This window comes from Haemorhous mexicanus, chromosome 3 (assembly GCF_027477595.1).
Source record: "Haemorhous mexicanus isolate bHaeMex1 chromosome 3, bHaeMex1.pri, whole genome shotgun sequence".
Classification (NCBI taxonomy): Eukaryota; Metazoa; Chordata; class Aves; order Passeriformes; family Fringillidae; genus Haemorhous; species Haemorhous mexicanus.
The window spans coordinates 113,509,858-113,581,946 of NC_082343.1; the positions used below are offsets into that span (position 1 = coordinate 113,509,858).

The window sequence follows — 72,089 nt, forward strand, 5'->3', positions numbered from 1 at the left end:
TGGCTATCAGATGTGATATTATAATTTACAGGCTCTAGTGCTTTGTGGGCTCTTTCTCAGCATTCACTAATTAATCTTCCTAGCCCTGGCTGTGTGGGTTTATCTCTGCCCTGCAGTCGGTGAGGCTGAAGCTCGCAGGTCAAATGTCTTGCTTGGGAGTTAAAAGTCTTGCTCACAGCCTAGAGTGGAGACAGGAGCTGTCAAGAAAGTTCTTAATCAGAGAGTTCATCTCCTGTTTTTCACAGTTTAGCCCAGGCCTTTACATTTAGAGGAATCCCATTTTTGGCAGCTTGGCCTGGAGTGATGGGAGCAGCCCAGGAGTGGGGAGCATCCTCTCCTGTCCCTGCTCTGATGGACCTTTTCTGTTTGGGCTTGCTCAAACATCTTGCCATGAATTTATTTTATGGGAATAAATTGGATATTCTGACAATACAAATTGCTGATGTCACGTGAAGGTTTCCAACTCTTGCTTTCTATTTAGTATGAGGTTTTGAGGGAGTAGCCTCAAGTTGTGCCAGGGAAGATTTAGATAGGGTATTAGGGAAAATTTCTTCATGGGAGGGGCTGTCAAACATTGGAATGGGCTGTCCTGGGAAGTGACGAAGTCACCAACCCAGGAGGTCTTTAAAGGACATGTGGAAGTGGCACTTGAGGTCATGGTTTAATTGTGAAGGTCTTTTCCGACCTTAATGATTCTGTTAACCTTAATTTCATATTAACCTGTTGGTGGGATTTGTTAAGAACAAGAGTGAGGCTCTTTTTGTGGAAGATTTGTTCTAACATAGCAATAGATGGAGAAAAACAGGGGAGATACTGGCCCATGACACTCAGCAAGGCATTGGGATTCTGAGAGTGATGACCTTCCCTTTGGTTTAGCCCAGAGGCCAAATTTGGCCATGGAACTGCTGCTGTTGGTGCATTTTAAATATCAAAAATAGTCTTTCTTCAATAACTGTCAGACTGTTAAGCTACTTCATAACCTTTGTTCAAAACTGTGTTTAAGGCCCTTGTCATGTGAGCTAACAACTCAAGAGCTCTTACACCCCTCTCCACAGATAAAGCCTAGACTTGTTCTGCAGTAGCTGCTCTTATCATCTCTCAGCACCTGTGCTTCTTGTGAGCCAGAATAGAAACTGTAAGAAATTCCTGCTGTTATTTGCTTCTGGTCTGGACTAGCACCTAAAAGGTAGCACAATGCAGCACAAATCAAAAAGCACATCCTAGTGTCAAAAATGAAGGCACTGTCAAGACATCAGTATGAAAAATGATATTGTGACAACACAGGCAAGTAACAGAGAGAAAAGTCATTTGACATGCTGGATCTCAGCAAATGCCATATTGCTTTTACCCCCTCTGAGTGTGATGAACCCATATTCAGCAGCATCTCAGCTTTCAGAGGGACATGAAGTGAAATATCCCAAGCACTCCTTGATGTCAGCTCTGAGAAACAGGAACAGCCAGGCAGCATTTCCAGCGTTTCATCTCACCCCCTATTTGTTCTGTTCCACATCAGTAGGGAAGCAGAACCTTTTGAAATCTCCTACAAAACACAAAGATTGTGCCTGGATACCCTGCAGTAACCCAGAAGGTGCCTGGTGCTCCAGGGTGGCACCTCAAATTGTAGGAGATCTCTTCCAGCTCCTGCTGCTGCCCTGCTCAAACATCATAGCTGGATATCCAGAGCATGCAACTTGGCTCTCTGGGGAGGGAGTTCTACCAGAAATCTCTGATAATAAACTAATTCTTTGTTAAATATTCATTGGCCCAGATAAAGGGGGTGGAAAGAGGAAAAAATTGGAAAATAACCCAGAAAATACCTGAGAGTTTTGCTAAAATTATGTATCCCCCTGTAAGACAATTGGAGTTTTACAGGTTAGTGTTTTCTGAGGAAAACACAGGTTTTTTAGGATTTTTTCACCAGCTATAGTTTGAATTACACTCTCTAAAAATCATAGAAGGGTTGGAAGGGAGCTTAAAGATCATCTTGTTCCACCCCCTGCCGTGGGCAGGGACAGCCTCCACTATCCCAGGGTGCTCCAAGCCACATCCAACCTGGCCTTGGACACTGCCAGGGATGGAGCAGCCACAGCTTCTCTGGGCAGCCTGTGCCAGGGTCTCCCCACCCTCACAGGGAAGAATTTCTTCCTAATATCCAATCTAACCCTGTCCACTCTCAGTCTGAAGTCATTCTCCCTTGTTCTACTGCTCCATGCCATTGTAAAAAGTCTCTCTCCAGCTTCTTTGGAGCCTTGGACAGTGGCAGTGATCATGAGGGTGAAACTGAACTTCAGGAAGGCACAAAATCAAGGCTACCAGAATTAATTTATGTCCTGGAAACCATAAATTTCCCTAATTCGACACTTTCAATTGTTTTAATATTATGATAATTTGACCAGCAGAACAGGATGGAACAATAGAGGGGAGGAAACCACTGCCAAACTGTTTCTATATGTTTTAATTATTTATTGAGCCAGTATTAGCTAAGAAACTTTGTGCAAGCAAGTGTTAAAATCGGGCCAGACATGGCCCAGAACTTTAATATCTAATAAAAGAAAATATCCTTTATCCAGGTAGAAATTTGAAAAAGCAATGCAGGTTCATGTCTGGGTATGGCTCACCCTCTTGTGTCTTTATCTAGAATTGCAGTCTTGTGGAGAAAATTATTTTTACTGGCCTGAAATAAGAAGGGAAAGTGGTGAGTTCTGCCCTGCTCAAGGCTGGTTTATGTAATTCAAGGGCTATGGAAAACCAGAATCCTTTCAGGAGCAGCTGGAGGTCTGGTGGGACACCCAGTGTGGTGCAAGGTCAGTGGGAAATAGCCACAGCAATAAAGTTATCATTTATCACCTAAGTTATCATCTATCACCTGCAGACAGATGTAGCAGAATTTCTGTGATTAGGTCAGAGGAAAAGTTGCAGATACAACCTGTGCCTCTTATTTTGCATGTACAAAAAATTGCCTCCCTTTTTGCTTTGTACTTCTTTTCTCATCCACACTCACATGAAGTATAAAAGAACATCAAAATATCCATAAGGAATTTTCCAAATTAAAGAAACCCCACCCCTTTATTTATAAATAAATTTAATTAAAAGCTCTGTTTGTGAACTGGTGATAGATCATATGTTTATTTAGCAGGAGGACATTCCATTAACAATGAAAAAAAAGTCAACAGAAGAAAACTGAGTGGCATCTAATGCAAAAAACCCTGAAGTGTTTTAAAAGTGGGTTTCCTATTAAAGAGAAATAAATCAGTGGCAGATCCACTGCAAGGAAAGACACAAAGTAACACATTAGTAACTTAAAACATGATTTCTACAAAACCTAAAATAACATCAGAGGTTATTTTGAGCTACTAGTCTAATTTAAGGCTGAAGTAAGGGTCAGATTTCAGATAAAATTATTACCTACAGGTCAATCTGAGCAGATGCACTGAGAGTGAATACACTTTGCAGTGGCTTGTACTCTTTCCTTATAATCTCTCAGCAGCTGTAATGACACCCAGCAGGACTTTAGATGATTTGAGTGGTGCATTTGCAGCTTGCAGGACACTGCTTCTTCACCAGTGAGTGGCTACAGCCAAACAACATTTTCAGATTTTTGCAGTTTCCAAGGAGGTCTTGATACTTGCAAGGGTTGGCTGAAATAAAAGAGAGAAGTACACACATGAAATATTATGTGGAAACTGAGCTCTGGTTTGATGATTCTGCATTTTACAGAAATTCCAGTTGTTCATGTCTCTATAAACTTTTTACTTTTGCTCTGCTATTAAAATGGTTTGAATGTTACAGAATGTGGGTTTTTTTTAAGGAGAATGTAGTGACTTACTGCAAAGTCCTTTTTCACAGTGGCCAGGACAGTCAGCACATTTAGGTCCACTTCTGTAAGGCATAGCTATTTGCATTGGGTTATTTCCTCTGAAATTTGAAAGAATTACAAGACAAAACAAGATCAACATGAAGCTCTGAGCCATTAACAGGAGTTGGTTATTTATTGCAGTAAAAGGCATCCAGAAGTTTTTTGGATAAAAATATTTTCATAGGCAGTCATGTTTTAGTTTCAGATATTTGCAGAATACAAAAAAAAATTGATTTTAAATAAGAGGGATGATAAGGTTTGGAGAAACAAAATTAATTGATTGATTGTATATGTATAGCATTACCTGTTAAAAAAAATGTACTTGCTTCCTAACTCTGCTTCTCAAATAGATTTCAACTGATTGAGTAATCGTAAAATCACAGAATCACAGAGTGTTTGGGTTGGAGAGGACCTTGGAGATCACAGCTCCAACACCCTGCCGTGGGCAGGGACACCTCCCATAGACCAGGTTGCTCCAAACCTCAGCAAAACCCTTCTGAAATGCAGTTCTTTGGCTCTGTGAATATTCATTTGCTGTTGGCTTCCACTTTACATCTGATTTTCTCCTTTTTGGTCAAAATTACAGCATGATTTGTGCCTGATGCCTGAATCTGACACAGATAAACCCTTCTTCATCTGCTAAAATTTCCCTTATATCTCCTTCAATGTGAAATAAAACAAATATTGATATTCACCATGCTGCTAAACCCACAACTCATATTGCTATTTTCAAAAGTATAAATGGTTAAAGTAGATTGCAATTGTTTTATCCTATAGCCAAGGATGCTTTGGAAACATATCCATCATCACCACGACTGAGTAAGAAGGCAGTACATACGCAGGGCAGTATTGGCAAACATAAAAGTACTTGTAGGGGCCTGTGGGACAGTAGGAAACTCCACATCCCACCTTGTAACTGTTGTACCAGATTAGCTGCAGATTAAAAAACAAGTACATTATTTCAGAGTGAATTCTTGTAAAAAAACCCCCAAAACCTCACAAAGTAACATAACCAGAAATTTTTTTTTCTTTATTTTTTTCTAGCCAGCTTTTAAATTTAAAGATTAGCTGTCATAAAGAAAACATAGAAAAAATGAGTTTCCTTCAATTTCCAAATGTTTTTCAACACAGCTTCTGGCAGGACAATGAAGTTGAAATTAAAATATTTTCATCATAGGTATTTTGCTTTGATACTTCTTAATCATGCATTTCAATTCCTTGATAGAAAATATTTATTTCTTAATTAAAGGTTTTTCTGCAGACTAATATTTTCTTTCTGGACAGCTCTTCCCAAATACTGGTTCCATTGACTAATAAATAGATGGAAAAGAAATTTAGCTTATCATTCATCTTTGGATCAGAGTATGAATTATAGATAATTGTTTGATGACATTGATAAATTTTTCCTGATTGTAAATAACTCCCAGCTGGCTAAAGTGTACTCCTGTGATTCTGGTGCATCCCTGCAGTTTGTTTCAAGTCTCCATACCTGAGTGTAGCTCTCAACATTGACATTTTTTGAGATTGCTCCATATCCATACTTGAAATTGGAGGACTGACTGAACCACACTTGAATTGCATCACCCCATGTCCTTGGGTAGGATGACAGTAACACATTCTCACCACAGGTGACACCTGGAGTAGAAGTAAATCTATTTTATTAGGAGAGAAGCAAAGTATAGGGCAGGAGGTGGGACAGAGGGGCTGTAGCTATATGTTAAAATAAATGTGATGCCATTCTCTTTGCCCTGTGATTTTAAGGGCTAGCAAAAAGTTGTCTTTCAGAGTGTTCACCTGACAAAAGTGATGTTTTTGTGTTTAATAATCACAGAATCATAGAATGGCTTGGGTGGGAAGGGACCTAAAGATCATTGTGTTCCAACCCCCCTGACATGTACAGGGACACCTTCCATCTAATAATCCTAAAAAACTCTTCTACAACAGATTAAAGTCATCCTCATTTCTATTTCACATTCACAGGGGTCATCTGCAATCTGCCATTAACCCATCAGCTCAGGCTCCATGCTTGTCAGTACCATTAATAACTCTCCTGTCTCTTGGACTGACTTTCATCCCACACTGATTTGCCCATTTCTGAGCATTTTTGGCAGTTTTCTCACTCCACACCTGAAAGACACAAAGGAAGAAGTACCCAGGTCACAGATAGGTTAGTGCAGCCCATGAGAAAAAAAAAAAAAAAAAGTAGGGAATGGCTTGGGTGTTGAGCTCTGAATGCTCCCATGGCCCTCAACAAAAAGGAGTTGTGCTGATTTACTCTCCTAGGGCACATTTCTTCAACCCTTAAAGGTTTCAGAGCAGGTTATCCTCCACAGTTCTATCACACAGTCTCAATCTCCAGATGGTGCTGATTAAAAGGGTTTTTATAACATACCACTGCTTTCCTTCAGCTTTGTGTCTGAATGAACACTGCAGGGTGCACTGCACTAAGTGGTATAAATCTGATTTTCAGCCCAGGTGCAGCTGGGTTGTGGTGATTAATATCAGCTGGGCTTTGAACCTGGGGAATGTTTCAGGCCTTGCTAGACAGAATTAACCACAGAGCACTGACCAGCTCATCTGCTTGTGGGACAGGGATAGCAAGGACTATCGGGGTGACAGGATGGGAGAAGTTTGCAGATCTAGGTTTCCTTTGCCCTCCTGACAGTGTGAGATTCAGAAGTTGCAGCTCCCCCTTTGCTTTGCATGCTCTTTCCTTCATTCAGGGTTTGTTTCTATTCTGAGATTCAGAGAATCAGAGATAGTTTGGGTTGGAATGGGCCTTGAAGGATCATCTAATCTAAGCCCCGTGCAATGAGCAGGGACATCTTCAACCAGACCAGGTTTCTCATCCAGCCTGGACTGGATACATCCAAGGATGGGGCAGCCCCAGCTTCTCTGGGAAATCACCCTCATCATAAAAATCTTCTTCCTATATCTAATTTTAATCTACCTGCTTTTAACTGAAAACATTTAGCCTTTGTGCAATTGCAAGAGGCCCTGATAAAGTGCTTTTTCTCATTCTTATAGATCCCCTTTAGGCACTGGAAGGGGCTCCAAGGTCCCTTTGGATCCTTCTTTTCCCCAGGCTGAACACCCCCAGCTCTCCCAGCCTGGCTCCAGAGCAGAGGTGCTCCAGCCCTTGGAGCATCTTGCTGGCTCATGCTGGGTTTCTCATCCATGAACAGCTCCAAGACCTTCTCGTCAGGCTGCTCTTAATCCTTCCATCCCACAGCTTCCTTTGGTGTTGGGATTGTTTCCTTTAAGGGAAAAGCAGGCTAGCTGCAATTCATAGCTCACCATCTTCAGCATGTTCCTGGCTGTGGGAATTACAGATCTCCGTATTTCATTGTGTAGATCAAGGATCTGTTTTTCATTTTGAGACTTAAAATGTGGAAAGGAGAAAGATTTCACATTTTTATATGGAAAACCCTGGAAAAAAATAACAGTGGAGTCCCAGTTAACAGAAGTATATTAAACAAGATAAATTATGATCTTCTTGTCACTTGTGTTGGGTTCAACTGAACCTACCCCAATAATTGGTCTCATAAATCTTGTTTAGCATAAGACATTTATGGTGGTAGAAATAACATTACAGCCAGTAGTTTTAGGCTGCAGCTATATTCTAGTAAAGGAAAGTATCAACTTACAGCATGGATCACCTCAGATTTATTGAAGAAAATGATAATTTTCATTCCTAAAGTACTTGTTTCTTTTCAGTCATTAAGAAGATCCTGATAAATAGCTCTCATGCAAGTATCTGCATAGCAGATATCTTACAAATCCAATCCTCTCTAGGAGATTTATGAATCATATTTCTGAATCTTAAATTATTCATTTATTTATGAAAAATGTCTTTTTAAAATTAGCCCCATGAAGGGAAGAGTATTTTGATAGGCAGGATTACAGAATGATTTGGGTTGGAAGCTCAAAGAGCCAATAGCTCTGAAGCCCCTGTCTTATACAGGGACAACTTCTACTAGACCAGGTTGCATAATAATAATAATAATAATAATAATAATAATAATAATAATAATAATAATAATAATAATAATAACAATAATAATAATAATAATCTGCAGAAAATGAGAGTTCATCTTCAATATGTTGCTCTAACATATTAACAATACTTGCATCTCATAATTATAAATCTCTAGAGATCACAAGGTCAGACTATATCAGGTCAGATTTCTATACAAAGGAGTCAGATTTGGGTGTTTTGCACAGATGAATGATCCTACCTGTCCATCAGATTGGTGTAGCAAAGCAGCCAGAAGAATAATTGCAGTTAGTAGATCCATTTCTACAGGGGGAAAAAAACCAAAAACAAAGCCCCAAAATCCATTAGTCTCTGTTGCAAACATTTTATGGCACTATGTGATATGTGAGCAAGATACAAAACTGTTGCAAAGTAAAGCCTGCACAAAGTAGCTTATTTTAGTTGATCCTGAATATGGATTTGCTGAAACTGTGCATGGGCACCACTGCTTCCTACAGAGAGAAGACTCCACCTTGCATGGAAGCAGGGACTGTAAATAGCATAAAGTTGTGTGGTATCTGGAATAGATGGATCAGCCTCATTTTGACTCCTTTATTCAAGATATCTTGAATTTGCAGCATTTCCTTCATGTCTGCCTCCCTGTATATAAAAAAGTCCATTAATGTGTTCAGAACTGTCACACCAGAGTCCTTCTCAAGCCTCATCCATAGTGAGATTTGGTGTTTTGGAGTGGAGCACTGAACACATGGACTGTAGTCTCCATTTCTTCTGTTCTTCCCTGTTTCCTCATTAAATCAGCATCATAATGGCTCAAGCAAATGGTGGTGATCACCCTCATGTTTCATCTAACACCTAGACATAAAGAAAACCTTCACAGATGATGTTATTAACAAATAATGTTGGCTACTTCACTCTGACTCCTGAGGCACCTCATGCAGGTAGATGTACACAGACACTCTGAAACCCAATCATGTGCACAGGATGCTTTTTCTGCACATCAAAAGAATCAAAAGTTATATATCTTTCTATTGATGAGGATATATAGGGGGAAAGCTCTTTTAGGTTATTAAAAAGAGGTGGCAAAATCCCAAGGAAGACTAATTTTGAGTCAGCAGGTTGCTTTAAACCAGATGGGCAAGAGGGAAATGCAGATTACAAAACCCAACAAATATAAAATGCCTTAGAGCTAGCCTCCCAGAAAAATCCATAGTGTGAGAAAGACAGGTCCATAGAAATCTAGGAAATTCTGCTCCATAGGGAAACTATCATTGTAAAAAACACCCAAAAACTGTCTCTCCCTTTTAGCTTAGAATCCCTGCCCCTTGTCCTACGATGTCATTCAGATATTCAGTCTTTATCTTGTTTTCCTGTGATTTCATAAGGAAATCATTTTCATGAGGTAGAGGCAGGGATCTCACTGATATCAATGAAGAATAAATCCTTAAACTGCAGGGATATTTTTAGACACAGAGGAGTTGTCTTGCCCTTCTGTACACACAGAAACAAAATCTTTTTGGGACTTCCCAAATTAAATACTGCAAAAGGAAACATAAAATATTTCTAGATCCAGAGTCAAAGTTGATTAAATACTACTGCACATCTTCAACTGCCAGACTCTACCATCAAATCTGTCTCTTGGACTAAATGTGTTGGGCTTCACTCTCAAAGTCAAACAATGATGATTCCCAGGTACACTTATCCTTCCCTGTCAATAGTGCTCAATCCACTAAATCACTTCAATGCTTCTGAAACACAAATGCCAGCAATGCATTTTTAGGCAGCTCTACTTGAAAACCTGAGGTTTCATGAAAATTTGATTGAGTGTAAAAGCAAATAAACATTGATAGCTTCAAAACTGTAAACAAATTTCTATTTGAAAAATGTGGTCTTTATGTTTAATCCTGGTGTTTCATTCCTCTGTAGAAACTTTCTCCTGCCATCTGATACAGCTTTCAAGGCATAGCAGGTTTGAAAGTTTGGCAGAGTGTGAATATTTGTCTTGTCAGTTATTTTGATATATTTTTCCTCTACATTCTCTGAATTTACCTCTTTAAATTTCATTAAAGTAATAAATTCACTGTCCATTAAGAAAAGATAATCAGCCTATTACATGCCATAATATATATTAGGCATTTCAGCAGCATATATACATGAAAGTTTGGACAGATAACTTTAAAGATGACAAAATTCTGAGTTCATTTGTACTGATCCCAATACTCATGTGAAATAAATTTAACACCAAAACAATTCAAAAGACATTAGGAAAGCATTTCCCACAACTGACAACCCCATGCAAAATGAATTCTTTTATGTTTACATTTGTAGGAAGAAGCAAGTGGGTCCATGTGTTACATTTTGATCTAAAGAAATGCAGGAATTAGACTCCAATGAAGCAATTTTTCATCCCTGCTCATGGAAGGTGTTTTTCAGAGAAGATATGTTTTATTTTACAGTCTTTCTCTAAGATATTATAAGCATAAATTTTCTGTCAATTATCACATTATCAATTATTGGTACAATTTAGCTATTAACTCCACTAAAATTCGTAGCACAAGGAACAAGAGATTGTTTGGATAAAATCTCTAAGGCTGAAATTCAGTTTTGCATACATTACCTTCATCCACCAGAATCCTTCTGTACCTGAGGAAGTGGCAGGAGAGTGAAAGGCTCTCCCCAGTCCAGGGCTGTATATATATACATTTCCCCTTTTTTTCCTTGTCAATATTTATTGCTGATAAATGACATCAGCCTTGGGGCTGCCCATTGTGCAAAGAAGAACTTTTCTTAAGGAGCAGGTGACTGAAAATGAACCAATCCAGCTGCATTGGTCTGGATTTTTTTTTCCTTGTCTGCAGGGTAAGGAAAAAGGGAAGACAGAAGACCTGTCCTTTTGCAGAGCTTCAGCTTCTAGTCTGATCAGCAGGCTACAATGCTAATGTGTTCACAAAATAAAAGCTTGAGTTCTGAGCTGGTTGTTTTGCAGTTGTCTTTCCTGTTTCTGGCAAAAGAGTAGGATAAATATTTTGAGGTGGAGACATAAGTTAGCATCTTAGTTGTACACAGAATGACCTGTACTGTGAGAAATACAGTGATGTTTTCTTCCAAATGGTTCCTGAACTTCCATTTGCTGCCTAAAACTTTTATTTCATTAGCTCACTGAGGCTGTGGCACTGGGCATCACTTTTTACCACCATATGTAGTGATAGGACAAAGGGGGATGACTTTGAACTGAAAGGGGGCAGGTTTTGAATAGATATTAGGACAAAATTCTAGACTATGAATGTGATGAGACACAGGAAGAGGTTGCCCAGAGGAGCTGTGGCTGCCCCATTTCTGGAAATGTTCAAGACAAGGTTGGATGGGGCTCTGAGTAATCTGGTCTATTGGAAGGTGTCCCTGCTCAAACACAAGGTGATCTTTAAGGTCCCTTACAGCCCAAACCATTCTGTGATTCTATGGTTGTTGTGCACATAACTCACCCCAGATGTTGCTCAAGATTAAGTTACTGCAGAATGGCTGCAGATGTTTCATATCTTCAGTCTGGAGAGATGTGTGGCATGTGCTCTGCTCTAGGGCAGCATAAAATGGTCAGGGTTGAAAAGACCCTAAAGATCTCCAAGTTCCAACCCCCTGCCATGAGCAGGGACATCTTCCACTAGTCCAGGTAGCTCCAAGCCCTATCCAACCTGGCATCTCTCTGCTCATCCTTCCTTCTTGCAGGTTCTTTGTTTGCACTCTCTTATAAGGTAAAACATCACAAAGGCAACTTTGACAGATCCTCATTGCTCAAACACAACCTTTCTTGCTTCCTTCCACGCTGTCTGATGGCTATCAGAAGGCATAAAGCATCTGCACATCTCCTTATTCCTTTCTTGGTTCCCTTCCTCGTCCTTGCCTTTGCTGTGGTGTGTTGCACACTGAGCACTCTTTTCACCACACTGGGTGCAGGTTGCTGCCCATGCTGCCAGTCAATATTGCCTCACTGTTTCCAGATTTCTGCAGAATTCCTGCAGCTGCCTGCTGTTGCCAGAATTCTAATATTGTATTATAACCCCTCTGCTGGCAAACACAGCTGCCTTTGTTCTTCCTTTGCACAGCAGCCAGAGCTCAGGGGAAGTTGCCTCTGATAAGGTCTCCCATATCCTTCCATGTTCTGAGATAAGGGCACAGTTACTTTTTTATCTGAAGTGCTTGGGACAATTTTGATGAGACCAGGGTTATCACCATCTGAAAGCTTTGTGAGACACCTACCATAGTTATTGACTGCATTTCTGTTGACTGTGAGGGGAGGCAGTCCAGCAGCTCCAGATTCCCAATGTGCTGGGAGATACTTCCATTCTTTTACCCCATCCACCCTACTCAACCATTTTCATTCATTCCCTACAGTCACCTGAGCTTTATTTGTACTGTTAAAATGAAATTATGATACTTAAAGTACTTCTTTAAAGCGTGCCCCACCTGTTTGAATAGTGAAAACAATTTGTTCTCTAAGGATGACTGTCAGATATGCTACAATTCATGGTCTGTGGGTGAAATAATTGGGAAGAAAGAAAAGATTAATAAAACTGACATCCGGAACCACAGTACAAAGAACAATTTAGCATAGCAATTCCCACTTCCTCATCTGGATTACCTGAAGGGGTGGGGTAATTTAATGAAAAAATAAATTAAGAATTTATTCCACGGAGTTCTGCAAATATGTGTATATTTTTAAAGATAAATCTATGGAAAGCTCTTAAAAAAAGATCAGCTTGAGTGATTTGACTGTGGAAGTTCTCCTCCAGGCCTTATGTAAACCTGAACTGCAGGAATCTGATTTATCTCAAACAATGAAGACAAAAATCTACTTTCTTCAATTCTTTATTTCACTGAAGTCAACGAGAGTAGAAGTAGCACTTTAGATTAAAATCCATGCAGTTCTGTGTGGTTCAGAACATTGCAGAGTTCTTTTTCTTGGCTGTCAGAACACCTTGCAGACCTAACTTTGTTTGGCAAAAAGGAACATTACTGATTTCTTCCACACAACCCAACTCACCTTCCACTCCAGATTATTATTATTAGAGAGACAATCAACAGAGTCAATCAATCAAAAAGTTGCTGTCAGAGTAACTGTACATAAGCACAGTATAATGGAATAATTTAAAAAAAAATGTTGTCCAGAAACTATTAGAGGCCTAGTCCTTCTCTTGTGCTCCCAGAAAGTGATCTGTAAAGCACAGGCTGATCCTTAGAGATGTTTTTCTATATGTTTCTAGAAAGTTTGCAACAAGGAGATTTCATGGTTTCCTCAGGTGATGAATATCATTCTTTCATGGTACTATAATTCCAGAGAGCTTTTAAAGTCTAACACATAAAATTGCAGGAGGGATTTTGTGTTTGTGTGTGAAAGTCATTCTCATGAAGCCCAAAATGGATTAGCAAATTATTCAACCAGAGCAATCATACACTTCTCGTATCAAAGTTCGATATGTGCCTGTGTTCTTTTCAATCTTTGCTGAAATGTGGCAAAGCTGAGCACTGTAAAAATGCATAATTGTCCTTTTTTAAACATATAGGGATTGTTAATTCAGCTTCACTTTAGATCTAGTAAGTCACTAGAAACATTTTCTAAGTCTCTGCTATGGGACAAAACACTCTGACTCCAGAAAAGAAATCTGGGGTAAAACTCATTCTATCTCCTGGGACAAACCAATAGTGAGAGCACTTGCATTTCAGCTCAAGTTTTTCTTGCAAATAGATAAAACACACCTCTGAAGTCACCTCTGGGAAGCAACATATCTAATATATTTAAATTGTTAGATTAGAATAAGGGAAACTATCAGATACAGGTCAAAGAGAGAGATGAGCTCCATCCCTCCAGTCATATTTCTCCCATAAACCAAATAAACCAATGCCTGTTGTAAGTGTGGAAAGATACACAGAAAGTGAACAGAGAAGAACAGAGAAGAATTCTGTGTGGAAACCATTAGAACAACACATTTATTTTTTTCAGATATGTCTTTCTCTGTGAGAGTCAGATGTAACCAAATCAAAGCCCAGCTGATTCTCTAGAACAAATCCCTTATTTGAACTAAATCTGGCCAACAGGAAACAGAACAAACAAACCATAATGACTTCTCTTAGAATTCAAACTGACTTTTTATATAGGTGATTTGTTAATTTTTATTATGATTTAAAGGAAGTGAGAATACACCCCTTCCTCTCTCACTAATGGTGAAAGACACAAAGCAATGCAGACTCAAGCTATCACAGATATCTCAAAGGCAATGATCACCTGGAGGCATTTGTTTATTACTCATGGATAAAACAGGTTTTATGTTCAGTTTACATGGTTGATAACTTCAGACATACTTGTCTGAGAAATACAGGCTACACAAATTGCAGTTTATCATGAACATCTCTTTGTTTGCTGCAATATTTGCTGGAAAAAGATTTTCTGTAATTTAGCAGTAGTGACAATGTGGGGGCTTTTACTGTGAAATCTTTTAAAAAGTTTCATGCATCTGGCATAAAAGTAAACCAGAGTTGTTGTAGATGCAGAAATAAGGTTGATCTTCTTGTAATGGTGTCCAATTGGTAAAAAATGCTTAGAATCTGTTGCAAAACAAATAATATTAAAATTTGTTAGAAAACAGGGAAACCTGATTTCCAAGTCAGTGAGTCTCACACAGAACATTCTATTGGACTGCCTGCAGTAAGCAAATGAGAAATATTTGGAGCTGTGAAAAGAGGTATTTATAGAAACTCCACTTAAAATCCTCGCTTGAAGAGTCATTTGGAAATTATATTGCTGATTAAATGCATTTTGACTTGCAATAATTCTTGAACCAGCTGCATTTGGCCACAGCCAAGATCCTTTGTGGAGTGACTTCTCACCTTTTTTATAGTCTAAAGCTGGAAATTACTTGAAAGAAGATGAATAGAAGCTACATAACCAAAGGGCATTTTAAATACCCATTCAAAGCATATCCTGACTGAGGGGGCTTTCCACACACCTCACTGGAGCTGAGCCTTTCCACAGCCTGACTTCCAGGAGCCACAGAGCTGCTGATAGGGAGAAGGGGAAGAGGGGGCATTTATTTGCTGGGGAAGGCTCTGAGAAAAAGTGCTGCAAAGGCAGACACAGATTCCTGGTTTCTGCATCCTGCAATATTTTTCCTTTTAGAGAGATGTGATGTGATAAAAAATGTACACACAGTCCAGAAAGATGAACCTAGAACACACTGCTCTGTAATGACCAGCAGAAAAAAGATTGCTAAGGAAAAAAGTATTTCCTGATTGAAAGTGATACACAACTTTTACAGCTTCCTGCTTTTGGAAAGTATCCAGTTGTGCACACGAGTATCAATGGTATCTCAGTGTGTGTGCTTATGTAGGTGCTTTCCTATGGTCAAGTCAGGGAAAAGCAAATACAGTGCTGCTCTTTATGAATCAATGAACAAACTCTTTTGAGGTAAGTCATAAAACAGAGTTCAATTATATAAAAGAGGGTACCTGAAACTAGTAGCTTTCTACTACATTTTATATCTAAGTTCTCCCACCAGAAGGAGTCAAATCTTCTAGGTTAGTGAAGACCTAAATCTCAATGTAGCAGCCCATAAAGAGACACTTGGCACCACCTCATGTAAACCAAGACACCTTTGCAGTGCTAAGGGTATTGCAAGTGCATATGGAAGGATTGTGCCTTTCCAGATTTTATCTGGAGCCCTGGCAGGATACCCTGGGGAATGTCACAAAGTTGCAGACTAACAACTGAACTAAAAGCTTTGAGGAATATGAAAAGCTGAGAGAATTGGGAATGTTCACTCTGGAGAACAGAAGGCTCCAGGGAGACCTCAGACCTTTCTCCACCTAAAGGGGAGCCAAGAGAGCTGGAGAGGGACTTTTGGCAAGGGCAGGGAGTGACAGGACAAGGGGTGATGAATTCAAACTGGCTGAGGGCAGGGTTAGGTTAGATGTTTGGAAGAAATTCTTTACTCAGAGAGTGGGGAGGCCCTGGCACAGGTTGCCCAGAGGAGCTGTGGTTGCCCCATCCCTGGAAGTGTCCAAGGCCAGGTTGGACAGGGCTGGAGCAACCTGGGATAGTGGAAGGTGTCCCTGCCCATGACAGGGAGTGAAATGAGAAGGTCTTTCAGGTCCTTTCCAAACCATTCTGTGATTCTGGGTATATTAATTCACTGCTATGCAGGCATTTATGTGCAACCATGAAGCTATTAATTATACCTATGAAATGTAATTTGAGCTCTAGATCCACTTTCAAATTAAAATTATATAAATACTGTGACCCAGGTGTGTTCCACTCAGACACTGACCTCATGAAAAAGACATTGGATTTCACAGTGGGTGGCCCTCAGCTGTCCACAAGTTGGGATCATTGATGTCTGTGCATGTCCCCCTTCTTGTTGCCAGCTGATTAATTTCCTAATACTCATTGATTCTATTCTTCATTCTCCCATTTTCTGAGTTACATCCCATCTCCTCCCTTCCCTCTCACCCCATTATCTCCTTTCCTAATGCCATATCCCCCTCTGAACTTAGTTTTGCTTCTAGTCTATCCAAACCATGATATTTCTGACTGTTCTTGTGGCAGTCTTGTCCCTATATGGCATTACTGACACTGTAAGTGTGAGTCACTGCAACCCAAACCTGCTCTGCCATTTTCCATGCCATATTTATTGTATTTACTTTACCATACCCAGCCACTTGATGTATTTACTCTATTTTAGCCTTGATTCTTTCAGCTGAACACAAGAAGTTTGCCAGCAGTTTGCATACTGGAGCAGCAGAGTAACAGTTTCACATTTCTGCTTTGGGTACGTAAAGAGAAATGTAAAAGTTCCCTTGTAAGGACTTTGCTGCCATGAGGCCTTTTCATCTCACAGGTTTGTTTGATGGAAGTTTGAAATATTTGCCATCAGCAGAGCTTCCATGGATTTATGCATAGCCTTTTCAATAATTTGATTCACAGTTTTTCCCTGGATCAGATGAGGTCAGTAATTCAAATGCTCCCTTGGTTCCTTTTTTGGGCAAAATTTCCATATCCATTTTCTCAATTCTCTAAATGACTTTTGTGTAATGATTGTCTTCATGAAGGTGGATGTTAAAATCACAGAATTGCAAGGGACCTTAAAGACCATGCAGTTCCAATAGGCAGGGATGAGACCCATTAGAACAGGCTGCTTAGAGCCTCATCCAACCTTGCCTTGGACCTTGAACATGGTTCAAAGATTTATTAAATTGCTTCTTTAAGTATTGGTGGAGAATTTAATCAGCCTTGACTCCCCCTCTGTCATCCCACTGTTCTATTGTAGTGAAAACCATTTACATGGATGTTTATGGCATTTCTCTGTGTATAAAAAGGGGTCTAAATTTCACTGCCTGGATTATTTCCATGTCTGTGTGGCTTTTGAAGATAACTATAAAAAAATTTTTACATTGTGACATTGTCACAGGACCTACAGATTTCAGTCTCACAGACCTTTTTCTTGCTTGTCCTTTGCTCTGTGGAAAGCAAACACTTTGGGTCAGTGAAGTACCACTCCCATAGAGCCAGAGAGTGTTTACCAGGAAACTTGCCATTTGCCAAAGTAATTTTTCTTTAATATTCCATATTGCGAAAGCAGGACATTTTTTCATCAGCTCCAAGGATACTTTTAGTGCCAAGCAACAAATCAAAAGCTCTGTTCAGGTTATCAAATAATCAAGTTAATGGATATTTACCTTAAAAGAATATCATCATCTGAGAACCTGAGTTTTTTAGCAAATCAAATTCTTTCTCCTCCCTTCTCTTCCTTGCAGCTCTGCTGTGATACCAATTTCCACCATCTCTGTGGACACAGATGGCTCTGATAGAACACCCAAAAACCTGGGGATTCCCAATTAGCTCCTAATCCAATTTCATGGCTTTTAAAATATTTTTCTACTTTTTACAGTTAAATGTTGATGTTTTCCTTTTTAAGTCATTGAGCTGCTAATACACAAATCTCCACAGTACTTAATTTCTCTGTTTTTACTTTTCTGACCCTCTGCAAACATTCCTACTGTATTTGGGTTTTCCCCCAGATGAAGGAAGGATTGAATCTGACTCCATGTTCTCAGAAGGCTAATTTATTATTTTATGATGTTGTATTAAAGAATGCTATACTAAACTATACTAAAGAATACAGAAAGGATACTGACAGAATGCTAAAAAACTAATAATGAAAACTCGTGGCTCTTTCCAGAGTGCTGACACAGCTTGGCACTGACTGGCCAAGGAGTGAAAGCAACTCACCAGAAACCAATGAAACAATCACCTGTGGGTGAACAATCTCCAAACACATTCCACATGTGAGCTCAACACAGGAGAAGCAAATCAGATAATCATTGTTTTCCTTTTTCTTTGAGGCTTCTCAACTTCCCAGGAGAAAAATCCTGGGCGAAGGGATTTTTCCAGAAAATGTGAATGCCACACTTTCCATCTGCTCCTTCCCTAGAAGTAGGAGTCAAGTGTGAACTTGAGCCCTGGGTATCAGGAACACAGGCAGCCAAGCCCTGGCCCACATCTGGATGGAGCTCCAGATTGCAGAGCAATGGAATTAAACTCAAAGGAAAACTCAAAGCTGGCACAGGGTGCCCAGAGAAGCTGTGGCTGCCCCATCCCTGGAAGTGTCCAAGGCCAGGTCGGACAGGGCTCAGAGGAACCTGGGATGGTGGAAGGTGTTCCTGCCCACGGCAGGGGACTGGAACCAGGTGATCTTTCTGGCCCCTTCCAACCCAAATGACTCCTCTGATATTTTCACCAAACCACTGTCCCTGGTTGGAACACCTGGAGCCTCAGGGCTCTGAAGACTTCATTGCAGAATTAGAAGGCACAAAATGATGAATCTGGCCTTGCAATATTCAGTGGTGTAACTAAAACCTTTTGGTGTACCAGCAAGAAATTGTTATTTTCATTTGAGGAAATTGCTTATTTTTACTGACACCTTCAACTGCTCAGTTTTCCACCAGAGGGCACTCCTATATTTTCAATGAAGGCAAGTTTGGGAACAGGACTGAGCAGTTTTGTGAGCGCAGTACAATTCCAGCTGTGACAGGGCAATGGGAAAAATGCAGGAGCAGAGTGACCTTGTTGCACATCTGCCAGCACTGTCCATCATCAGGGACCCTCCACTGCCACCTGATGGGGCACAGCCAGGCTTCAGAAGCCCCTGTGTGTCAGGCTGATGCACACAAAATAAGTAACCAGTTCATATACACGGTGTTTGATATGGCCCAGTTTAATTAAGGGATCTGTGTCTTCCTGAGGAGCAACAAGGCCACCTGTGTCACCAGATCTGGTATCAGATTTCAGTATTTTCCATGGAATATTCCATCCCATACACAGTCCTATGGTTTTATCTTCACTCATAAAAATACTCATTGTTATAAAAATTAAATCCCTTCCACAGTTGCTGCAGCTTGGGTTGATTGTGTAGTTTTGGTATTCAGGAGTTTACATCAAAATGCAATGCAAAAAAACCTAGCTGCAGTCAAAACTGTAAAAACTCAAAAATCTGTTGGTTTAGCTGGACTGTGTCCCTGTCAGAGATACATATTATGTACATCTCTAGGTGTGTGTGTGTATATATATCCCTATCATATATTACAGGGTGTTTTTCTGTTTTTTTACTATTTTTTTTAGCTTTTTTAACTTACAATGATTTTTAGTAATTAAGGTAATATACTCAAATGAAGAAAATTCAGGCACTTTGGTTATCAATGGCAGGAGAGAAAGCATAATTTTGTGGAGATAAAAAAACCCCAAGGCTCTGAATAAAATTTATCAGAAAATTAGTAGCTTGCTTTACAGTAGTATAGTAGTGTAGTAGTAGTAGTATAGCATTTTATTAGTAGTTTGCATACAAGAGTAAACCAAATTTCTGAATAGGCTCTCTCAAGTCTGAATTAATTCCTAAAAATGTATTAAATCAAGTTCATTCTTTAATTGCTGCAATAGGAAAAAGCAGTTTAAGGAGGAAATAAGATTTTCTGTAATTTGACTGAAATATAGATGAACAGGGTAAACAGAGAGTGGGATTATGATGCATTGAGCAGTTTAGAGGTTCTAGCAACATGTGAAAAGTGACAGATTCTCACAGCTACTCATAAACTGATCAGGTAAATACTTCTCCCTTCTTTAGTCAGAAAGGAGGAACAGCCTGAAATCAGATTGTCACACTCAGCTGTGCTCCAAGGAAACATCTCTGTTAAATTGCACCCAGATGATAAAACTCAGGGCAGAGCCAGGCTGAGCAAACTCAGGTGTAAGCATTTTTCCATTCCTTCCTTCCCACTTGTATTTTTCCTATGGATGCCTTTGGCATGGTTCTTGTCTGCCACAGGTTTTTTTCCCTCCAGTAGATTATAGCTCTGCATTCTATGGCTGTATAAAGGTGACTTTGGCTGCCTGGTTTTGTGGTGACTCCTCTCCCCTGTGCTCCAGTAAATTCATCAGCCACTGTCTTCTCTGGCCAAATCCATCATTCTTAATGTAATCAGAGATCAAGACTATGGTTCTCTTATGAATGCATGGTGTAGCAAATGACCCCTGTGCCTTCAGGATTTGAATGTGGGGAAACTGGTTCATCTGATGGGACCAGTCACTTCAATTCTCTGCAGTGTTTCATGACTCCTTATCTTAAATATTTCTTAAACTTCTTCTTTCAAGCCACTGCAGAAAATGTCTCAGTGCTTAACTGACTGTATCACTGCTATTCACTTCCTGGCTTTTGATCCAGAAAATTTTTTTTTGCAGACCTCTCACCTTCCAGCTCCACCCCAGCCAGGCCTGCTCTCATCAAATTCAACCTCCTTATAGCTACAGGTCTCTTGAACCTGCAGATGGTGAGGAAAATCTGTCCCTGCCAGAGCATGATCCAGACTGCTAGAGTGGCACTCATCTCACCAGAGCTCTACTTCAAAGCCATTCTCCTTATGCTGACTTTAGAGGTAATAGAGGTACTTCTACATCTGTAGGTCTGTATTTCACCTTTTCTTCTTAGAGCAGATGCCTGAGACAGGCTGGATGAGCAGATAAGGTAAATGACTGCCTTGACATCACCAAGAATTTTTTAATAAGCGTTATATGAGTCAAGTCAGTCACTATTCTATATCTCTTTCCAGGTATGGTTGAGGAAAACAGTTGTTTGGGGGAGATGTAATAATATGGATGATGAAATTTTTCAATGATAAATTTTTGGGTCTTAAGGCCACTGGTTTGGCTCTAGTGAGTAGAGCTGAACTCTCTTTCTTGAACCATGTTTTCCAAGATGCTAAAGAGCCTTGGCATTATTAACCTGTCAAACATACCAAGGCTTTTCTGGAAGGTAATGCTGTTTGGTCTAAGCCAAAATTGTGTCAAGGACTAAGATCATAAAGGCACAGAAAACCTTTTCAGGGCTCAGACCTGTGTTCTGACTCTGTGTAACCTGTCACTACAGTCAGACATGAAAAACAGAATGGATGGGAAGGTTTCAGAGGAAAACCTATTAGAAAAGGTCTGAAATTAGGAATTTATTCAGGTCATGCCACAAAGAAAGCATTTACTTGTCCTGCTGTAGAATGTCATCAGTGATGTACCCACAGTGTGTAGGTATCCTCTGGAATACACAGGGAAAGTGTTAGACTGCAATGGACACATGAATCACCTTCCCATCAATGTTTTCCCTTTGGAGCCTGTTTGATGGTGTCTCCACAGGGTCTGCAGGAATGATTAAAATGGGCTGTGTTTCCTCTGTGAGAAACAATGCAAAATCACATCCCTCCACTTCTCCAGCTGCTTAGCTACTCCCAACTCCCTCATACACATGTGCACATGTGTGTACACACATCTCCCATTCCTGCCTGGATCTCGGGGCTGTTTTGAGTGTGCACTGCAGTTCTTGACGTGTTTCCTAGTCATGAGGAGGGACAACAGTGAATACACCGTATGTATTCCATATATGTGGAATATTCAGGCATGCTGCACAATTGTTTTATCTTTGAAACATGCCTGCTGCTTCCCTGCAAATTAATAGAGACACTCATTCATTTTGATATTCCTGAGGTTTTCATGGGTGTGGTGTTGTGAGGTCCCCAGGACGAGGTGAGAGATGAGAATTTTACCCCAAATTCTCAGATGGCTGATTTATTATTCTATTCTATTCTATTCTATTCTATTCTATTCTATTCTATTCTATTCTATTCTATTCTATTCTATTCTATTCTATTCTATTCTATTCTATTCCTATGCTAAAGAAAGAGAAAGGCTACATCAGAAGGCTAGAAAAGAATGAATAATAAAAACTAGCGACTGATTAGAGTCCCAACACAGCTGGACTGGGATTGGTCATTAAATTAAAACAATTCACATGTTGGGTAAACAATTCTCCAAATCACATTCCAAAGCAGCAAAACAGGGAGAAGCTGAAGCTCCCCAGCTTCCCAGGAGAAGAAATCCTGACAAAGGGATTTTTCATAAAATATCATGGTGACACACGGGCAAACTCTTTTGCTTTCGTTGAACCCAGCAGCTGGGTTGTCCATCTTGGCTAAGCAGAGCCTTCAGTGCTCAACCTGTACAACCTTGTTTCGTTCTTGTTAACTGGTAATGGGTGGGCTAGCTGGAAATTATGGTTTAGCCTAAATGGCCTTGTTATTTGCTGCTATTTCCTTAAATTGAGCAGAAAGGCATCCTATGCATTGTGTATCACCTCCTGGCAGGATGAGCCTCTTACTCCCACCCACTGCCAGCAAAGCAGGTCTGATGCTGCAGCTCATGAAGTGAACAAAGCCAGCAGGGGCTCAGGGGAGATGCTTTATGCAGAGGATAAGATCAGGCTCAGACACCGAGCTGCTTGGGGCGATGCATTATTAAATGCTGTCTACTGATACGCTCCTTCTGTAGAAGCCGATTAATGACATCCCACTTTATTATTCCTTATCTTTTATCTCCACCTTGTTTCACAGATGTAGCCAGCAGTACACAGCACTAACCAGAGACCCGTGGCACTCATTAGATGGTGGCTGCTCCTCACAAGTGCCATCAGATGTGCAATTCCCATCCCTGATTTTGCTAACGATGCTGGTTAACGCTTTGCTGTGTCGCTGTTCAGGCAACCTAGACAACATGGTCTTGTCAGTCTCAGACTAGCTTATCTTTTACTTATTGTTTCCTTTGACACCCTCCTCTGATAAACTGGGAGATAAACACATGACAGACCCTGCAATGTATTCCCCTGGCACTAAAATCTAGCAGTAGCTCTGTAGAGGGGCTTCATCTAACGAGTGCTTATTTTGACCTGTTTTCTGTTCGATCATTGCAGCTGCAGATCTTAAGGCACATTAAAACCAGAAACACAATCTTGTTTAGCTGCTCCCTGTACCTCAGGAAGTGTTGTGTCTTTGTGTGAATGTGGGTGTTTAATTCCAGCAGCTACATGGTACAGGAAAGTCAAGCACATCCAGTTGCCTAAGGTCCTGCTTTTAGCTTTGACACTGTGATTAGAGGAGAGCAGTTACCCCCTCTAAGGGAAAACTGACCAGAGGAATATTTTTCTGCTGGGTTAATATCCTGGTTTATATCAGTAAGAGTTAATCAGGCACAAGGACACTTTTCTTGAAAACTGATAAAACTGCCTTGGTTACTTATCACAACCAGATATGGATTTGGTGAGGAGGGAGAAAAGGAGTGGATTAGGGAAAGGTAGCATCTTCTTAGTACTGGTGATAATGGTGTGAGTCTTGTGTGAACAAAGACTCAAGGTCTGTCCCTCATCCTGAGGCTGCACCTGATCCTGAGAGCTCTATGTTCACCCCCAAGCCATGGCCCTAAGCACCACATCTTCACATTTTTTGTGATTTCATAATTTCCCTGGGCAGCCTGTTCCAATGCCTGACCACTCTTTCAGTCAATAAATTTTTCCAGTATCTAATCTAAACCTACCCTGGCACAACTTGACAACATGTCCTCTTGTCCTGAATTGTCCTGAATTATTTCTTTCCGTGGCTGTCTGCCTCAGTCCCAGCCAGGCTGTGGATCATTTCTTGCCAGGTTAGGAAGTGACATCAGTTCAGTAAGGAGGAAATGTAGTGGTGGCACTGGGAATAATCCTCTTCCAACCTGTGCAACCCACCTCAGGTAACTTCACTTCTATGGTGAGCATTAACAGCAAAACTGATGGGAAAATTGAGAGCAACTTTTTGATACTTAATGATAATCCCAGCAAACTATGGCCAAATGTATTATAGGCAGAGTAATAAACAGGCAGTGCCTGACACTTTGGGCTGAGAAAGTAAGAGGGGTTTTATTAACATATTACAGCGAGTGCTGGTTTGTGGACAGGCTGACTGAGATTAAAGGATCCCTACAGACAGCTCAGGGAGAAATACAGCTGCTTAAATCCAAATGTGTGGTCCTAACTGCCTCTGATAGCACTCTGCCATGCCTAGGGAAATCTTTAACCCTTGTGTATACCCCAGCATGGAGGGAGGAGGAGGATTGAAACTTTGAGTCTTATTAAATTGAAATAGGTCACTTCTTGCTCAGTCATTTGTTGCAATTAGCATCTAATTTGGAGACACTTTCCTCTCGTGTAAATCACTGTGTGGGCAGCCTGGGTGCCAAACAGGATTTTGGGTGCCACAGCTGGATTTCAGGGTGCAACCCATCAGTTTCTGGAGCATTTCTTGTATCAGCTGGGACACAGATGTTCTCAGGCCCCTCTATGATCTTGACATGCATCTCCTGAGAAACCTGATGTTTTCTTTTCCAGCTACTAAATGATAAAATTACACACTACAAACATATAAAACTATCTATACTTTATTTCTGTTTTCTTTAAATTTTATCTTTCTTACCTGTTCAGCAATCTGATACAGCAGAGCAGATGGACAGTGACATAAAGTCAGGAAATCCATCTGAAAATGGGCCAGTTAGAGTTAGTACGATGTTCATTTCTTAATTGTATAACACTTGTCTAAAAATCTTATCTGTGGCTAAATGTTGCAGAGAAAATCAGTAAGGATTATCTCCATACAAATAGAAAAGGCAGCACCTTTCTGCTCAGATAATTAATATTTCAAGTGCAACAGTCCCATTTTTTTAAAGGTCATTGTAAAGGACATCAAATCTAGAGGAAGAAGAAATTCAGTTCTGCCTGCCACAAGATTTTTCCAGCTGCCATTAAGGGACATTCTCTTTGTAATGGCAAGAGACAGGACACTGCCTTGGCTGAGCTGTCCACATCACCATGTTCCTCTTAAACCACTGCACAAATGAGATGATTCTTGCACTCAGAGAAGAACTTATTCCAAATTAATCTTTGGTCAGAAAGTTGCACTAGGTAGGCCCCCTCTAACTGAATTTATCCTATTCTATCCTATCCTATCCTATCCTATCCTATCCTATCCTATCCTATCCTATCCTATCCTATCCTATCCTATCCATCTTGTGTACTTTTCCACAATGAACCAGGAAGTCCATCATGTGGGACATAATTCAGACCCTGCCCAGAGCAGCCAGCTCTCTGCAAGGAGCCCCCTCAGGAATAGGTGAGAAGGAGGAATGGGGAAAAATCCCTTTCTACAGGCCTTCCCATGGCATCTCCTTGTTTGCTCTGGATCCTTGCTAAAGGTAGGCAGGGTTATCAAGGGTTTCTCCTTGAAAGGTGGAAAGAAGCAGGTATACAATGTGCTAGGAGGAAAGCTGCTCTGCTGTGGGGATCTCAGTGATGACAGGATTTGTCAGGAACAAGGAAAACTGCCTTGAAATATGTTAGCCATATTATAATGGCTTTAAAGTCTTTTACCAGCACTGATTGCAACATGGCCCTTCGGTATCGTAGTCAGTCACTAAATATTTCTCATGCCCTAGAAACATCAATAGCTGGGCCTCACATAAAGCAGTGGTTTTAGAGCACATGGCACAAGATTGTGTTTCCAGACAGTTCTGCAATATCCCCAGTGAGGGAGACTCCACCTCTCTCTGGACAATCTGTTCAGTGCTCAGTCACTGCATAGGAAGCTCTTCCTCATGTCCAGGTGGAATTTGCTGGGATCAGTCCCTGTCTGTTCCTCTGGTGCCATTGCTGGGCCCTGGAGCAGAGCCTGGGCCCTGCTCTGAGCCCTCCCTGCACACAGGGACACCCAGGGCTGAGGGCCCCTCTCAGCTGTGTGTCCTCTCCAGGCTGAACAGCCCCAGCTCCCTCAGCCTTTCCTCCTCAGGGAGATGCTCCAGTCCTTTCATCACTGTCACCCTCCACCAAACCCACGCCAGGAGCTCCATGTCTCTCTTGTCCTGAGGAGCCCAGAACTGGACACAGCAGCCCAGATGTGCCTCACTGGGTCTCCTTGCTCACAGGGCATACTCCAGGGTTGTGGACCTCTTGTCATCCATCAGGACCCTGAGGTGCCAGAGGTCTCTGTCTCCCCCCTCAGCTCAGGAGCAGCCATGGATGTGTGTGTTCAGCTGCATGGATGTGCAGTGCTTTAATGCTTTCATCTGAGCCACACCTCCTGAGTTTGTTACTTAAGCCATCACAACATCCTCTTATCTGAGTGACTCACTGAAGAGAGTTTGTTTTGGCAAGATCAGTTCATGAAGGATCCATGCTGATGCTTAATACCCTACTGGTTACAAAATGACAGGAAAAAATTTGTTCCATTATCTTCCTGGAGATCTAAATCAGGCTTATGGACCTTTATGCCCTGGGTCAGATGTATGATGATTGATTTTTACCTTATTACACTACTTTTTTCCTCTTTTGAGTGACTGAGAAATGAATTCTTGTGGTTTGGCTTGCAGAAATCACTACAAGAAAGACATTGAGGGACTGGAGCCTATCCAGGGAAGGGAATGAAGCTGGGAAGGGTCTGGAGCACAGGTCTGATGAGAAGCAGCTGAGGGAACTGGAGGGGCTCAGCCTGGAGAAAAGGAGGCTCAGGGGGAATCATGTTCCTTACAACTCCCTATAAAGAGGTTGTAGCCATGTGGAGGTTGGTCTCAGCTCCAAGGTCACAAACAATATGACAAGAGGAAATAGCTTCAAGCTGTGCCAAGGGAGGTTTAGACAGGACATTGGCAAAAAATTTCTCCACAGAAGAGGTTGTCAAGCATTGGAACAGGCTACTCAGGGAAGTGTTGGAGTCACCACCCCTGGAAGTGCTCAAGAAATATGCAGTTCTGGTTGTTAGGAGTGTGGTTCAATGAGGGACCTGGCAGTGATAGGTAAATGTTTGGACTCGATGCTCTTAGAGGTCTTTTCCAGTCTTAATGATTCTGTGATTTCTTGACCCATTATTCATGGTAAAGGAGTCTTTTGTGAGTGAGGGTAATGATAATGAGGGTTCCTTATTGATAACAACACTGGATTAACTATTGCAACACAATCATTCTTACTTGGGCCCGTGCTAATTATTTCAGAGTCTAGTAAGCCATGTTCCAGCACTCACACTATATCTTGGCATTGCTTAATTTACTTTTAGAGTTATCCCCAGCTGAGAGGGCAGTGTGCCATGGAGGGGAAAAGTAGTGGAGATGAATGAGGAAAAATCCCAACCCAAATAATCAGCAATTTGAGTTGTGAAATTGAACTTTTAACTTATTACTTGTCTTTCACACTAGAAGAAATGCCACTGGAATGAAGGAGTCAAATGTGTGATGAAATTATTCTGTGCCAAGGGCTCTGGGACTTGCAATCTTAATTATGACAGCAGCTTCCTTACTAAAAGGGGACTGGAATGTGCAACCTTTGTAAGGTGAGAATGAAATAATATTTAACCCCATAATTAACTGCACAGAAAAACACCTGTATCCCAAAGGTCACCGAGTGGGGATTGCAGGTTATTTATGCTAATTGTTATTTCTCTCTGAAAGGGAGTCTGACGGAGGGTTGCTTGCCTGACTTCTGTTTTTGCTTAGGAAATCTTCTCACATAACCTGATTCTGCTCATGCTGCTAAATATTTAGGCTCCCTTCAACACCTAATGCTAATAAAGTCACAACTTTGGTGAAGTTTAGAGGATTTTATTTCATGGTACTACGAAAGAATGAAAATTATGATGAACTGGTCAGTGAGGAATGAGTAATTTAATGACTGGTACAGCTAAAGAACATATTAAAAAAAATTGAAACACATGTCTGCTTGTTATGAAAAGTAAAGTTTCCATATGCAGGGACCTTCCCCCTTTTGTCTGTCTGTTATTGAGAATTAAGCCCTTTTCTCAGACAGTCCTTTTTCTTTACAAGGCAGGTTTGGTTACCTGTATTTGAATCTTACAATATAAACAGGATTCTTAATTTAAATTAACTACATTTGGTGTGGTTTTTTGGGGGTATTTTTTGTGTTTTTTCAGAACTGAGCATTTTACAGTAGAACATATGTCAGCAACAGATTCTAAACCAGAATAGATCTACAGGAAACTGCTCTGCTCTCCTAATTTCTTTTAAGAATTACATATTTCAAGCAATCTTGTTTATCTTCTGGTCCTGTTAACAGTACAATTGTTTAAATTTTCAATCAAGTTAAAAGTAGTTACATGACCAAGCACTATCCATTTATGCCAAGAACATAATAAATAAACATATGGAACCACAGACCTTTAAAAAATGTTTTTTTGATAACATTTTGGGAAAAGAAAGATGAGAAAAGCTAATGATTAAATATATTTGGCAAACAAACAACAAATTTAAATTAAGATTTCTACCATGTTCTGGACCAATATATAAATAGAATATGTACATCACCTACAGATTTTTTTTTGTGTGAGTCACTGTACTGAAGTCAGTTCTTCTGCATATGTTGGAGAGGCAGGATGGAATCAGTGTTTGTGGAAGAATTCATTAAGGAGATGGATATCCAGGAAGGTAAAAGCTGACCCTCCCATTTTATTCCAGTTTTGCATTGACAGGAGCAGAGCAGTGGACTTGATGAAGCAGTGGACTTGAATGTCCACACCCTGGACATTTTGCCAGGAATGTTAGAAAAAAGCATCTTCAAACTTTCAAGGCTTGGCTGAAAACAAATTGAAACAGAAAATTAACCATGAGTAGGAAGTGAAAACCTGCACCTTGTCCTATCGGAATAATTTTTCATCAACATTATTTTGTCCCTAATGTTTTCTTCTCTGTTGCCATTTACTCCCCAGCAGTATCCCAACCACTAATTTGACCACACACAGAAAATAAAAGGCATTCTCAAGGAGATTTCTTGCTTATCCATAAAGGTGTTTTGAAGCTTTCTTTCTTTATGCTACAGCCTGTGACAAGAATTTGGTTAATTCAATAACAGAAGATATTTAATTAATATCTTAATGCATTGTGAGAATCAGACCATATGTTTTTATTTCCTATCAGAATTCTAAAATCTCAGGTTTTCCACTTGCTCTTATCAAGGGTGTTGCTTCTTCCATTTGATCTGCCACCATTGTTTAAAGGATGAAGAAGAAAACAAAAAAGGTAAAGTCCCCTCCTTCCCTAGAATTTCTTAGGTTCAAGGGTGAGATTTATCTCTCCTGGGCATGGAAAAGTGTTAAATCAAAAGTGTTATCTCTTAGGTAAAGCAGACAGCAAGGTGAAATGTGATTTTTTCTGATAGTATTTCAGCAAATATTTTTTTTTAAATTTAGTTTGCATAAATTAATTGTTGTTTAGGGTTTTTTTTTAAGCATCAACTTTACCCAGGTCACAATTAAAATGCTTGGAACTTACTGCATAGTCCATCCTCACAAGCACTGGGGCAATCCCCACAGGGCTCTCCTTCCTTGTAGGGTGTCTTCATTGAACTTATTAGGTTTCCCCTGAAACATCAACGTTACCAACATCAGCTATGAAGTCACTACACCATATCTGAGAGGAAAACTAAATTATAAAGATATTTAGATTTACACTCAGTTACTTATGTAACTTACTGTTAGATTTATGCTTGGTCCTTGGTTATATCTCAATTTTTATACATGTGCTGGGTTTATTTGGAAATGCTTTGGCAGTGGGCAGAGAGGGGGAGGAATTTGCAGGTGTGGCTTTTGTGAGAAGACACCAGAGGCTGTCTCTGTTTCAGACAGGGCCAGTGTTGGCCAGCTCCAAGTTGGACCCATGTGATGGTGATTGTGGCTCTGTGATAACACATTCAAGGGAGGGTAAATTCTGCACACAACAGCAACCAGAAGAAATGAGTGAGAATACGTGAGAGAAATCACCCTGCAGACACCCAGGTCAGTGCAGAAGGAGAGGCAGGAGGTGCCCCAGGCACCTGAGCTGAGGTTCCCTGGTGCAGCCCATGGAGAGGCACCAGGAGCTCTGCCCCTGCAGCCCATGGATGTCCATGGGGATGCAAAGATCCACCTGCAACCTGTGGAGGACCCCCCCTGGAGCAGGAGGATGCCTGAAGGAGGCTGTGATCTCATGGGAAACCCTCACTGGATCAGGCTCCTGGCTGGATTTGTGACCAATGTGAGGGACACACATTGCAGCAGTCCAACCCTGAGGGAATGGAAGCATGGAAGGAATCCATGCTGGAGCAGCTTAGGAGGAGCTGCAGCCTGTGGGAAGGACCCATACCGAAGTTCATGGAGGTCTCTCTCCAGTGAGAAGGACCCACAATGGAGTGAGGGAAGAGCAAGGGGAGGAAGGAGTGGCAGAAATGGCACCTGATGAACTGAGCAGATGTTGCAGAGGCAGGATGGAATCAGTGTTTGTGGAAGAATTCATTAAAGAGTTCACCTGGTGAACTGAGCAGAGCCCCCAGTCCCATCCCATTGTGCTGCTGAGGGGGAGGAGGCAGAGAAAACCAGGAGTCAGGCTGAGCTTGGGAAGAAGGTGGGGGCTAGTAAAAGGCACTTTAGGTTTTACTTCTTATTATCCTAGTCTGATTTGATTAGTAATAAATTAATTTTCCCAAGCTGAGTCTCTTTTTTCCATGACAGTAAGTGGTGAGGGAACTCCCCTGACCTCATCCTGACCCAGGAACTTTTTGCCATAGTTTTTAATTACTCCATCCTGTTGGGGAGAAGAGTCAGAGAGGCTGGGTGAGCTACTGATGGTTAGTCAAGGTCAACCCACAACAAGATATTGTGAATGTGGAAATTAATTTTAGGCACTCTTTGAAATCATCACTTTACCTTAACATTCCTGTTAAAGTTTTTTGGTATTAATTATAGTCTTCACTGTACTGTACGTATTGGTATGCCTTTCTGAGCTGACATTTCAAGTAGAATGTGAAAAATATTTATTTCTAATTAACTATTATGAAAATTAGGATTTTTAGGCAAGAGACATTTAATTTGAAAATCAGCATCCCTTTTATATATTTTATGCTTTTTCTTGTTTGACAACTCTTTTCATGAGTGTGTTTCTGTCCTTTCATATTCCTAATACAGTCTTCCAACCTGTTTCTCAGCTATTGAGGATGTGCCCTGATACAAATTTCACCAACTCCTGACTAATTTTGATGATGTAACAAGTACCAAAATCAGAATCGATACGTACGCGGGGCAGTACTGGCAGACATAAAAGTAACTGTACGTAGTGTTGCTGCAGAAAGCGAAACCACATCCAATTTTATAAGAATTGTGCCAAACCATCTGTCAGTATAAGAATAAAAATCATGGGAGTATGGAAAATATACATTTGAAAATAATTTAAATACAATATGCATCACAGAAATGTTTGCAATGAAGTTAAGTCACTTTATTTACCCTTTATACTAAAAATATGATCCCCATGTTACTGAAAATCTGCTCTAACCCATATCCAACCAAAGAATATTGGGGATATAACAATAATAATTCAAGACACATGTTTATAAAACCTTTGATTTTGTATTTATGTCTTCATTCAATTGCAATTGTTAATGTAAAATTTTGTATCCTGTCTTTTGTGCAGGTACTGTAGGAGTTTAGGATAAGCCATTGTCAAGCTCCTCTGAGTCAAAAAGCCTCTGTTTACTGCAACAAACCTATTTATATTTCCTTGCTGATACTTTAAAAACCCTGTTTTCCCACTGTCTGGGCAATTCTCAAATGTTAAACAAGTTGTTGCTTCCTGAAGTCTTGAAATACCAGTATCTTTACTCTTCACTCCTACATACACTCAGACTATTATTTTCATTTTAATTTTGTTACTTTACCTATTATTTTCATTCTAATTCTGTTCCTTTGAAAGTTTTCATCTTGTTTTGTCAGAATAACTCTCATGCCTCCATTGTATTTAATTCCTTTAAAGATGAGAGGATAAAACTTGCTTAGCTAACATTTATTTGTTCAGCCTGAAATATAAATACATATTTAAAAAATACATCTACCTGGGTGTAATGGCCAAACATTGCACCTTTTGTTTTTGCCCCAGTTCCATATTCAAAATTTTTCTCCTCATTGTACCAGGCCTGAAGAACATGTGACCATGAAAATGGGACAGAGGACATGAAGAGATTTTCACCACATTGTACATCTGAAAAGAGAATGGTGCTGAGAAATGCATAGAGAATACACACATGAGGAAAAAAACCCCAACAAAACAAACCAGCAAAAGCTGGGATGATTTCCGTAGAAGTTCTCATCCTAACTGGGGCAGCAGGATGTTTTTTTCCAGTTGAGCGACATCACTCTTTGTAAATACTGAAGGTGTCCCTTGGCCAGTTTGCAGCACGGCCTGTTTGGCTGGTGAGTGGTTGTTGCAGACATTCTGCATGACTGCAGGAACACCTGCACAGCTGCATCACAGGTTTGTGGCTGTAATTTTGCTATTTGGATGTTGCCAACGCAATCATTACCCAGGTCACAGCCCAGTAATCTTGGGAAAATCCCAATAATCCAAATTTTACTCCTGGCGCACAAGAAAGTGTCTATACTGCCCTTATTGTCTGTTTTTATTCAGGTCTAACCCCACTGCATTGGTCCTCAAATGGGATTCACCCTGGCAAACCCAGAGGATTTGGATTTTAGGAAAAAATATTGACAGGACTGTCCCCATCTTAGATATGGTGTGGGTAGAAGTCAATCAGCAACACTGGTCTGTTAGCATGGTACAGCTGTAAATTCAATATCCAGTGACTGACTGAAGTGTTAATCTGAACCTCAAAGACAGTTTTAGGTTGCAATTTGCCAGGGGATTTAAAAACTGTAAGTCTGGTCTGAGAAACTATGCTTAGCACCACCAGCCAGTTTTACACCTTTGCCTTTTGCCCCTCTCTTCCCAGACATTTCAAACCAGCACATGTAAACTGGTTTCTGCACTTAGCTGGCCCTAGATCTCTAGATTCCCTTTTTTCTGATGGATATTTTAGGAGAATATGCTTTATCACTATGATTTAATTTTCTCATCTGCTGTAGAAATGGGATATACCCATGTAAAACTGGGATGAGAATGGGATTGAATTTTTGTCACTCACTGGGCAGATTTCTACCTAGAAATTTCCATTTGTCACATGACAAAAAAAATCAATATGGAATTAAAATTTTATCTCATTTCCCCCAAACAAGCACAGCCCCAAACTGGCCACATCAATAAGGTGTGATGTTGGTCAGTTCCACTCATGCTGCACTTACTGGTTCTCCTCAGGTTAGGAGGACTGTGGCTTAAAGTACATTGATTGGCCCAATTTTGGGCATTCTCTGCAGCTGCAGGACACCATTCCTTAATGAAAGAAGAAAATATCTGTCACACACCCATGAATAACCCCTTATACATACCCCTCATAAAGGAGTAACATTTGGAAATTACATTTAAATAAGAAAAAAGTCAAATGCAAAATCCTTTTCATCCCATTTTTGAGGGGAGAGGGAGGTAGGAGCAAAGTTACTGTGCACCAAGGGAATAGGAACTCTGAAACTTGATGAAGAATGCATCAGAAATGAATGCTATGGATCTTTCTCCTCCTTTTAATTTTACTTCAAAAGAGACATTACTGTCGATACACCACCAAATTTTTCAGGTTTTTTTCCTTCCACCTGCCCTCCCTTATGTTTCTCTTGGTGCTGGCTGTGCTCAATCCTTAGGAAAGGTCTGGAGAAGGAATTTGTGGCTAAATAAAACAATGTGATCCTGCATACAGTCCTGTATCTCTCATATAGTCCACCACTCATCAAAAATAGATTTACAGCACACAACTTACCATCTTCATCATGTTGCTGGCAGTTGGTTTTACTCCTCTCCTGAGGGCATTATGTCTGTCAACAATCAACTTTTGCTGCTCTGCTCTGCTGCTTGACAGAGCACTGAGAGCTGCAGTTTCCTAAATTGAAAGAAAAAAGAGCTGTATTTCTGTTTCATTTGAATGTTACTAGATCCTACATCCTGTGTAGGAAATATTAAAAAAAACAAAATTTTATTATGAAGCAAGGAGATAATCCCAGTGGGGGAGGAAGGATTGTTGTCCTCTTTGTCTCCTAAGTGTCTCCAGGGGTTCTTCCATGTGGAGCAGCATTTCAGTGGTTCCACAGTGTAGAGCTAAGCAATAATAACACAGATTCTTGTATTCTATCTCCCAGCCCTCTGGGGAGGACTGCGACATCCTGGAATGCCTCTGTGCCTGTAGAATCTTACATTTAGGCAACAGAACCAGACTTATTTGCCAATATTATAATTTCCTAATGATGTTTTGTGGAAAGAGGATCTAAAAATCATCAGAATGTATCAATTGTGTTTATGATGTGTTTCTCTTCTGTTTAGTTTTAAACTTCCTTATCAATACTTTTCTATTGAAGAAATCTGTTGTTTAATCACAGGATCATCTCAGGCCTCTTGTGGTACTTCATCAGGACATCCCACCGAACAGAAAATGTTTATACCTTTCATGCCATAGATTTTCTTCCAATTCTGTCATAACTGATAAAATTTGTCATGCTTTCTAATTACAAAATAGCCATGTGAGAAACTCAGCCTCCTCTCAACTAGTCGGGACTGCAGCATTGAGAGGAGAAATTGAAGAATTAGGGGGAAATGCAGTCAAGCCATCAATCTCAAGATGCAGCGGAAGCAAACTACAGATTTCAGACTAAGTGTGTGTAAGGGTTCAGGGTGTTAATTTAGCTGTTTGAGGGAAATCAGGGATATGGGCTGAGTGGATGGGACTGTGAGCAAAGAGAGAGGCAACACCTCAGGACTTGTAGGATGAGAAAGGAAGAGAGGTAAGTAAGTGATATCTGTAAACCTGTGTGGAATTCATGGGAAAAGTGCTTGATCTTTAGGAGGTCCAGATTATTGGATTTGTGTATGAAAACTTCTGAAGAATAGTTATCTCTGACCCAACATACAAGTAATACTGAGTATTTAGATGTGTTTTTGTGCAAATGTGGAACCAGAAAAGTGGTTTGAAATGAAGCAGACTTCAGGGATAAATGCTTTCCAGATCCTATATCTACTACTTCAAAAATAAATGCTTTCCAGATCCTAAATATCTCATCAGACTCTTTCTGCATAATTTTGGTGTGCATAGGAAAAGCCATTTTCAGCTGCTCTACAAGTCCCTCAGGGCCCACCCAAATTTTACAAAGAAGAGATATGTATTCTACCTGTCCAGTGGATGGAGGCAGCACAGTTGTGAGACACAGGAACACTGCTGTCAGAATCATCTCTGAAAAGGTGAGAATGAGGAATTAATTTTCTTTTTACAGAGCTTTCATTTCTCTGAATACAAAATACATCTTTCTCCTGTGTGCTTGCTGGCTTTTGCTCAACAAACTTCCTTCCTTCCTTCCTTCCTTCCTTCCTTCCTTCCTTCCTTCCTTCCGCCACTTCCTTCCTTCCGCCACTTCCTTCCTTCCGCCACTTCCTTCCTTCCGCCACTTCCTTCCTTCCGCCACTTCCTTCCTTCCTTCCTTCCGCCACTTCCTTCCGCCACTTCCTTCCGCCACTTCCTTCCGCCACTTCCTTCCGCCACTTCCGCCACTTCCGCCACTTCCTTCCTCTAAAATAATAAAATCAGTTCTCCCTTTTTTTTCCAAATTTCTGTGAATCAACTCATACTTCCTTCTGTAGCCCTGATGGAATATCTCCACAGGTATTCACAGGTATTTTTGCTGCCCTTCTTGCAGGAAGCCTATTGCTCATGTTCAAACTGCAGAATGGGATTGGGATGCTGCTCTTGGCCTGTTCCTGTGTCTAGGTGAATCTGAAAACCCCCCTGCTCCCCTCTGCCTGCTCTGACTGGAGAGCTTTGGTTGAGAGGGGAATTAGACACTGAGTCCATCTGATCTCTGTAGTGGGTGTAGGAGTCAATTCAAAACCTGCTCAAAGCTTGATGACCAGCACTATGAAATCTTGCATGTGAGTTGGGGCAGAACTGGGAAAGACCTGTTTCAGGAAGATTTTTGTTTGTTTGTTTGTTTTGTTTTAAGACAAGTTGTGAATATATTACAAGTAATAAGAAATGAAAACAGAAATCAGAGCCTTCTCTAACGTTGTGATTCTTGGTATTTCCTATGCAGGGCCAGGAGTAGGACTTTGATGATCCTTGTGGGTCCCATCCAACTTAGGTTATTCTACAAATATCTGATTCTAATTGAAGAAGCATCCACCAGACCCTGGACTCCAAGACTCCACTTGCTTGGGAGGCTCAAACACCACTCCAGTGACCAAGGAGGTCACTGCAAAGTTCAGGTATCTGCAATCACTCACACGAGTTACACTTGGCTTGTTTCTGCTCACCTACCTCTGGCAGGCAAGCAGGTGAATAGATTGGAATTTACTTGTTCTGGCAGTTTTCCCAGCCTCCCACTCTGAGGGAATTTATGGGCATGTTACCACAGAGGTATATTATTAGCTTACCTTGTTTGGTTTTGAGGGGCTGCTGATTTTAATTTTAAATTATTCTTGGGGAGAGGCCAGTAGGGTTTGCTGATCCTTTCATATTCAGCAAAGCCCCTTTGCCTCGAGGCAACCAGTTTATATAAAACACAGGGTGCTCTGGAGAACATTGGTACTTGTGGAAAACACATGGTTAAGAGAAACTCTTCTTTTCCAGGTGTTACAGCAAGGCCCCAGTTCTTCACCAGCCTCTCACCTTGCTCTGGGGGTGACCCACAGTGCCCAGCCTTAGGCAGGGATGCTGCTCCAGCTCTGCTAAACAACAAAGCCCATGGACTGTGACTATGGGCAGCTCAGAGGCCAAAGAACTGGAAGGACTGGTCACATCTGTCCAATTAAACTCTCACAGCCTTCAAAATAGGGTGGCTTATTCCAAGCACTTGCATTTGAGGGAAGATCTAGTTGATCCAGGGGAAAACATAGGGATGATTAACAGAATAAGTCATTGATCTCCTGTTCTTAGTATTGTTTTATGTCCCTTACCTTAAATTTTCACAACACCTGTGCCTCCTTGAAGTGCTTTAGAATCACAGAATGTTTTTCTTATTAACTTCCCTAACTCGTATTTCTTAGAGCCATTACAAAACTTTGCACTTTGTCTGACTTAGGTGTTTAGCAACAAAAGGTTATACTCCCAATATCGTGAAAAATATGCTTTTCACTTAATTTCTAACTAGAAAGTAAATAGAATTTGGGCTATTTTTAGCTGTACTCAAGTTACAAGCAAAAATATGTCTTTTGAGTTCAAAATGTGATGAGATGAAAGTAGAAAGCAACTCTCTTTGCACATAAAACACATACTAAAGGAAAAACCTCTTCACTGAAATTATGAAGCTTTCCATTTTGCAAACCAAGCTGAAGAAGCTAACTTAGAGACATAGGCAAAGTATTCATTCACTGTAATATTTTCTATGAATTAGCTTACAATTAAATATAATTGGTAATTTAATACATGATACGAGTTTCAAAATGCCATTGGAATGCTTTTTAAGACCCAGTGGGTTTCCCACTCCAAGATATTAACATACTTTTGGCAATCCCACTGATTTCAACCAAATGCTTACAGTTTATGAGATGTAAATTTAATTGCTCTGCATTAATTTCTAGGCACTGGTCCTAAAATCAGTCTCTCTCTCCCCCTCCCCTGCTCCCCCTCAATCAAACATAAATCAGGACATGTGCCAAGTCTTGCTGACTTTCCTGCAAATCCATCTGTATACCAGGATCTGCCACTGAAAGATGGTGCTTTAGCATCCCTAGTTTGTATGAGTTTGGCAAACTCATGGGAATATGTTTTTCCAGTCTCTCGTTCTAAAATAAAAAAAATTAAAAGATGCATCCTAAATTATTAATTTAATTGGATAACCATTAAAAAAAATTCCAATTATTTTTTATTATCCTTGAAAAGGACCTGAATAGAATAAAGTTTCTGTCATTGCACTTGTACAGCATTATTGCACAAAGGCTGCTTAGCAGCCACTTTGCAGAAGAGGAATCAATGAAACAAGGTGGTAATTTTCCCACTCTGAAAATAGGTGGTGATAGAAACATGAACCAATAGAACCTACTAAGCTGAATTTATATCCCATTCAGTGTGTTTGACTGTCTCTCTATCCCTTTTTCTACATACAAATAATTTACTAAGATGCTGCTTGATACAGGTGGCTTTTCTGGTATTTTTGATTGTTCATCCATTTTCTCTACCTTTTTGTTTTGGCTTGTGTTACACTACTGCCTGTAAAATCCTTATTTTTCACTTAATAAAATCCTCCTCAGTGACTGTCCTAAATTTTTCAAGAAGCCTTCTGATGACAGGTTGTATTTTAATACAGTAAAAAAAACCACAATAATTTAAGCCAATGAATCAAGGCAAATCCTACCTTTTGTTTCCACAGAGATCAGAAGTTTCTGTCCTTCATCAGGTAGTTGTGGAATTGGCTGGAATTCTTCACTGGAGGGTGATTTATAGCTCTCCTGTTTCCTGATAGGACAAGGTGATTCAGCGTCACAGGTATTACAAAATTCACAGAGTGACCAGATAGAGCAACAGCATATTTTTCAAGCTTAAATTCATCCAAAAAGGAGGTTGCTTGCTTGTCTTCCATTTTAATTTCCTCTTACTTCTTGTACTGGAATAGATGGAATACTCTGAAATTATTTTTGGATTATTGTCTTAAATTTGATATTTGCAGTCAATGGGGAGGCCAGGTACAACACTCTCTGCTAATGATTGACACATCCAGTTATAGTAACATTTGATCTTAGTCTCCAGCAATGCAAATAAACTCAGCTAGCTACTGAGTTGTTTATTATTATTATTATTATTATTATTATTATTATTATCATTATCATTATCATTATCATTATTATTTTTAACAATGCCTCCAGACTGACATTGTTGTAACCAAGATGGAATCTTGCCCATTAATTTTTCCATGGGAGTTTAAAAAGCCTTGGGCCAAGTTCCTGTCCATGCTGTGGCTTCTTTACATCAGTACTATAGTGTAAAAGCCAAAAGAGGAGACAAGGATGTTTCTGTAAGTGATCTTTTTAAACAATACTGGATAAAGATTGAAAGATTACCATGTGCACTAGCATTAAAACACTTGTTTGTTTTGGCATTTCTGGGTACCTGGGGTGAGATGAGATGGATGGGAACACTGTCAGATCAAAAGGGCTTTTTTGTGTGCACTGACTGCTTCTGTCCACGTTTAATCTCCAGTAATTGCTGACCAGAGCAGCTGTCATTGTCTGCTTTTATATAAATGCTGCTGTTTTTCTATTTAGATTCAGATCTCCTGTCTTCCTGGTTCTCAGCTTCTCCCTGAGAACTCATGTGCCTTCAGAACAGGCCTTTGCTTTCCCACACCTGGGAAAGCAGCACTCTGCCAGATGAAATGACTGTGGGGTGGTTGATTTGTAATTATGTGGAGAGACATGCACTGTCAGCATGTTTGGGGTTGACATCAAACTGCAGGGAGCAGTCCACATGCTGGATGAAAAGGCTGTCATTCAGATGAATCCCAAAAAGCTGGAGCTGTGATTGGACAGAAAAGATCTGAAAGCAAGCAATTGAGAGACACCAACTGTCGAGGGAACAGCTCTACAAAAATACATTAGGGGTTGGACTTGATCACAGAATGGTTTGGGTTGGAAGGGACCTTAGAGATTATTTACTTCCAAGCCTCCCACCATGGGCAGGGATGATCTGGGAGGTCTTTTCCAATGTAAATGATTCTATGAGGGGTTGCACAAGAGTCATGACCAAGAAGGAACTGCACTGGATTAGTCCCTGAATAGTGCACAAACTGAAAATAGTGGTTAAACCAAATTTTGAGCAATTCTGAAATGGTGTTGGGACTGCTGTGGCCAGTCTTAGAATCCCCAGCACAAGAAAGGCTTTAGCAGAGTAAGCCCAGCATAGGGCTGCTGTGGTGGAAAGGGAGAAGGCAGAGATTGACTCTTTTACAAGACAGACTTGAGGTGGACCATGGTGTTGGACCAGATGAGCTTCAGAGATTCTGTGCAACCAAAACTGTTCTAAAATTGTGTGATTTGTATGTGGCTTACACTGGAGAGGAACAAAGTGAGACTTGTCCTATTTTATTTGTTGACAGATACAACAGTTCAACACATTACAGTGGGAACCTCTAATTGCTGTTTTATAACAAGTGTAATTAGCATAATCATTATAACTATTGCTAATGAAAAGCTCTATGCATGTGATTTGTGAGCAATGGATCATAAGGTAAAGACTGCATCCTATTTTGTTTGTCAGTCTCTCTGCCTAATATACACTGAGACCTTGTGAATCAGCTCCCCACTCAAGTGTAAGAGCTGCCTATAAACCCGAGAGTGATTCAGAACAACAGCCTATCCCCCAAAAACATTGCTGTGGATATTCTGTCATGACACCTCATGCTGTTCCCATAGTTTATTTTCATGGAATCACAGAACATCTCAGGTTGGAAGGGACCTCTAAAGATCATTCCTGTAGCCTGTAGAGGTCCCTATAAACAGCAGCTGAACCCCCTGCTGTAGGAGACTTTCCAGGAGCCCCTCCTTTCAGGTTTGCATCTCCTGCAAACTGGCTGATCATGTAAACCTCCCTTCTCTAGCATGATTCTTTATGCCTGGTATTGCTAATAAGAATACAATTCCTTTCTTTTAAATTTTCATGCCAGCTCCATCTCATTAGTCATAAGCTATTATTTCCATTTTTCAGGTATGTAGAGCTCTCTTTGTCTCCTGACATTCATCATTCACCCAATTTTCAGATTTTGACCATAACTCCTTCAGTGTCTGGTGATTAATTTAATTTGTTAATTGGTATATCTTCAACATCTTTAGTTTTTCTATGGGAAAGTGATCAATAAACATTTGCAGTTTCTTCTGTATTTTCCTAGTTTAATTCATACATAATATTTCAGTGCAGTAAGCTAGATCTAGTCTGTGGATATTGTCTTATATATGGATCAAACCTATTTTGTTTTTTATTTTCTCCATTTACTATCCCTATTTATTTGTACCCCTCTTTTATTTTGTATCCAGCCATCCAATATGTAGGAGAAAAAGCATCTGCTCCTTCTTATTTCTACAGCATCTTCTAGAGTTCCCAGAGCAGGGTCCCAGAGCCTATCACAGCAAGAACAAAAAGCACTAATAAACTCTATAAAGAATTTAGATTCCTCTGTCTTTAGATATCCAAATGATACATATCTAACACAATATAGGTGTCCAGATTCTCTCAATATTCAATAGACAGAGACACTTTTCTGTTTTCCTACCTTAGACTCCCATCTTAGTAAATTAACTTCTGAAAGTATTGTTCTGTTCTTGTTGGCCACACAGTGACCCTGACTTAGAATAAATGTCACAAAAACCTCTGAAACTCCACTCTGACAAGTTTTTTTTTTGTATGTGGGAGGCAATCTCCAGATATCTAGATGCTCGTGGTATTTTCTGCTTTGTGGTTGAAGAGAGAGAATTAGAGACAGAAGAAACTAGCTTTTTTCCAGTGGAGGAAAAAATAATTATTATCATAGGTTAGGATTAAGCTAAACTAAATTTATCAATCTAAAAATTATTTTTAAATGGTTCATCTTACTTAGAGACCAACTTTGGGTGACATCCCTGTTCACTGAATAAAGCAGAGACCTGAATTAAAGATGTCAAAACATTTGAGGAATTTTACCTTCACAGCAGAATTCTTCCTTTCTGTTCCTCAGTCCTAAATGGGTGGAGTTTTCTCATTTTCTGTCCACCACAAACTGAAAACCCAGAGCTGGAGTTCCATTCCTGTTACACAAATGGAATGGTTAATAAATTTATTGCTCTTAGAGACTTTCTTGGCAGGTTTCCCACTGGAATTTGAGCTATGATCAGGCTCACTCTTTTCTCATATTCCATATGATAAGAATTTTCTCAATTATTAGACCATATCATTTTTTTATTAGCCTGAACAAAAGTGTGTTTTTTTCCTATGTATCCTCTGCATTTATCTCAGGGAGGTAATTCAGTGCAGCCTCAGATTACATGGCTTGATAAATATTTTGAGTGCATTACAGAGATTCCAAACTATATTAATAATCCTTAAAGAAACCTAATGCCTCAGCTTTTATTTCTACCTCAGTCTTGTGTTTCCCAGGGCTTTAATTCTCCAAGGAAACTGATGGAAACATTGAAAACTTTGGAAAACAGCAGCCCCAAGGCTCCACTCTGTATCTCTAGGAACAGACAGATTGCAAAGTCAATCACTGAAGTTTGATACTTCCATCCTGAAAATTATATTGGTTCTTCCAAGAGTCAATGGCTCTTTCATCCCTAAATTCAACTGAGGGCACAGACCTCAGGCTCTTCTGCAGCTCTTCCCAGAGCCAGTAACTCTAAGCCAGCAGGACTCTGAAGATTAATTTTTTAGTATTTCAGATTTCTGCCATAGCAAATGCATTTAGCAAGGGTGCATTTATTTATGTTTCAAGGATCGACTCAACCAGGCAATCACAAGAGAAATGCAGCTAAAAATGTAATTAAATTTGCATAATTTATCTGAAAGAAGTGTCTCTGTGTTTAGGGTGAGATGTTGTTTGCCACTATCTTAGCAGTATAGCAAGGCTGTGTAACATCCTTATACCATACCACACTTTTCCATAACGTCTCCTTTAGATCTTTGGTACAGTTAATTCCCAGCATGCCTGCTGTTACCAATTCTGATTTTAAAATGTCAAGAAGAAAATGTTAGATGTCATGGAAGGCAAGGTTTATGATAAGGTTTTTTGTGCCTGGAAAAAAAAAAAAAAAGATAGAATAGAAGCATTCTGTGGATTTTTATAAATATCTAATATATATATTTCATACCCTTTTTTGAGCATGGATCATTGAAATCCATCCATGGAAATATTGCAAAATTCAGTTTCATCATTGATTGATGCACTGGACTAGTGGAGTCCTGTTTCTCTTCTTTCCAATGTGATTTTTCTTGTCTTTAGCCTGATCAAATCCTGAGGTAGTCTAAAACAAGAGTCCTTACAGGAGCAGCAGTCTCTTCTGTTTAAGAGTAGTGATGTACATTATAAAAAAAACAGTATTGGACTTAAAAAATTTACTCTGATAAGGTGTCTAATTGGCAGAAAATTTTGTTACCAAGCTGTATTTCTGTTTTTCTTTATTTCTCTGTGTGTTTATTTAACTATCCTTGACTTGGGGAAGAAAATGCACTGAACAGGGGGAATTTTGTTCACACTGCAAATCTGTTTTTCCCCAGTACTTGTAGTTCTCCAGGCTACTCCACTTCTCTTCTGAACACATTTAGTGCTCCTTAATGGCAGTGCAGAATTACACCTTGTGGCCTGTCACAGGAAGGGAAACCCCCAAAACCTTTTTGATCTGCCTCCCACAAAAAGGCCTTGTTTTAACACCATGCACAGGAAATGTTCAAATTTTCCACAGTTGGGAAGCTAATAATTATTTCTATGAATAATTTCCTTCCAGTTTTATTGAGAAACCCACAATATTTGGGACTAATTCCCTTTTCTTCTAAGTTTGAAATCATATCCTCCTATCAAATACCTGAACATAATCCCAAATGTCTTTGAAGTCATATTGTCATGCTGAATCCTATGCATATAAAGACAACAAAAGATAAATACCAACATTTTTGGTCAGGTATTCTATGTTAACAGACACACAAAGTACAATAAACTTTATTAACCTACAGATATAAAGAACTTCTGTGTAAAAATTAAGTTGTGATTACAGTGTAAGGAAGAAATGGAGATAATTCTATCAAATTGTGCATTTTTATTTTTTTAAGAAGTATTTGCAATCTATACTTTATATCTGTGGCCATATCCTACATTGATAGCTTATATAGTCACATCCCTGTTAAATCCACCTAAAATCAAATCTTACCAGGGAAGATGACAAGACATTCTGAAGAAAAAATATTGCAAAGACCATCAAGGCCACTTTCTAAATGTCATTTATGCACCTGAAATGGATTTAATTTAAATAACTATGGGCATCTACATTTGAGGAAGACTCCTTTCAGAGACTTTGAAAATTGACAGGTATTTTTGGGACATTTTTCCTTTGATCCCAAAGTTAACATCTAAACAAATTCATATGTTGTCCTAGAAGTACCTATAATCATAATATTATGATTATTGAATGGCCTTATTAAAGTGTCATACATTTTTAAACCTATCTTTATTTTTTAATTATTTGTATTTAACTTATTAATGAAAAGGATACTAAAAACTCACTTGTTGGGCTAAACGTGTAGGAGAAGCAGAGGAAATTTTGGTGAAGGAAGAGAATAACTCATGAACATCCCTGGAGAATTAATCTTTTCTGTTCTTCTATTCAGAGAGAAATTCTGCAGCTCCTCTCTGGTTTGTGTGGTTTCTCAGGCTGGGGAAAGACATCCTTTTAAAGACTGAGAAAAGTTAGAATTCAGTCAGAGCAAGAGGAAGAGAATACCAAATACCAAATTGTGGAAGAGAAAGCAAACTCTTTATTAGATGAAGATTGAACTTATGGAGATGAACTGGGGCTTCTTGGTGCTCATCACAAAGAAAAATAAGAAGGAACAGAGAGGTGGAGAGAAGTGAGAAAGTTCAGCACTGTTGGGAAGAAACTGGTTATTATCTCTCTGACAAGAACCCTCAAGGATTCTAAAAATTTCAGTGATAAAGACATTTCTGGACATATTTGATAGGAAACAATGGATGTGCCCACTCAAGAAATCTCAGAAAAGGGGAAGTAATGTTGATTACAGGATGAGATGGAAGGAAATGAGAGGAAAAGAGTTGGTTGTCACATCTAGGAAGGCTGTGGATCAGTCACAGATGGAACTCAACTTCTGCACACAAATCCAGGATTTCCTTTCACCTTCTCTTGTAAAAAGTGTCATTATGGGGAACTGCATGATGCAGATCTCATCCTGGATGCTGAACGTGCACCAGAGGGGTCTGAGCATCCTCTCTGGATGTGTCCTCAGCATTAAGTGTAGAGAACACTGAATAAGCTTGGATTATTTGCAAGAATCATAGAATCACAGAATTGATGCAATGTAAGTTGGAAAAGACCTCTCAGATCTACAACCAGCACTGCCAAGGCTACCACTGAATCGTGTCCCTCAGTGCCACATCTGCCCATCTGTTAAATTCTTCTGGGCCTGGTGACCCCCAGCTTCTCTGGGCAGCCTGTTCCAATGCCTGACCGCCCTTCCAATGCAGAACCTTTTCCTAATAGCCAATCCTAACCTCTCCTGGCACAATTTGAAGTCATGTGCTCTTGTCCTGTTGCTGGTTACTTGGGAGAAGAAGCCAATCCCCTCATGGCTGGAAAAGAAGGAACAAATGTCTCCATTCATGGAGCCATGTGCTCCCACTGCTTGGGAATGAGGGTATCTTGGATTGCACACCAGACTGCACTGCTCTGTGCCATCACTGGCTGACACTCCTCTGTGCTATTTGGGTGACAACTTGCAAGGTGGGGGTCTCCAAATGCTCAGGGAAGTTGGAAGTGCAGGCGCAAGAGAGGATTTTGTTGCTGAAACATGGACGTCTGCTGCCAATTTTGCTGTAGCATATTTGAGACATATGCACGGTACTAACAGGTATTACACAGCACTTATGGGAGACTCCCCTTCTGGAGTGTCAGATGGAGGCAAGGTAGGACATTCTGCAGTACTTAAAATAACCCTAAATGTCTACATGGAGGTAAATGAATCACGTTCCCATTATTTCATATGTGATGAGTCAAATTGCCTGGCCTCAACTATGCTTCCAGCTCTGGGGATTTACCAAGCATTGTCTGCCAATTGCTTCCTTTTTCTGTTTGAGTGTATCCAGGAGTTAGCTGTTCTGGTGTTTTTGCCTGCCTTTCTCTTTTTTTGGGGTACATGATACTAAACACCAAAGTCTGGGATGCTGAGTTTAGCCCACTGTCTGATTCAGTCACTTTCCTTCAAATTTGATTTCATTTGTCTCCACTTCAGTGCCTGGCACTGTCTTGAGATGCTGTAAAATATTCTGCCTCAACATTAGCTACTGGTTCAGAAAGTTTGAGCTTCCCATTGATGTTTTGCGATATCTGACAGCTCTGGGTGGCTGTCTCAGACTTGGCAGAGACAGGGCATCTCAGAGAGCCAAGAATAATCCTCAGGAGAGGAATGGACACTCAGCTGTCTAAATGGTAGCCATTTAGTCCACTTTAGGGCTCAATGAAGATGAAATTCAGACACTTCTATCAAATTTCTATTTGACGTGTTTTTTCTCAATCTTAAAAAAGGGTGAGCCACCTGCTGCAGGCATCTATATCTCTGCAGTGGCAGGGAGTGAGCTGATGGCAGGATTCAAATTCACACACCTAATTGTAAATGTCTACACTTGAGGAACATGTCCTGACTCCTGTAATCCCTGGCCATAAAATTAAGTTTTCTACAGGTATCCAGAGACATTAGGAATACCTTTGAATATTAGACATACTCATGTGGGCCATGGTTTTCGTTTAGATTTATAAATTACACTGAAAGAGTCCTGCAGCCCAGGGAACCAAAAATATCTCTCTCAGAGTCAAAAAGAAATCAAGGAGCTTGTGTCACTTGTATACTCCAGCCCAGATTCTCGATTTTTACAAAGAAAGCTTTTCAGGATGCGATCTCAGACTAGATCAACCTGGCCTGTTTCCTTTGGTTTCCCTGAGTATTGCAACGTGTTTGCAGGGTGCTCTAGGAGGAGACAACATTCTCTTGTTATTGCACAGGGCCCAGAGAGGATATTTCACTTGGAGCACAAACTAAAAAGTGATCTGGAATGACTCTGCTTGATCGGGGAGGTTGGAGCAGGTGACCCATTGTGCCCCTTTCCAACCTCTCCCATTGTGTCTGTGATTCTGTGAAAACCATAAAATATGCATTCTTTGTTTGCAAGATCTCAAACTTATATAGAAGCACTCTCTCCCTTGGGGTTTTTTGGGGGGGTTTGGTGTGTTCTGTTGTTTTTTCTTTGCTTGGACATGAGCAGTAGCCAGCGATGGCTGTTTCTCTCTCTCTATGTGTGTGTGTGTGTTTGTGAGCCCAATGCCATATTTGAAGTCTTTCACCTCATGCTTGTCTGACAGCTGACCAAGTACTGAAAGTGTCTGTCACAGACAGATTTTCAGTGCAGTTCACAGCTCACATAACAGAGGGAGAGGGGAGGGGAAAGACAGTTCACAAAATGTATGAGGAAACGTGTCGGGAAGATGCAGGATCTCTGTGCAGACAGAGTGTCTTTTGTCTCTCGGGCAGAATGACTCCCTGGCTCAAAGCCCACCGTGAGGCAAATAACAGAGCACATTCACTATGCCCTAATCTTGCTACATAGCAGTATATTTGGGACTTCAATTATAGACAAATTGTGCTCTTTCACTATTAATTTTTTTGTAATCTCTCTTGCTGTTGTCTCACCATTCAATAGGTTCTTTGTACTGACCAGACCTGCACATGCAGCCCAAAATTACCCTATTCAAAATAAGTTACAATTGCACTGAAATTTGTTTCTTCATATTAGTTTTCACTCCATTTAGAAAAGAACAAGGGTTTATTACTGATCAGAGTTATGCAAAACAGATGGTAATTTTCTTTTTTATATCAAAGGATAACATAACCATATTTAGGTATGAATGGTGAGATAATTTTTCAACAAAGTTTTCATATTTTAAAGCCTGGCATCTGGTCTAAGATAATCATATAGATGTCCTGTAGAAATTAGACTGAAAAAGACATCATTAGACCAGGATTTAACCCACTTGGACAGCTAAAGACCAGACCTACTGCTTTTGGAAATGCTTGCACTGCTACACTGATGGCAGAGCTCTTGGACACAGATGTCTGTCTTAAAAATCACTGAAGTAAAAGACCATAATTTTTTCTGAACTCTCAACATTTTGACTTTTGAGTGAAATTTTTTCCTTCTATTTAGGTTTGGAGAGGTTTTGTTTGTTGGTTTGTAGTTTGTTTTTTTTAAACCCAGATGAAACTCCTTTTTATAAAAATTTTTCCTCAGTAATTAATTAAAACTTTGAACAAGGTTATGAAAGAATCTATAAACAGAGAAACAAAGAAAAATCACATTCATAATAAATAGTCATGTCAAAAATTTTAATAGTTATTTACAGGTGGAATGAAACACTTTCACTATTTTTCTAATCATTGTTTGTACCATTTCCATGCCAGTGCTGCCAGCACTGATAAATGCCCTGTTTTCTTCTGAGGTTCTTGACACTTTCTGCACTTAATTATTTGCAAAACCTTGTGTCATTCAGCTGCAATGTAACAGTGAATTATTTTAGGAAGCAGTGGGTCTGCTCAGAAATAGTTCATAGTTTCAGTAAGATAAATCTCCATGAAATTTGATATGTCAAGGGGAGCTCACTTGGTGTTACAACTTTTCCAGATGACTGATTTCTTAAATACCCAGCAAAATCTTAGGAATTGCCATTGATTCTGCATTGATTACCACAATACCACTGATTCTTGCACAAGGGAAAGATAAATTGAGGTGGGACAAGGAGAGGTGGAGAAAAAAAGGTCCCATCTCATGGTTTAGGTATTGTGTGAAGCTTGTGAGGAAGGAAAATGAGATCTTTGTCAGCATTAATATTGTGGAAGAGAGCAATTCCCTACACCGATAAGGGAAAGGTTCGGCAGCATCAGAAACACATTGGTCATACATTGGTCATATATTTGTTTTCCTGAGGAAACTAGAGCACCATGACAATCACAGAGATCACAGGGATTGATATGAAGGATTTGGGTTATTCTGCCTTTTTTCCATCCCCCTCTTTCCTCCAGATATCTTGAGGAGAGATTGATTAACTTGATTCTCTTGCAGTCTAGAGATGATCACAGAGGATGAGATCTTCTGCTTTTGTTTGTTGGTTTTTGGTTTTGTTTTTTTTTTTTTTTTAACTTTATCTGCTTGAATAACTCCTGCATTTCTTTTCAACATTTTCTACTTTTCATTTTTCTGACTTTCTTACTGCCAGTCTGAAACATCTTTAGTTACCCAGGATAACCTATTTGGCAGTGCCTGTTGGGGGCACACATATGGTCCATGATGGAAACCTCAGGTTTACGTTCTTGAAAATTTCCATTCTCTGCTAACTTTTCAAGCTGTCCCCACCTCTCTTCTATGTAAATGCATGTCCTAAATCTTGTCATTTCCAGATCAATGGAGCAACTGTCTTAGTGAAAATCCTCTTCTGCCAGTTGTTAAAGTGTGCAGCTGACTTAAAACAGAGCAGCTGATTTTCTGGGGACTGCTCAAATCATGATGTTAAATATTCCTTGCTCAGTGGGTTCACATTGACTATGACTGTAGGCAATTAATATGAGTTTCCCAAATGACAGCCATTTTCTCTTGGTACTTTCTTCTTTTGTTGTTGTTGTTGCTTGTTTTTGTCTCTGGAACAATTTCACTCGGGCAGACTAAGACAGGTTGCTATTATGAATCTGCTTCAATGCTTCCAGGTATTCATAACTCTGTTTACATTGCTGAGTGCTGTGAGGGGAAAGTATCAAAGTTTAGATTATGCTCTGCTGAAGCTGATTAAACAGTTCCTCCAGTTTGAAGAATTATGACAAATGAAAGCCACTTACATACAAACCCAAGTTATCCAGGTTGTCTGTTAATGAAACAGATGTCAATTTACTTAAATCCCAGGCTTCCTTTTTCTTACCATGTTCTTCAAATCTTTGAATTTCTGCCTGAGCAAAAGTTAGGAATGTGCTCCTATGCAAGATTTGTCTATACAGTACAAAAATTCCTTAATTTGATCCCACCAGAATTAAAAAGAGGATATTTTATATATATTAAAGGAAATTTAAATATATATATATATATATACAAACATATATATATATATATATATATATATATATATATATATATTTAAATATATTTGTGGAAATTGGATCACATTTCTTTGCTCTGGTTTTCATCTGATTCATAATTACTCCATTGAAATGCAAATATACAGTAGTTCAGCAGAGGGTAGAATTGATCTGACCCAACTTAATCTTCTCACATTAAATGACCAATTTACCAGGTGCTGTAGGCTCCCCATGTAATTGATGAAGAGAGATGGACAACTGCAAGAGGGCTCCACATCACTGCAGATGTCTGAAAAGTAGGATAATATGTTCTCTGCAGTCTAGGGAAAATGAAAAGCCTACACTGGATCATCTCCAGAAATCTGCAGTTAGGCAAGATACCTTGAATTTTCTTTAGGTGTTCAGAAACTTGGAAAATAACATATTGCAGATTCTCTGAGACTTCAATGGTGATTAAAAGTTGGAAGCAACTTTGTAGCAGTAGCATCTTTCTTGAGTTCTCTCAAGTGATGTCAAGGTAAATAATATTGAGAAGAAAAAAAGATTATGAGGGTCTAGCTATTTCAGTCAGGAATTAGATTGGCAAGGAGATTTGAAGGAGACATATTTCTAGTTAATAGGCAGCAAAACTTAAGAGAAAAGAAAGGCCAACTGGAAGATTATTATATGGCCATGGTGTAACTATAGAGTAAAGCAGACATAGTTTTTATAGATTTGGAAATAGTTTTTAATACAGATAATTTGCACTGTACCACAAGAACTCACCCCCTGTATGCCAATTGCATAGCACTCTTACAGCAAGTTTTTCTATCAGTGATGCGCTTACAGGAACCAGTACAGTGTTCTCAGACACATGTGGTGGTTTTACTTCACAAAGTTCTGTTCTGACAAGATAACTGGCAAAATATCTGCACCTGCTCCACTGAAATTGGCTCATTTGACTCTGCTTTTGTAGCAGTTTGACCCTACTTTTGTACCAGTGGTGTAAGCCCACAGGAGCCATCACATTTGGGCAGTGGGAAGCCGTTGCACTCCCAGACAAATAATTTACTACTAACAACTTCTTTTCCCTAAAGAGATATAAACTCACATATCTTCTGCATTGAAAAGGCCAGTACATCCCATCTCTGTTGATGTGTCAGGTAGTTCTTTATGCACTGAACATGAAGACATTTGGTAATACAAACACTTATTTCTTAAAGCAAACAGGAAGACAAATCCCCTTCCCTGGACCTGTAATGGATTCACCAACTCAACACTGCTAAAGCCACATCAAATATCCACAAAATTTCCTATCAACTTTTCACTTAGTGCTTAGTCCATTGTTGCAAATGTGAGGACAGTTTCTGAAGGGGGTTCTTTTGGGGCAAGGAGTGTAAATATAGTTCTTCAGTTACCCTTTGAAATTTTGAATTGATGTAAAATGGAACAAAATCTTTTCTTCATATTTGTTCCAAAGAAGACAAGGAATCTTTTTCTCTGGTACTGTAGCTGTAACCCAAAGAGAGAAACAAATATCTACTTATCTGATTTTCAGACAGCTGAATTCTAACTTCCATAAAGTGTTGGGACTGGAAGAGAAATTCTGGTCTCAGTCATTTCCATGGCTTATCTGTTGTAGGGAGAGCTTAACTATAGCATAATTCACCAAGTTCTGAAACTAAGTGTAGGTAATAATAGTACTTAGCAGCACACAGCTGTTGCTAAGTCAAAAAGGTTTGGCACAGTGAAAGTTTTTTTCTCCCAATGCAGGATAATTTTTGTAGTTCAAACAACACCTGGGATTGATTCCTCACTGCTGTCCTGGATGTTGTTGGTCCATTAAATATGAAGGTTTGAATTTCACCAAACCAGTCCTGGACTGAAGAAGATCATGAGGTGTGCCCACTTGTAACAAAGGATTTTTAGCCACATTAAAAATACAGATGATACATACTATGAGGGTTTTCTTGCTTTTGTCAAGGAAATTTTCTGAAACCATTGAAACCTCTCCAGAATTAAAGAGCATAGCATACAAATGAGACAGAGCAAGTGCTTCAAAGTACCATTTTGGACACATCTCAATGTTTCTTATCAGCATTAGGCTTATTGGTCTTGCATGCCTATGTGTACCTTATACACTTTGACTCTTCAGCACAGCAAGTAACTCAGAATTCTTGTATTTTTGGAAATAATGTCATTATACTTCTGCTCTTCTTTTCCCTACATGCAAAAGAAGGTCAAGAATCTGAGACAAGTTAGGGAGAACTTAAGGAAAACGAACAAACAAACATATTTCTACTGTCTTGCATATTTAAAACTACAAGACAAAGTGCACTTCTCTGCCTAAGGTTGAACATTCTTTGCAGCAGCATCATGTCATACATCAAGAAAGTAAGGGGTAACAAATAATGTTAATTCAAACAATAAAAGAAACCACTGAAGGAATCTTATTTGGCAGCTTTACCTAAAGTTGAATATAAAAGCTGCTATTTTTGATACTTGCTGAGAACTGAGTCTAAATCCCTAGAACCTGTTGCATTTCTTAGCCCAGATATGTGGGCAGGCAGTTCTTGTCTGCAGAATAAGTGCTTACAGTTTCTTATATCCCTCATGGAAACTGCATTTCTCTGGATATATTAAACTGGCCACGTAATCAGGTTTCTGGCTAAGGAATTAGATCCCCAAACACAGATATCTAATCTTTGAAAAGAAAATGTTCTCAGTCACTTAGTGTACCAAATGTCTCAAGAGATATAATGATAAACTTTTACCTTTAGCTAGCTGATTGAATTTTTAGTTAATATATACTGACCTAAAGCCACATTCCTCAGTTCCTTGTCAAACTGGTTGTTGTTTTTAATTCAGTACTATTTGGGGAACTGCTCATTGAATAAAGAAAACTTCCACAGAAGCACAAATTTCCAGCATTATTGGCTAATTAAGGCTTTGTCTACGCTGGCAGCTGGGGACTTTAGGCAATCTCATGCCCATATGCACTAACCATTTTACATTGTAAATCTCTTGGCTGGGTCTTAAGTGACAGTCTTGCCTGATGCTGCAAAAAATGTTGGCACGAGGCTGATCTGACCCCTTCATGCCATGTGCTTTGAAATTATCTGGGCACACAATCTGTAAGCACTATAAATCGATCTGCTGCAGTCCCACAAGTCCTTGTTTCTGACTTCTTGCTGTTCCTGCATATCCTTTCTTTTCCTTTTGTCACCCATAAGCACAGACAATCTCAGAAAAACCCAGAAAATTCACAATCAGCTGCTAAAAAAGCTCATTTTCACATGTTACAAAGGAAACTAATTCACCTAAACATTCAGTCAAGTAATATGAAGCAGCAGATCCATGGTTTATAATCCTTGGGAATGTGGGGGAAGCAGTCAGGTTCACTGTGGATAATGCAAAATTGGCCATAAATATCAGGTAAGATTTCCCTTGTGCATCACAGGGACAGTGCTTCAAGGCAAAACAAGGCATGGCAGAGGCAGAGGCAAAACATTTAACAGGATAAAATAAAATTTACCTTAGAAACTTGTTTTATGCACATATTTTTCCAAGGCTTTTTGCAAGGATCTTGCTTTTGTAATACCAGCACCTAAGAGCAAATTGAGCCTTGTGTGCATGTGCAATACAAATTGAAGAAAAATATTTTCAGGCAAGTAGTCTTGAAAACTCAAGGAATGCTGGATTTCCTTAGACCACTCAGAAAGCAGATTGGTTTTATTGAGTCCAGAGCAAGGTGCTTTTTTTTGGGTTTTTTTTTCTTTTTTGATGCTACTCTTGACATTTTGTTCAGTGGCTAACAGTAGTTTCAGTCCTTAATTCCTGCAGTTCCTCTCCTTTTCTTTCTCTCCAGATTTTCTGCATTTCTCATCATCATCACTACCATTTATTCTTCTGATGAAAAGGATCAATGACTATTTATAACCTCTGCCTTTTTGACCTCTTTCAGCTCCATAACTTCATGCATACAGATGTAGTATAGCCAGCCTAAATCCTGCTTAAATTTGTGTTATATCTGAGATTTTTTTGTTCAGGAAATCTTCCCTTTCCTAGGAAGAAATAGAGGTGCCCATACTGGAGGAGGTAGATGTTAACACTAAGAGAACTGCATCCTTTCAGGAGGGACTGAATTTCCAACTGGAAAAGGAAAGCAGGTGGGATAATAAGAGTGGATCTTCCCTGCAGAGGCTTCAGTGTGAGCAGCCTTAAAGGTGGCCTGGTTTGAACGGGAAAATTACTGAGCAGAAGAAAATATCTGCTAGAAAATACTGGCAGAGATATTTCCAGCCAGCCTGGCAGCTGTGAGCCTGGGAACTAAACTTTCATGCTAAAAGCATCCCTGAGAACTGCATCTGGCCTCCCTAAAGTACAGCTGGGGTTCTCAGAAGCCAGAGACATCCTGAGATGCCGTCATTAGGAACAAGAAATTATAACAGCCACTTATCAGCTGAAAAAGTGGAAACAATTTGGAGACATGATCATGGTCTGAAAAAACCAAAATTATCATCATCTATTGGCTGGTTCAGGGGAAAAATTGAAATTAAAAACATCCATTGGCTCCTGGAAGTGGTGATGTCCTTCTTATGTCTCTATGATATAAAAAGGACTTAATTTTTATCCAAATTGGAGCCTCTGTTTCTGATAACTTTTTGTTCTCTATACCTTCCCCTTCCCCTTCCCCTTCCCCTTCCCCTTCCCCTTCCCCTTCCCTTCTCCTTCTTTTCCCCTTCCCATGGATTCTCAACAGGGTTATCTCATGAATTCCAGACTCCATGAGACTCAATCCACTGTAACATTGATCCCTCTTTGGCTCCCCTTTTGAGATCAATTTTAGGAATTGTTTTATAATTCAACAGGTGTTATAATATTGTAAATATGAGTACAAGGAAAATTAGCAGCCATGTAGTTTGGGGGTCTGGAAGAATCTTAGAACATTTGGGGCTGGAAAGGACCTCTGGAGGTCACATTTCCACCCTCCCTGCTCAAGCAGAACTATCCAAAGCCAGTTTCCCAGATGGCCAGGTAGAGTTTGGATATCAGCAGGTCACAGTTCCTGGTGCCAGCCTGGGAGAGATGTTTCCCAGCAATACTTGAAATTTTCCATGTCTGCTACAAGTGTTTCTCATGGCCACACGTTGGGCCTCCTCAAAAGTCTTCTAAGGAAGTTTTAGCTGTCTGAGGGGTACCTCAAATCTGAATTTTATACCTATCTGAGGTTGAAGAGATCCAGCACCCGGCTGGATGAACACAGGTGATAGATTCATCTCTGAAAAGGAAAAAAAAATTGTATTCTCTGAAGTGTTGCAAGTTGCATCACCTGGAGAGTTTCCATAAAACCCTCAGACAAAGGCACATAATTAATGCATCAAAGAGTGTGATTTTATTGAATGACTAATAACAAAACATATGCAAATGCAGCAAGGGATTACCTAAATTTTGGCAATAATTTTTGACTGTGGATGTTCATTCTGAAATGCTCCAGTGAAATGTTACTGTTGGCTTTTTTGGACAGCCAGCAGAGTGGTGGAAATCTCCTGTTCTTCCTTCAGGATGAACAGGGACATGAAGAGAAGATGACAATGTTTGGACCTCAACCATATCAAATAAATCTTCTGATATTTCATAATTTCCTTTATTTTTATATAGTCTTGTCTTTGATGTAAATTAATATCAAATTCCACTCCTAAATTGATAGATATGGCTTTTCCAACACAGTGTATGATAACATTTAGTTTACCCCAGGGCAAATGTGTCTTATTGTTTAATGCTCCAATCTTAGAGATGATACAAGACATGGGTATTTATAAGCCATAAAAATCTCTGACAATATTCCAGAAAACTACTGACTACTTACAGTATTACTCCAGTGATATTGGTTACTGAAACCATTAATTTCTTTTAGTTGGCACTGAATGCACCAAATGATGATAATACAATATGTGACCTCTCCAATGCTTATAAACATTATAGATGCTTTTGCAGAAGTTTCAACACTGTGTCAAAATATTTACTTAATTATTGTGGAATTGGGCTTATAATGAGCTAAAGGATCCTGCCTCATTCATCCAAAATAATTGAAGAGATAATTGAGTGAAAGCAATTTCTCCCAGCCACCTGCATGAGGAGCATTTGTTGAAATTGCCTTTTCTCTGTAACCAATTATCGTGTTGGTTACTGACAGTATCACATTGAACTTCATTAACCAACATCTCCTGGATCCTGCAAAACTGAACGTGCTTAATTATAATCCTAGTCTACTGTGCTTATTATTGCAAATGCATCCTAACTATAAAAATTAGATTTATCAATTGCAGCTTTAATGCTGAATGAAGCAATAGCACAACTAGATTTTTGTAGCCTGTGTTTGGCATGGAGCTTGTGTGGCTGGGCAGGGAAGCACTATATTGACAACTGAAGGGTGTTTTTGTCACCTTTGTAATATCTCTCAAAACTGAGAGTGATATTGCTAGCTGAAAACTTTGTCTTGCAGCACTTTCACTGCTAAACAACAATTTTGGGAGCAGTGGAGCTGAAGCAGCGGATGGGATTTAGCTGAAAGTTAAAGACACCTATATGTCATTTTAGAATAGAATAATAGAATAGTTTGGGTTGGAAGAAACCTTTAAAGGTCACCTAGACCACCACTTGCATCATAGGCAGGAACACCTTCCACTAGATCAGGGTGCTCCAAGCCCCATCCAACCTTGCCTTGAACTCTTCCAGGGAAGGGGCAGCCACAGCTTCTCTGGGCACCCCGTGCCAACCTTACCCATTCTGAAATTCTGTGGTTTATCTGTGTAAATACTGTAGTCTCAATCAAAAACAGTGACATCATCACAAATAAAAGGAGTGTGATAAAATCACTTGAATTGGAGCAGGACACAGCAACAGAGCTCACAACTGAAGTATTATTATGACATTCCTGTAAATACAGATGCCTGCATTGTAGTTGCTTGTTTTCTCTTAGAAGTGAATGGGAAAAAGGTGTCATAACCTGATTCTTACTGGAGATTTTTTGAAATACTTACTGAGTATTTCCTGAAAGCTAAAATTAACTGAAACCTAGAAATACCAATTTCTTCTTTTGACCCCAATGGGAAGACTAATAGGCTTCCAAAGGGATTTTCACTTTGATGTTTTCCAGAACTGCAGGAGCTGCACCTTCAGGGTTTACTTCAATGGGCTACTGTGCAAGCAAATTACTTGAAGAGTAGCATCTGAGCAGAGAGCAATTATTCTCTTGTGCTTCCCTCTGAATCACATAGCAAAAGGACAGAAGTTTAAAGAACTGGCTGTTCTTTTTTTCCAGAAGAGACATTTCATTGAACATCAGCCTGCTAACTATAAATTATAGTCACCAGTATGTCTCTGTGTGTGCATATACTCAAGAATATACACATACATGGAGTTCAGTTTCCTCTTTACTGACATTTTAAAGGGGATTTTTTTGTCCTTTTAGTCTCAAATCTTTTCGCTCAAACATTACTTTTCTTATAAAATGTAACCGCAAAAGTTTACAACCCTCCCTCCCAAGAAAAAACCCAAAAAAACAAAAACAAACCCACAAACCCCTCAAACCACATTTTCAAGATCATTTTTGGCAGGGACTTTCTTTCCAGGTTCACCATTATTCTTCATTGCCTTAATGTGGAGAATAGTTCCTTTCCAAACCTATTTTTTTTTATTTGGTTTTAATCCCTGCAGTGACACATGTAGCAAAAGGCCATTCACCCTCATGGCACAAAACTTTCCTGAGGTGGGAAATTTCTGGATGTTGCACTAGAATTTAGACTCTTGATTTTATTTTTTTTTTTTTTTTTAATTCTGCGTCTTTGAAAAAATAAAAAAAACATTAAAACCCCACTAAATTGGTATATTCTGGAACTACCAGTGCTTATAAAAAAACCCAAGGAAACACAATTTAAAAGGAGATACCATCATCTGTGTCAGCAATGTGGTGCTCCTAGGACATAGGAACAAGTGTGAGGTAGGAGCAGTGACTAAATCACTGAGGTGGAAAAGGAACATCAGATATCCTGGCTGACGTCTTGCTTGTTTGGATGAATGTTCTCTGAAGGTATTGACACAAAGAAGGAATTCTGGAGTCATACAATCCAGCCTCCTACTCATTGTGGAATTGAGCAGGAATTTTCTCAATGAGAAAAGTTAGTCTCTGACCCAAATCTTGGAGTTCTTGACTCTAATAAGGCTTAAAAAAAAACTTTAATAATGAGTTATTTCTGTTTAAAAAGTGATTTATTTAGTAAGATATTATTACTCTTTTCCTGTTTTCACATACACAGAAATACCATCCACATATTTGATATCTGAATATCCTCAAGATATTATGAGGTTATTTTATGTAGAAAATGAAATATGGTTGAGATCAAGGTTGGATAACTAGAACAGTAATGTTAGGGGCTAAACTAGATGACTTTTAAATGTTCTTTTTTTGCCTAAACCATCCTAGTATTCTATGTTCAAAACTATCAGCTTTTACTACCTGGATAGGTGTGTTCAAAACTCCAATGAAATGATAAAAATGCCAAAACTCTTGTTATCCTTGTCATTGAATTTATCTCACTTCAGGCTGACTGTGCTTTTAACTTTGACCTATGTCAAAGTCAATGACTTTGAAAACATAAATTTTGTCTATTTTTAAGTACCAACTTCATTTCTATAAAGTCAGTGCAAGGAAAGCAGAGTCTCTTCTTGCTTAATCATGCAAGAAAACTGCTTGGATAAACCTCTCCAGCTGCAGACTTATATGATTTTTTTTTATATTAGGCATTTCTTCGTTGAAAGCGTAGTTAGGGATTGGAACAGTTATCCCAGGGAAGTGGTGGAGTCACCATTCCTGGGAGTGTTCAGAAAATGAGCAGGTGGGATATGGTTCATGGTGATACTCAGTTAAAGGCTGGACTTCATGATTTTGAAAGTTTTTTTCCAGCTTTAATGATTCTGTGATCTTCTTCTATAATTAGAACTAGGAGGTGTTTTAAGGGATTGCTCCATTATAATGTCTTGGTCCACAGATAACAAAATCTCATTTGTGTTTTAAACAGAGCCAGTGGGTGTTGGCACACACTTTGTTGAACTGAGAAAGTATTTTGCATATATAAATTGGAACTTACAAAGAATCAGTGGTTATATTTTAAAAAATCTGTTTTCCAACCCCTCTAGTCAACCTAAAGTAATTTCAGAGCTGTAAATGTCTCTGTTTTTTAACAATAAAATTCCCCAGAGGCTGGTATACCATAAACCAAACAAGCAGATGAATGTCCATTTCAAAGAATCACAGAAGAGTTAGTGTTGGAATTCCTGACTAGGTTCAGGTTTGACTCACAAACATGCCATTCCTTTGCCCTGTCATTTAAGGAAGCAGACCTCCTCATCATCCTCTGAATGTGCTTTATGTGTAACACAGAGACTGTACTCCACAGGGAATCCTGGGTGCTATTTTAATGAAATAAAGTGTAATTAATGTAATAAATATCTGTGACAGAAGCTCCTGGATGTTGCTGGCAATGTTCCACTTCCCCATGGCACTTCAGTGACTAAAATACATTGAAAAAAATGTGTAGGGAAAGGGCTGTGTTTCTTTTCCTCCTAAATTGAAGGTTAAATGTTTGATGTTTTCAACCCCAGCACAAACAATTTCTACTTTTGACTCCTGATTTCATTTTCATCCTGGTGTCCCTATAGAAACTTGTCCCTTTGTTGCTTGCTCAGTGCCCAACTGGAGTGAAAGGGATTCAGTACTGCAGTGAGGATGAATAAATTAACATTAGCAAAGTGCTGAGCAGAGTGGGTGGATGTTTGGAAAGAGAGGGAAATATGGATCATTGACCAGGGCTTCCCATTTAATTGTAAATTTTGGTTAATCTGTAACAACCTTCTCCTTTCTGGAAGAGCTGCTTTATTTGTATGTCATTTTACTTCCATGTAGCCATAATATGTGCCTATATCACTACCTATAGCAACAAAATACTGTGTATACATATATATGTATGTATATGTATATATATATATATATATATATATATATATATATACAGAGAGAAAGGGGGAGAGCAAGAGTGAGGGAGTATTTGACTAGAATTAACTCAACTATTCCTCCAGCACAATGAAGTCTGGGTGAATGGTTCTTCATGTTAAATCCTTCTAGAACACCTGAGCCTCTAAGAAAAGTAAGCAATACGTTTTATTGTAATAAAACCAGAATATTAGCAGTTCAATCACGATTAAATTAAAAAAAAATAGCCAATGAAAGTCCTCATATCTTATGACTTTGGTGATATTTCTTCCACCTTCCCATTCTTCTCTAATTGTAACATATCAATGCTATAGCTAAATTTCAACTGATATTTTTTGGAGCATATTTTTAAGCATATATCCCTGGTATAGAGGCTGAGAATTGAACATCTGGAGAGTCACTGAAGGCAGGATCCATTTCCTCTACCTTAGACATGGGCTGTAAATCTCTTTTAAGTTCTTCATCTAGACCCTTTGTATAGTCAGGGAAAGAGAACTCCTGGTTGCAATTAATATCATCCTAATTGGATGTTTAATAAAGTTTATGTACATCAATTTAAATTTTCTGTCAGTTTTAGTTCAGTCAGTGTTCAGAAAAAAGCTCCTGTAACTGGGTGCAGTCTCATTGGGAAAGGGATATTTCCTGGAGCACATCTGATTTTGTTTCTTGTATTTCTCTGTCCAGCTGCAGAAAATACATCTGGAAGACTGAAAACAAAGGGAATGAGGGAACTCTGATTTTACCAACCATATTTTCTTTCAAACTGAGACCAGTCCCTTTTTCAATGAACCCACACAAATTGATCTGGGTTTTGTCATAAAGAGGAAAGTCAAAACAGGTGCAAAAACCGTCGCAATTTAATTCCTTTACTACTTAATTAGAAAGGTAAGACAAGTCTTGGAGCAGTATCAGTCTCTGCCACATAGGCTGTATGATGCACCCCACTGTGCATGCACACATACAAATACAGATGTTCAGGAGCACTTGTGCTCACTTGGAATCCCGTGTTTGCAACTGTTAGTGATTCTCCAAGGCTGTTGTGGCATCTTAAATCTTTTTCCTACGCCTTGTACGCAGCTGATTTGACACGTCTTAGGCAAAAAAAAATCACATTTTGTGGCTGTGACAGCAGTGTGGAGGTTTTTATGGAGATCGATGTGATGATGGGTGACAAGAAGGATCAGTAGGGTTCTGAATGAAGATGTGGGTTTGCAGGAAGTTTCAGGGATGTGAAGGGGGGCTTTGGGGTGAGACCAAGAAGTTATGATGAAGATTTGAAGAGCAGTGAAAGACTTCAGGAACTTATTTCATGGTTGAAACTGCTTTTCCCCTCTCCTTTCCTTTCCTTAACTTCCCCCTGATCACACTGTGAAGTTGCAGTGGGACCACAGAACACTCAGGAGACTGGCAGTCTCTTTGTCTCCAGAAAGTACCTTCTATCTCTTACATTCCTTTATAGGAATGTAGACTCATAGTATGATTTAGACTGGAAGGGACCTAAAAGATCATCAAGTGACAACCCCTGTGCCATGGGCAGGGAGACTTTCCACTCTCCCAGGTTCCTCCAAGCCCCATCCAGCCTGGCCTCGAACACTTTCAGGGATGAGGCAGCCACAGCTTCTCTGGGCAACCTGTGCCAGGGCCTCACCACCCTAATTTTTAAATATGTCTTTCTCATATTTCATCCAACACTTTCCTCTTTTAGTTTAAAACAATTGCTCCTTGTCCACTTCTCCTTTTCTTCTTACTAGAGGCTCTCATGAAAATATTCTCTCTGCCTTACTTACAGGAGAAGGACCTCTGGACATACTCCAACAGGTCCATGTCTTTCCAGTACCAGGGAACCCAGATTTGGGTGCAGTGCTCCAGGTGTGGCTCTCACAAGAGTGGAGTAGAGGGGGAGCATCCCCTCCCTTGACCCTCTGGCTACACTTCTTGTGGTGTAGCCCAGAAGGCAATCAGCCAGGATTTATTCCCTGGGACTTTTGAGCTTCCATCACTCCAGGGAAGACTGGGAAAGGGTCTGCCTTGTCCTGCCCTAGGACAATGGAAAGGGGAGAAGGGTTGTAGGCAAAGCCTGGAACAGCCCTGGGAAACTGGACTCAGGGCAGGAGAAGGCATGGCAAACACAATGGCACTGCTGAGACGGACTGAGAAATGTCTCTAGACACTTGTTCTACTGTAAGGCAGCAAAAAGAGAAAGAGACATTTGTCTCAGAGTTCAAGTTCTGGTTTTTTTTCTCTCTATAATCTCTACCTCCAAACAGTTCAGGAGGCTGAAAGCCTGCTTGGACCTGATGAACTTGAAAATCTACTGCAGTTTGTCTGTTATTCAGTGGGATTCAATAAATTGCATAATAAGAAAATAATAACTCCCAAGAGTTTCATTGTATTCAGGGCCACAGCCTGGAAATGACAGCAAACGTAGCTCAGGCTCCTGGTGCAGTAGGTGATCTCAGCCCCATCACTGTCCTCTGAGGTAAATCTTGACAAAAATAAAAATTTGGTCAGAGGGGAAAGATGGTTGTGTTAAGCTTTTCCCATTCATGTCTTTCAGCTGAAAGACATGAAAAACTTCTATTAAATAACAGGAGACGAGGGAGGCCTTCTACAAAAGATCAGTCCTGTAACTCAGAGAAAGACAAAGTGAAAAAAAACCAAAAACTAAACAAAAAAACCCCCAAACAAACAAAACAGCAGCACCAAAACGACAAAACCAACAAAAATCAGCATCTGGAACTATTTTATGTCTGACTCTTTCAAATGGAGGAGGCCAAGCTCCAAGGCCCAGTATGTCACATACCAAAGCATTCATGTGTCCAGCTTCACACCATGGGATCAGAGCATGGATATGTAGCCAGATTCCTGGACTATTTGGCAGTGGAAGTTTCAGCAGCTTCCACTGGTTCATTTGCTTTCAGCAGAGCCAGATTTACCAGCAGTGCTCACCCAGCACAAATCCATGGCAGATTAGGTGATGTCTTCATCCAGACTGTTCAGGAGTCACAGAATGACAGATCAGACAGCTGATGGGTTTCTCTTAAAAAGGTCTCAGAGGATTTGTTGCAATACCCATATTTCAAATTCTACCTACCACTGATGTCTTCCAGCCTCAGTTCACCCTCTTACCTGCTTCCATAGCCACTGGAAACCAGAACACAGCCATTTAACAATGAAAACATGATGTAGAAAGTAGTGGAAACAGCACTGAACTGAACAGCTTAAATAACAGACACACCCAAACAAAGGGAGAAGATCCAGTATGGAATCACAAAATCACAGAATGGGTAAGGTTGGAAGAGACCACTGGTGGGTTGATCTGATCCAACCTCCCTGCTCAAGCAGGGTCATCCCAGAGCACAATTCATTATTCTCCACTTTACAGTAATGGGTTCCATTTCTTATTTGAATCAAATTTTGATTCAAATTCTGCCAAAGGCATCAATGAAGATTTCGTATCCAAGGCCAAGGTCTCTGATACACAGACACCGTGGATGAAGGTCTTGTAATTACAGAAGGCTTTTAAATACTCTTAAGTCACTTTTAGGACAATAAAATTAATGCCCAAGAAAGCTCTGAGATTAACTCATTCTTAGTTATCCATTCCTCAAGGAATGCTGGGCTAAGTGCAGTGGTGTGGAATAAGAAAATCTGTATTCAAAGACTACACATACGTTGTTTTATGCCACACCATTGTGCTTAATCCTCTGTTCAGTAAATCATGCTGCAAAAATAAATTGGCATAAAATAAAATATATTCTGAAAAGAAGTAGGAAGTTCCTCCTGACTGACAGCGGCTTGCAATGCCAGGGCTTGTTCTGTATTCATACTTACAAAATGCAGATTATATTTCTCTCATGCTGGCAAGCCAATTTATAGGCTTCACTGCTTTTGGCATTCACTAGATTTTTGTCATACCTCCCTAATATGCCTTAAGGGTACTTGTTGATACCAAGAATTGAAACAAAGCTTATGCTTTTGGTTGCCAAGTCACTTCAGCCAGATGGAAACATAAATCTGGAGCCAGAAAATATTATTACTGTTATTTGAATTTGGAATGTAAATGGTGGCTTTGTCTTTACCATGTAAATGTTTCTTCTGTTTTAGAAAAGTCTAACATGAGAAAATATCTATCTCCTTCAGGCTTCCTTTGTTGCTGTCCTAGCAAGTTGGCTTGAATATGTTGTGAAGTCCATAACCCAGTTATAAAATAAATAATAAATGAATGTTCCACGTTCCTTTATGGAATTCATTTTCTCTTCAGCTGAGGAAGGAATAACAATGAATAAACGGTCCATGACAAAGCCAGACTAATCACAGCAGAGCACTGCACATGTATTTAGCACAAAAGGATGAACATCTCTAATATTTCATCTTGGTTCCTTTAAATCAGCCTGTCTTTGTGGAATATCTACTCTCATGCAACTTCAGGGGGGTTTAGGATAATTCAGTGGTATATTGATATTGAGATATTATTGCTGTACTGCACAAAGGATGTCAGAAATTGTAACCATCCCTTTATAAATCTATAAAATTCCAAAGTCAACAGTAAAGGTCTTAATTTGTTGGGATTGTGCTCAGGGCACCTGTAAAATATCAGTACTTTCTGATTGTTTGTGACCTTCTTATAGAAATGGTTTTTTTCTCCATAGTTTGTCTGGGAAGGTTTTATGAAAGGAGAAAAGTGATGTGAAATGGAGAGCAATGTATCACTGCAACAACTGAACTGCTTCAATAAAAGGAGTTGTTTCCTCTGTTTGAAATAATAAAAGATGGGTACTGTTTGAACATCAAGAGGGTTTTTATTAGATTTACTCCTGAGATAGGAAATTAAAATTATCTTCAAAATATAGTAACTTGATTATCCAGTGTGTACCATCGTGGAATCACTGAATCTCAAAATCAGAGAAATTGAGAGTGGTTTGGTTTGGAAGGGACGTTAAGGATCACCTATTTCCAAACCCCCTGCCATGGGCAGGGATACCTTTTGATAGGCCAGGATGCTCCAAACCCCATCCAACCTGGCCTTGAACACTTCCAGGCATGGGGCAGACACAACTTCCAGTGCAGTGCTGTGTATTATTTAACAGAATCTACTTGGGTGTAACAGAGCTAATCTGGTAGTAGACAGTGCCAGCTGAGAAGGATGGAGCCTTTGAGCAGCTGTTCTCACATCAGGCTAGTCAGTGCTTCCCCATCCTGTTACAGCAGAAGCTCCTTATTCTCTCCAGGCGACATTAATCAGATTAAGCTGACAGTTCCAGACATTCTGACTACAGTATCTGCTTCCCCTCTTTTACAACAAGCAGCAGTGAAATAAACAGGTTTATTAAACTTTCCCCAGTGTGGGACAAGTCCAGACTTCTTCTCTGCGGAGGGATGGCTCTCAAGAGAGGTGCCATATTTTCTTCAGATGGAAAATAAAAACTGATGGACCCACACTGTAGGAAACACCAGCCTCCTGATCTAAACTTTGCAATTTTATCTTCTGTCCAGCCCCTTAAGACTGGAGAGAAGCAGCATCAGCCAGGCCAGGACTGAGCCTGTAAAAAGAAGTGAGAGTTGAGGAGAAATCAGTGATGCTTTTATGTATTCCTTGACAACTATCAAATAAACAAAGGAGCCCTGGAGACTTTTCCTAATGCACCTGCATCCCCAGGGATGGCTGTGCTGCTGGGACACCTGGTGGTTCCGTGGTGGTTCTGGGACATGCTGGGTTCCCCAGAGCTGCCCAGCCCCTGCATCCCGCTGGCTGCTGTCCGAGCCGAGAGCCAGATGGTCTGGGAGGCTGCAAAAACACAAGGAAGGGCGCTTCCAGGGCAATCTGTGTTCATACAGCCTTTCCAGGGCTGAGCCGAGCCTTTCCAGCCTGAGCAGCCCCGGTGGAGCCCGGCCAGTGCCACCGCCAAAAGGCGCTGCTGTGACAAACCAGATTGTCCCTCGCTGCCAGCAGCTGCCAGGATAGCCAGGGACCGATATCCAATATTGCTGAAAATCCAGCGCAAAGCCTTTTTTTTTTTTTTTTTTTTTTTTTTTTTTTTTTTTTTTTTTTTTTTTTTTTTTTTTTTTATGGCTATATCCGCGTTTCTACCTCTCTGTCTTCATGCGGGATAAGTTTTCTGTTCTGTAAAAATCCCTGTTCCCCGAAGCTCTGCAGTTCCTGAGTGGTTGTTCCGTGCCTGCGAGCACTGCGGGTTTTAGCAGCTAAAAGCACCATCTAGTGGCGCCGGGGGAGCTTACGGGAAACGGAACAATTCTGGTTGGTTTGGAAACATCAAATCGTCAAAGTTTGAAAAGGCCTCTGAGATCATCGAGTGCCACATCCACGTGTTGTTTAAACACTTCCAGAAATGGTGACTCCAACACTTCCCCTGGCAGCCAGTTCCAATGCTTAACCATCCTTTCAATGAGGAAATTGTTTCCAATATCCAGTCTAAATATCCCTGGTACAATTTGAGGCCATTGGCTCTTGTCCTCTCTCCTGTTCCCTGGGAGCAGAGCCCGACCCCCACCTGGCTGCACCCTCCTGTCAGGGAGTTGCAAAGATGAAGAAGATCCCCAAGTCTTTGTTTCTCACAGCTGAACAGCCCCAGCTCCCTCAGCTTCTCCTCCTCAGACCTGTGCTCCAGCCCCTTTCCCAGCTCTGTTCCCTTCCCTGGACACACTCCAGCCCCTCAATGTCTGACTTGTCTTGAGGGACCCAGAACTGAATCCAGGATTTGAGGTGTGGCCTCAGCAGTGCCCAGCACATGGGACAGTCACTGTCCTGGCCCTGCTACCACACCTTGGCTGGTACAGCACAGGTGTCTTTGGCCTTATTGGCCACCCAAACACACCTGGGTCGTGTTCAGTCACTGTCACCAGCACCCTCAGATCCTTTTCCAGCTTTCCAGCCACTCTGGCTCAGCCTGTAGTGCTTCAGGGGTTGTTGTGACCCTAAAGCAGAACCTGGCACTTTTCCCTGTGGGACATCATGAAATTTGAAGTTGATAAACTGAAGTCAGAGACAGCAGAAGTTTCATCTCCTTCCTCTGGTGTTTCTCTCCATGGCTGCTGCTGTTGAAAGATGAATGTCCTTCATGAAGGACAGCCTTGCAGGATGCACAGAAGAGCAAACCCTGCTTCATTGCAGATTCTACACCTTGCTGTCCCCCACGCCACTCTTTTGCCTCCTCACAAACAGGATAGTGACAGTTTCATTCTTTTCTCCCAGAAACTGCCAGTAAATGCTTCAGTGAGAACTCAGATGCTGAAGAGAGGAAAGGTTTCAAGCCACAGGAACTGTCCTGCTCTTTCCTGCCCACTCACCACTGTCCCATCCCTCCTCCTCCCATCCCCCAAGACTCAGTCAGTCATGGGATCATAAGACTAAAAATCAAAATAATTCAGGACAAAAAAGGCTTCCAAGATCATAAAGTCCAACCTTCATATTAGGCTTCACAACAGGATATGTTATTATTGGTGGCAAGACACATCTTCAGACGCAGCACTCAGCTTTGGTCTGCACCTTTCCCCAGCTGGCAGCCTGACTGACCCAACCCCTTTACTTCTACCCCAACAGACTTATGGATTCACCTGTCTCACAGGAGACTCACTCTCTAGAAACACATATGGAATGGTTTGGGATGGAAGGGACCTCAAAAAAAGTTGCTCATCCAGTTCCAACCTCCTGCCATGGGCAGGGACAGTTTCCACTAGACCACCTTGCTCCAAGACCCATCCAAACTGCCCTTGAGCCCTTCCAGAGATGAGACAGCCACAGCTTCTCTTGGCAGCCTGTGACAGGCCCTCACCACTCTCACAGGAAAGAATCTCTTGCTAATATCTAATCTCTCCTTCTTCAGCTTTAAGCCACCCCCCTTGTCCTATTGCTATATCACTGTATCTGTCCTGCCATGCAGTCTCATTTCTATTTTGTAAGATTTCCCACCCATTTCCCATCCCTGCCTCTAAAATGATGCAGGCCTAAGGCACCTAGAGATTAATACAGGAATGATGAAATTAAGCAATTGGATAGTAGATTAATGGTGGAAAAGAAGGGCAGGAACCAGGGGCCAGGCCTTCCCCACTTGAGTTTATGCACATTGTTGGTCAGACTTGAAGTCACGTGCATTAAAACTTCTATTAAGCAGGCATCCCTATCCACAGAACTGATCCATCTCCCTGCCTTTACCCACTTCCCTGGATATTGTATCATGCATTGCCCCTATTATTACCAGCACCTTTTATTACCAGCCTTGCTTCCTGCTGATTGCAAACATCAAGGGTCAGCTCCAAATGTTGAGATCATTAACAAACCTCCAGTTGGGATCATTCAACTTGTGAGGTCTCAGAAATTCCCTCTTCCCCTGCTCACCCCTGTTCTCTGATGCATTTTCAAGTACTGCATTACTGTATTTTGTGCAGGAGAAATGCAAAAGGATTTCTGCTTGGTACTGGAGTGCTGAGAGTAGTGGTGAAGTCCTTCTTTTAAAAAAAACATCGGCTATGGGGTAATTCTAGTTTTAGTCCTAGCCATTTTCAGTCTCAGTAGGAGATCCAGCACATTCCTCACCTGATCACAGAGAACAGTTTGGAGTCAGACTCATTTCAATGGCTTGGGCTAAATTTCTTCAGCAAAAGATGTCAAAATCTCATGGAAACATTGGTCTCACCCATCCAGGGAACTACTACTGCAAAAGAGTCTTCTTTTCTGTAATCCATGTCCAGCTAATGGACTAAGAAAAATTAAGAAAGGTAGTGATGGCCTTCAGGCCTGAAAATCCATGAATTTTAAAATTTGCCTGTTGGCTGCCCCAGTGGTGGCTCAGTTCCTTTATGGAGATGTGATTTGAAATTGTGATAACCAAATCAGTTGTAATAAATGACATATGTTAAGAACATAAACAGTCCTTATTTTTCATATAAAATGCAGGAGGAATATACCTCGCTTGCTTGCTAATTACAGAAAAATATTTAGAGTTGTCTTAAACCTAAAAACATTAAAATAAAATGTTTCTGTCCATATGACATATAATTACAACAGCACATAGCTAACACTTGGACAGATTAAGTGAATTAAGCAACTCCTGGTAATATATTTTTTAAAAGATGTATTTACCATGACCTAGAGAAAATTATTTCCTTCTTTCTCTGTAATACTTCATATCTGGTGGGTGGGTTAGGTTCTTGGCCAGTTAAAGCTAATCAGCAGTGCAAAAAATCAGTCAAAAAAGCAGTCAAGGTACCTTTAATATACTGAGACACACAAACTCCTTGGTGATATAAGCTTGGCCAAGTGGCATCTCTTAAGCTTCTTGTAACTCTTTTTGGGGTGAAAAAGCAGGTCTTGGAGCATAAACAACAACATGAGTAACAGTAATTAATGACTGTGGTCTCTAAGCCCAGCTGGAAGTGTGAACTGAGGCGACATTTGTGTGAAACAGCAGCTCCTGCCTTCTGCTGAGTTACAGAATCAGCGAGAGCCAGGGAATAAAAGGAGCTTGAAGGGGTTAGGATGGGGTGGTGAGAGGGGAGTAAGGGGGAGCGAGGGACTCAGGAAAGCATTTTGGTGGAAGGACATTCCAGAGTCAGTATGGACAGTAATGTTCCTGATGCAATATATTTCGCTGGCTTTTCACTGGGAAAGACTGGATATTTCCCAGCTGAACTGCTTTCACTTGTGCAGGAGAGCAGTACCCTGGTCCCAAACCTGCTAATATAATTCAGGAAGGAGCAAGCATGTTGTTCAGGAAAACAGCCTGTTCCAAATATGTGTTTGTCTTTGAGCTGCTGAAGGTGACAGCATTAAGCATGTTCCTGACTGGGGAGGTGCACACATCCTTAGAAGTAAACATAGAGCTTAGATTTTGCTGGAATTTTTCCTGAATCCAAGTTTTTGGTTTTATTAGTACTGTTACAAAATCATGTGTGTGTGTGCTTTACAAAGCAAAGATGAACTCAGCACAGAGAGAATGAAGACGCAGAAAAATCAGAACAAAACATGAAAATCATCAGTTCATGCTGACTTCATTAGCAGAATTTTACTTAACACTTAAATTAAGTTAATCCTCATTCTGAGTAGTTTAATTCTTGTGATCTTTGCCTTAGCAACCCTTTCTCTCCTTTTTCATTCTGCTTTCCCATTGTAGTGAAACATGCAAATTCTGATACAGAACAATCAGGTTTTTTTGAAAGCCTAAACTCTGCTGACAAGACAGGTTAATGCTGATTTGTCAATAGCTCGTATCTGATGCACGGATAAAATGCAGATAGAAAATAAAATGTGATGGCTTAAGAGAAAGATTGAACTTAGTCTGTCTTGTCTGGGTGTACAGACATCTGAAGTTTCAAAGTGCTCTTTCAAAAACATTTCTCCAGACAACACATAATCTTTAGAGGTGTTAAAATAATCAAGGAAAATATTGGGACATTGAAAGGAGAATGGATTTAATATAGCTCAACCATAAGCCACAGAATAGTATGAGGTGAGGTGGGATCCTTCTACAAGAAACATTGCTTCAGGTGAGTGTGGATCCTCTCTGGAATGTGCTTAAATCAGGGATATTTAAAGTATGGACAAAAAAATTTGTTACATACAGACTGGCTAACCAAGCAGGTTGGAGTAGAAAAGGTCCTTTGAATCCTAAAAAAGCAAAATGCAGAATTAGCAGAGAAAAAAATTGCTTCAGCTGCTCCTCCCATCATCACTGCCCAGCATCACGTGTATTCCTACATCACATCACGCACTGGTCATGAAAACACAGAAGCTTTCCCTATGCCAGCCCTCTCCCATGTTGTCTACCCATGGGCTCTGTGGACAAAGAATTGACTCACCAAAATTAATTTAACATTATAGTTAAAATTACAAAATAATTTTTTTCTTTAGAAAGGTGAAGAGTATGTGGACATAACTGCACCAAGTTTCACAACTAAAGGCCATGGACAAGCGAGTTCTCTCTCAAAAAGATGTCTTGAAAACCTGTGATCTGATGGATAAATTGACTGATTTGTCAATTATTCATTTTATGTGCAGCTTTGTTAAGAAAAGAACAGCAAATGCTTTGTCCTTTCAGCACTCAGTCTAGGATTCTGACTCTTGGAGGGTTTAGGCACTTGACTCCTCTACAGTTGTTGGAAAACAGGAGCTGGAAACAAACCTGAGTGCTAAACACCTGCTGAGTATTTGGTACTTGCATAGTTCAGGGGAGGAATCTGGGCAGAAAAGCCCAGTTTCAAAAAGGAGCCACCACAGAAGTTGAATACTATTTTATGGGGAAGGAGCTATCTGACTTGGCTTCATTACAGATTCACACATTCAATCACACCAACATCACTTTTCAAATACCATCTCTTACAAATGGATGTTGTTAACTTTCCCCGACAGTAAAGGCACAGCATGTGATTTTCATCCATCAGAGGAAGCTTAATAAATCAACCAGTACATTACAGCTTCACGCCAAGTTAGCACCTTCATCATGGAATGAAATTAGCAAAGCAAATACACTGGCTAATTGTGAAATATGCTAATTACCAGCTCAACCCGTGAAATAAGGCATGAGTGATGTGTGACGAGCTTTGTACAGAGTCGTGAACGCTTGGAAATGCGACACTTAAATAAAGTCTAAAACTGCTTATGCAGAGAGAAAGGAGAACAGACAGGGCTAGGGAACAGGCATGGTGGAAAAATATTTTCATAAGAAGTTTGAAACCTTTTCGCTTCTGCTACTCTCATGGGATTAAAGGCTGGGAGTAGGGAAATGCACTGATAACAGGCTACAGACCATTTTCCATCTATTTCACACCAATCTGAATCTATTCAAGGTCATTACCAAAGAGAGCTGAGCTACCGGTTTGGGATGAATTCACAAGTTGGCACAGTTTGACTTGAAGTCAACAGCATGGTGGTTTTCCATTGGTAGAGAATTTGTCCTTTTATTTGATGAATTCAGACTCTTTTGCTCACCAACCAGGCACTGACAGTTGGGCTTTGCAAATGTCTTCATTTTTGAGAGCAGGAAGATGATTCACCAGCCCAGGGCTTTCTCT

The 72,089-nt window shown here is 40.1% G+C and overlaps 1 protein-coding gene across 1 annotated transcript; it reads right to left on the reverse strand.

Annotated features, from left to right (window-relative positions):
- Positions 1-3,124: 3,124 nt before the first annotated feature.
- Positions 3,125-38,590, reverse strand: LOC132325744 (cysteine-rich secretory protein 2-like). The gene is made up of 15 exons (XM_059843320.1): positions 38,532-38,590; positions 35,358-35,419; positions 33,959-34,078; positions 33,393-33,480; positions 32,150-32,295; positions 31,336-31,430; positions 29,560-29,648; positions 28,857-28,864; positions 8,095-8,226; positions 7,154-7,285; positions 5,893-5,983; positions 5,346-5,491; positions 4,695-4,789; positions 3,827-3,915; positions 3,125-3,638 (listed from the first exon to the last, which is right to left on the reverse strand). The coding sequence occupies exons 2-15, from the start codon at positions 35,415-35,417 to the stop codon at positions 3,511-3,513; spliced, it is 1,419 nt and encodes a 472-aa protein (XP_059699303.1). The 5' UTR covers positions 35,418-35,419; positions 38,532-38,590; the 3' UTR covers positions 3,125-3,510.
- Positions 38,591-72,089: the final 33,499 nt, after the last annotated feature.

Bases quoted from the DNA above. Each gene is read 5' to 3' on its own strand.
- LOC132325744 (XM_059843320.1), bottom strand. From the start codon at position 35,417: ATGATTCTGACAGCAGTGTTCCTGTGTCTCACAACTGTGCTGCCTCCA. The intron at 32,296-33,392 runs GTAAGTGCAGCA...TTCTCTTTTCAG, and splicing joins TCCTAACCTGAGGAGAACCA to ATGTACAATGTGGTGAAAAT. The intron at 7,286-8,094 runs GTAGGATCATTC...ATTTTTTTCCAG, and splicing joins TACACCAATCTGATGGACAG to GGTTTTCCATATAAAAATGT.